Genomic DNA, 72,089 nt, shown 5'->3' with positions numbered 1-72,089 from the left:
CTATGAATTGTTCTTGCTTTTGATTAAGTTATTGTGCTAAGTGGTTATGATCATTCCTAAACTTGACCTTTTGGGTTGTGGATGACTCCACCGGTTATTCCAGATAGGGTATCCTCTGGGTGGATGTGACAAAAGGAGTATAGATTAGGCATTAACAATGATTAAAACACTACCTTCCAATTCGAAATCATGATTCCCCAATTTGGTGAAAACCCTAGTTCTTGATGAAAAATATACTATGAATCCATGGGAAAGACTAGAGATGATCAGATCTCATCCTAGTAGGAAAATAATCAGAAGTCATTCACAATTCCATCATGGAAATTAGATCCAATCATGTTAAGAAATTAGATCCAAAAGAAGAATTAGGGTTTCAAGAAGAATTTACCAAGGTTAGGGTTAAGGTCACTATGATGATCATAAACCCTAAAGAATAGAAGGAGATTATGGAAGAGATGGTTGCAAGGATGCAGCATCTTCTTCATAGTCTCAATCAAGAATAAGATCATGGAAGGATAAATCACAACAAAGAAGAGATCACTAACCTTGGATTGACAGATCGGAGATGAGAAGCTTTAGATCTCGCAAAGATCCTTCGAAATCACCAAAGAGAGTTTTGAAAGAGTCTTCCCACGTTCTCTGAGAGTTTTGGAGGTAGAGGATACTAAGAAACATGAAGCTTACATAGAAATTGAAAAAACCCTAAATAGAGGACTTTCTCGGATTACTGGACCTGTTGATCGATTGACCCAATCGACCAACCAGTCAACCAAGCTGGTCAGCAAGGCCCAGACAGGGAATTGGAGGCCCAATTGAAGTCCAAACCTCATGGGCTTCTCCCAACACAACATATGACTTACCTACTATAAAGAAATGCCTTCGAATCATGTCCAACTATACTTTAAGTCCATCAACTTGAATCATCTTCATCAAACTGTAGCTTCCTTTCCAGATCAACACAGACTTCCAAGTTTGGAACTCCATCATCAATTTCCATGGGTTCTGGGTCAAACACCATGTCTTCCACTGAGATGGCCCATAGTTGGCTTCTTCCTTTACTCCGGGTCTTCAGACCTAAAAACAACCGGGTTTCTAGGTCAAAGTCAGGGTTAGGATAGGGCTGGATTTCAACTATTATTCATGGATGACCAATAAGGTTGATGAGTCCGTAGTCCAGGACTATGATAACTCTAGTGTGAAGGATACCGGAAAGGATCGCCCGGGGCGAGGAATGGACGTATATGGATCTGAGTTGATATAACCAAGTAGATGACTTGGATTTGGCTAGGCTTTACCTTGACATGCGCCAATACTTAGACCAAATGGTGATGTGAGAGAGAGGTGACCTAAACCCCAACCATGGAATGTCCAAGAGGGATTCAAGACCCAACCACCACCGGCAGAGCCCAAGATGCGTAGACGGCTGAGGGAGAGTGAATGACCTTCCCAGAGAAGTATGGTGCTATAACTTAAAGCATGTCTACCTATAGAGATTAGCATATATAAAGTTAGATTCATACATGCATTGTCTGTCTCATATCATACTGCATCATGCTATGTTTCTGCTATCATGTTATTCATGTTGTTATGGAATAACTTGCCTTGCTGAGTTCTCTTGAACTCACTCCTTTTGTACAAATATCTTTTGTTAGATTATCCTACAGGTATAGATGACTATGATGGCCAATACGAGAAAGTGCAAGTTGAAGAAGCGTACTACACGCAAGGTGTTGGCAGTTATGAAGATCTTGGTGATGATCCTTCGTGTGATCATGCTTCATACCATGATTAGCCCTACCGTGGAGTGGGAGCGTCCGAGCTTAATTTCTGAAGTCTATGTTTATGAAGACGTTCTTTATAAAGTAGAATATACTCTAGCTTAGTTTCATTTCTTCTTTCTTTTGGAACCGGTTGTAATATTCTTTGACTTACGAACTACATTCTGCTATATTCGTGGAGTGAGATTCTGCCTCACTCTACATTTTGATTATATACATATTGGTATCATTTTCGCACTCTGATGTTATTTCATTACTTTTCTTTGATCTACTAATTATTATTGATAACCTTGATTTAGTCTTGTTCTTGATTATATTATTGTGAATGTGGGAGGTTGATTTCCTCGATACTGATCTTCGAGGCTGTGGATCACACACTCGGGTATGCTAGGTAGGGTACCGGCTGGGTGGATGTGAGAGAATCTCTAATGAACTCGTTTGATCAAAGGATGAGCTCAGAAGTTTCTGATGAGCTCTACGAAGCCATAGATTGATCTTAGAATTTTTGATGAATTCTCTCAACTGAAGGATGAACCCAGCGTCCAAGTAATCCCTCATTATCGGAGATGAGCTCAAGTACTGAAGAATTCTCACAGCCTATACTTGACAAAAGCGAATCAAGGATGATCAAAGCAAAAATAATTTATTGGTTAGAGGAAAGATCAAAACCTCCTGACCAGAGTCTCAATTCAATTTCAACCTGATTAGCAAGCTTGCAGGCTCGTGTTGTGAATAAATTACCCTAACTCCAGTTCTCACTGGATTTAACTAATGATACAAGCCATTTTGTGGGTCCGCCCGAAAGCTAAACAAAGGTCAAATCATGACCATCCGATCTGAACTTTCCATCCGATGGTTATTAGCAATGAAGAGTCACGTGAAAAACTTATAAATAGGGACAAGATATTGACAGAAGGTAACACATTCAAATTATCATAAAAGACTCACACTCTTTCCACTCATTTTCCATTAAAGCTCCTCAGAAGCTCTCAATGAGCTCTGAAGTATTTCTTCAAATCAGCTATTGACTTAATTGTTGGAGACAGAACGCCGATCCAGCTGATCGGCTCTATATCTAACAGTTTCATTCATTTTGCAGGAAGTATGAATTCAAACCAGATCAATCAAGATCTGAGTGTTTGGTGCAAGATTCTCAGTTCACAGACCTCGGCAAAATCTGCACCAATAGTATGATATGTGGCATATGTTGTTGATGATCATTAAATTCAATGGAACTTATCTTTTGTGAAAATCTTTGTTTTTAGATTTTGTCGCAAATTACTATGCTTCGAAGCTTTAAGTTTACAAAATGCCAGCTGATGCCGATGAGATACCGGATTACATCGATGACGTGTGCATGTCTAAATTGTTCATACGACACTCAACCCACTGCTTAGGAAGACGAAAATATTTAGAGAAATTAAAACATTCAAGACTATTATTTATCATTTGATTAAAGACGTTTAGATTTACGCATTCCCAGTTTTGACATTCTTTTCTAGTTTTGATACATTTTTAAAGATTCATTTGTGATAGTTTTCCATTTCATACATTGGACTTCCTATTTATTCCTCATGGTTATGTTATTATGTGGAATAGTTGTAATTGTACGATAAACCCAATCTTGACTATGGATCGGCCTGATGCCAACTTGGTGGATGTGACAACTATATTCGTCTAAGGATCCTGTGGTGGAATCCGGCAACCACCCCCCGCGTGCGTTTGGAGGAGAGGCTGTTTGCATACACAAGAAACTAATCTTAAGCAATTAATGCCTGACTAGCTGCAGCAATTACACAATTCTATGGAAAAGAAACGAGATATACACGTACTGTTACATATCTAACCATGAACCTTAGACACAGACTTTTGATAATAGCAGCACATGAACTGGAATACTGCATTCCCAGTACCTTCTCTTACCCTGTCATACTGATTCCTCTTTTGGTTTCAGTTTCAAGGAAACACTGCATACATGGCCACAGAAGACGATTTAATACGAGGCTCAAATCCAAAAGAAAACATATCACAAGTCTAGAGCTGGAAATAAAATATTACCTGTTAATACAATAACGCTTCCCTGTGGGACGAGGACCATCATCAAAGACATGGCCAAGATGAGCCTCACAAACAGCACAAAGAACTTCCTGTCGTGGCATGAAAATTATGGACATGTCTAATTTTGACTTCACATTGTTTCCTATGGGTTGATAGTAAGATGGCCAACCGGTTCCACTGTCAAATTTTGTTGATGATCTACATAACAGAAAACATTGATATGAGTTCGTAATATCAGGACTTCTATAAAATATTCCACTCTCAAAACTTATCCAAATTGAGTGACAGATGTGAAACAAGTCTTAATGCAGATGCAGCCCCCAATTAGGCTATTTTTCCTAGGAATAAGCCTAGGGGTTGGGTCATGTAGGTATTGGACCTTCACTGAATGGGTTTCCCAATCAACCAACCCATTAAATGGAGAACCTCCGCCTCCGCAGGGTGGTTGGACACCCAGCAGCGTGGTTGGAATAGAAAATGTGATGTATAATTGTGTTCCATTCCTTTAGCCTACACGCCCATGCAAAATATTTCTTTTTTTGACAGCCAAAAAAGCATTATATTCTTTTACAAATTCCTCCGTTAAAAATCCCATTTTGGTTTACCACCAATCCACCATAACTTCCATAAAATGCATTTTTCTTTTTAATAAAAAATAATAAGAAGAAGAAAAATAAAAATTTAATGTTTCGGAATGGTTTTGGATATCAGAACTTTATCTTTGAAATTTTTATGACTCTTCAATTGTGTATAACCTGTTGTGTGCTAGAATAAGAGAATCTAATTGTTCATAAGAAGCCCACCGAGCTTTTGGGAGTTTGGTGGTGTTCCCTTTTGGGTTAGTTCAATCCTCATGGCTGTTCACTTGAAAACCCTTGAAAATCAGAAAATCAGAGGTAGGCGGTGCTATGTGAGATGATTCAGCCAAAGTGATCTTTACGTTGAGAAATTTCAAAAGAATAAATTCAACTTTGAGGCATAGTTCTCAGGATGATTCAAGGACTGGTATTGGCTAGGGAGATAAAGATCTCTAACCTTTGAGGGAAACATAATTCAAACTTGGTTTTCTTAATTCTGCCCAGAGATCTAGTTTCCTAGCTTCTACGCAAGAATGGATATCCCTGCAAATTTTCCTCTTCTCTTGACTGGGAAATTACTCGCTGCTATTGGGAAATGGGAAGCAAATCTGGTAATGCATTATGGCTAAATCTGCTGCCAAATCTGAGGTGTTCTACACCCTTTCGGTTCTTCAAGTCCTTCGAATGGAGGCACAAGTCAGAAGACACTTTCACGCTAGTTAGTTTTTACTTGTTTGGCTTTGATGTAGATCAGGTTACTCCTGTTAAAAGTCATTGCCAAAGGCAAGAGGTGCTACCTTGGCTTTTCTTTTTCACAGGGTACACTCCCTCATACAAATTTTCTTTTATTACTTTAACATACATGATCCTTTATCCAAAAATATACAACCAAATAAAGCAATGGCTGTAATTGAATCACAAAAGTACTTACTCAAACAGAGGTGTGTCACAACAAATGCAGTGGTAAGTTCCTCGTTTTTTAGTCTTCCAATAATCCCTGTAAAAATAAATGGAAAGAAGATAATGAATCAGCTGGATCATTACAAAGAAAAAGCTAATAGGGTTAGCCTATTACATTCATCCATGGATTTGTGTGCAAATAAATAGCATGGGAGATTGGCCTGCAGAAACCTGAAGGCACAACCTAGATCTATGTGAAATAATTGGGTTTATCAACTGAACTGACCATCAACAAAAACAAGAAGAAGCCTTGTACCAGCATCAATCAAAACTGACCATATCTTTTCACATTATGATGAGTATTCAAGTCACTCCCTATAATGATTTACATTGCTCAAGTACCCTACATTCAGCCCTCTAGATTAAAAATGTACCTGCAGCCTGATATTTAAAGCAGTGCCAATTAATATGATTTCTTTTTTATTCTTTTGTTGTAAACTGGGAAACTAGGTAGAAAAGCTAAATATTTCATGTAACGTTAAAACAAAATTTAATGATAGAGATGGCAAAAGTTAGGCAGCTTCAGGTAATACAAATTATACCCAGTGAAGGCTCGCTCAGTTCCCTTCTGTCGAGTGACGTAATATTGTTCTTCTGTAAGACGCTTCTTCCACTCCTCGTCACTTATCAATGCATAATCCATTTTATCTCCTTCTGCGTAATAAGGAGAACAAGTCACTTGTCAGAACCGGAATACTAAGTGGGCTTCAGAGCATGTCATCTAAGATATGAACACATGCAACCACATCTTACCTAATACTATAAGCCACCTTAATAAATTATCTCATCTATCATTAAGTGGTTCCACATCTTACCCTAATACCATAAAAAAATAATAATAAAATAAAATAATTCTAGAAAACTACCAAACATAACAGAAAGGAAAGTCGGTGATAATGGCGGTGGCAGGCATACCGGCAGAGGCAGGAGCAATACGCTGGGAAAAGTTGGTGCTGGCATGGCAGGGATGATGGCAATGGTGGCGGCGGTGCTAGCAGAGGCAATGGAGGTGGGGCAGGGTGGCAATGAGGTGAAGAAAGGGGTGGTTGTTTTAATTTTTAACATGAAACTACAGGTTTGCAATAAAATTAGTCACTGGCTAATTGAAGAGCAACAGTAAATTGAAACAACACTTCGCTCTTTCAGAATTTCAATTCCATTGAATTCTGTTTCACTAAAAATATGGTCCAAAAATCAAACCAAAAAGTTTCAGAAATAGAAACTACTGTATGAAATTAAATCGAATCATACTAAATCAGGCCTTAGAGAAAGTGTTTGTGAAGTTCCTCTGGGTTTTGAACTCTCCAAACTCTCTTCCAGATGACAAGGCACCTATACTGAGCCATCCATCATAGGACACCTACTATTAGCCAATCCTACACTAATTCTAAGGTGCAAACATTCCAAAAACTAAGCTACTACACAACTGCACCTCACTCATGTTTAGACCATGTGGCTAAGTAATAAAATTAGCCAAACATTCTTCCACAGACATGCTGCCTTGCTTCGGTTGTGTAGACTGACATTTCTTTTCTGCTTGTATCCCATAGGTTAAAATATTATGTTCACATCCTCTTTCATCTCAGCCCATGTTGTTAAACAAACAATGCCTCAAGTTCAATTCTGCTGCTAATATTTTATCCCCAACTCTGAGCCATTCCCTTCAATTTCACTTCAACCAAAAATATTCTCCTGCCATCTCCCTGACTATACTATCATAAATATATCTCCAACCTACACGTGAGTAAAGCAACAGTTCAAAAAACATTATCCGCATATGAATCAGGAACATCCAACTTGACTCCTGCCACAGCTCTACAAGGAGGACCATCAAAATGTAGACAAATTCCAGAGGATAGTGTTTGGTGGCAGCCTCTGTCAGTGATTCTCTCATTGAAGGCCCACACTCTCTTGTAAGGAATTTCAGAACTGAGTAGGATTTGGAATAATTGGATTTAATGAAGAAAATGTCTATGGGATGGAATTGGTATTCACCAAGATAAATTGGACTCTTTCCTTGTTAGAAAGAGCAAATTCTCTGGAGATACCATCAATAACTAAATAAATGTAATATCTGCATTAAGGATATCAAAACTGGTTTGGAGTACCTAGGATTAAGAGCTTGTAGTTAATGAGATCCTGCACTGAAACTAAGTGTGCATTGTGACCTACATATTTCAGATCATGGACTGAGGACAGACACTGAGGAATGCTAATCTCAATCTGATCCTAAGTCAAATTAGTCGGATTTTGGAGTCTACAAGGGCCTCAATATCTTCTACAATCATTTCGTTTTGCCTTTTTGTTTCCTTCTGATATTGGGGTGGGGGGGGGGGGGGCGCAAGCTGCTCATAATTCCACTCAACCAGTGTAGTCAATCGAATCTTGAATCCTAACATGATTGAATTCATTATACATGCCACAATGCGACAGGAAATTCTAATTATAACTGGGAGGGGAGGGGTGGGATCTTTATCAGTCAACTCCAATCAACATTACCCATCTCAGCTTGCTTTGTTTACCTGAATGAAATACAACTGTAACTGAGGAGGTTCATCCCTTATTATTAGGATAAGCAATGAAATTTTCTCCACACAATGCACTTAGGAGAGGAGACTAGTGAAACCAATAGAATAATGGCAGAGGCAACTAACTCACAATAGCAACTAGTTTATACACTCCCATGTCATCCCAGGAACCAATACATTGTAAAAATTTCCCAGCCTTTTGCTTTTGTTGTTGACAACAGTGAAGCAGTATGATCCCAGGAAAATCTTACCCCTACCCCCAGAAGGAAGGACACTAAAATCTCTAAAAATAGTGGCAAAGTGTGCCTCCAGAAAACACAATCCCAGACCATATAAACATCTCTTTACTGAGATTGAAATATAGGTAATTGAGATGTCCAATTCCTTAAAACACGTATCAATTTTCACAGAAAATTCTGTTGGTCAGTACTTCAAAGAGCTAGATAAGATTTCAAAGACACCTTCCATCCACTGAATATGACATATATCTGAGCAATAAGGTCTGATTCAGGACAGTGATCTTTGATAAACAGAAAAAACTTAAGATTTACTGATAGTAGGCAAAAGAAACCAAATGGAGAGAGGGAGAGATGAGAATTTTTTTCCTTTTGGGTGGGGGGAGGGAGGGAGGGATGACGCATTAATGCCTCAAACTTAAAGTTTCCTTCCATTATTCTTAGAGGTTGCAACATTTGGACTATACTGAATACCCATTGATGCAAAAAAGCAAAGCAGATAAATTTCTAATGTTAAGGTTTTCCAAATTTAGTCGTCAACTTGATAAGCCTTCACTTTGTGGAGATAAATATCAAAGTTTCCACTTGCAAATTGCAAAACCGATATTGAAAACAATAGCAATAACATGAGATGGGCTAGTCTCAACTGTGGAAAATCTGTAAAAGCAAATAGAATACCAGTAACTACAACAAACAAAGAAAAGGTGCAAATGTCAGGGAAAAGATATATTGAAATTAAATACAAAACAGGACTTAGCAATTACCTAACATATTCATGTATTGCACAGAAACATAAAGCAAACGACCAAGCTTGATTTTCAGAGAGGAAAAATCAAAAGTTAGGAAATGCATTAACATTAAATTTGTAAGGTGCAACCTCAAACAATTACATGACCGTGAAAGGAGGATGAAAATAAAGGACTACCCAGAAACGAAATACCCGGCACTTCTATTCCAGTAAAAATGTAAAAGAAGCAGGAGGACGGATCACAGCTTAGGAAGATCAGTTAAAAACAAAGAAAATGAAAAAGCAAAAATCAAAGAGATGGAGAAAATCCTTCTTTGTTTGTTCTCATCAGCACAACTGTCAACTTCTCTTCTTCATTGGATAAATTCTACCTTCAAATCTACTAATCTAGAAATATTCTTTCCTCCACCGGATTTAGCAGATAATCTTCTCTGGTAAGGGCCCATCTCACAGATGCATAGACTGCTCGCTCCGGTGAAGGGAAAGGCTATTTCTGTGTCTGGGTCTCTGTATATGGTCAAAATAAACCCACCACTTCAAATATATTTTTGTCAGTACAAACAGAGAAAAGAAAGAACATCGTACAAGGAAACAGAAAGGAACCTTGAATATCATCAACTCTAGGAGAAGATTGGAAAGAACCCATTGCTCGAAGAGAAGGGGAGAATCGCTGAGACTTCTTCAAAGCTCTATTACAGAAGACGAACTTCAAATTCAGGCGAAAATGGGATGATAGGGAAGAATAAGTAGTGGGTAGGGTAACACTGTTGACGCCAACTAAGGCCATGCTGGTACACACCACATACACCATAAGATCCCTCACACTCTACTGCAGAACCCAGATTTTTTCTTTTTGGAGAATATCCGTTTGTTTCTCAAACGAAAGCTGTAATCGATTTGATAGCCCATGGCCTCAAGTCGCAAGCTTTCAAAAAATCAAGGGTAGTTAGTGTGCTTTCACATTTGACCTTATCGAAACGTCTTTAAAATAGCAAAATTCTGGCGGCAATTATTGGATTGCATGATTAAAAACAAAATTTCTGACTCTCTGATGATGTGGCAGTATCTTATCTCTTCTATCTATATGCAAAATATCTCTTGGATTTTCATACACCAAAAAGTAAAAGAATACTTCTTGGATTTTCTAATTTTTATTTGAACACTCCTAGCCATGTATGAGGCTCCTGTGTTGTGATCGGAATTTTTCTACCTGATTACAATGAAAATCTGCATTGATATATTTTCATAAGTGAAAAGATGAAGGTTGATAGGTGGGGAAGTAGGGGTATAGCTCATGTGATACCATATGACCCGTCCATAAATATGTATCATATTTTTTCTTTCTATTAAGTCACTGTATTATTTGGAATTTTAGTCTTAAGGTTTTGAGTGAGAGTTTTACAACGCTATTTAAGTAATTTGAGTTGCTTTTTCCTATATAGTAAATGTTTTTCTTCTTTGCTATTAAACCTAGTACACCGTGTTAATTAGTGAACCATGTTAAATTTTTGTGCTCATTCATTTTATTTTTATTTATAATTTCTTAACGTGTGTTTAATAGTTTCTGTATTAAACTTAAACTTAAAAAAATAAAAAAATAAAAAAGGACCAAGAGTACGTTGAAAGACAAAATAGTTCAAAATCATGTAAAACAATAATCCAGTCTATAGAAGCACTAGTTGCAAATGCCTGACAGATGAAAAGAGAGTAAAATGTTGTGGGACAATTGACAGGTATGATAATAATTTGTCCATAGATTAAATGATCCAATCTCAAGCTCTTTGATTAATTGGTCCCTAACTTAGCACATGGATTAGTTGTTTGGATTTCAATATCCATATAATCCAATTAGCTTTGGTGTGGCATTATTTTGTGGCTTAAACTCTTGGTTTATTTATTCAACTGGTTATTAATTCAATTGCCGTTATACGTTGTTTTGAGCAAAGTGTGTCCATTTTATAAAATTACATCCGTAGTCATGTATTATCAAACAAAAAAAAATTAATAATAATAATAATAATAATAATAATAATAATAATAATAATAATAATAATAATAATAATAATAATAATAATAATAATAATAATAATAATAATAATAATAATAATAATAATAATACTCATTTATAAGCACAAGGGCGGAGTCAGGATTAAACATTGGGGGGCTGAATACTAAATCTGCATCACCTCATTTCGAGGAAATATTATCGCATTTTCACTACACATATTGTGCAGATTCATGTGAGACTCACTACTCAATTACTTATCATATTTGAATGTGGGGTCTACAATAACAATATAAATAAATTAAAGGAAGATTAAAATATAGGTAACACAATTATAAGCAAATTATTAAAAATATATTAAAATAAAGCATAAGGGCTAAAATTGTGTGTATGAGAAAAGATAGGTTTGAAGTCTTTAACTAAATACACGGAAACACAATCAATTTTCATAAATTAAGTTGAAAAGATAAGTTTTCTAAAAAGAATAAGAGTGAGATTCTTTCAATTATTTCAATTACTTCAATAATTCTTTTTTTTTTAATAGAACAATTACTTCATTAATTAGTTCAATACAACTATGCAAATATACAATGTCAAAATAATAATAATAATAATTAAATTGAAAAAAATTTCAATTAGGTCTTTGTTTTCTAAAAAAATAACAAGAGAGAGACAAATTGAGAAAGAAAGAAACAAAGAATATCTATTACTTAAATAATTAGTTCAATACTGATACGGAGGAAATATGATCGAACCGGGTTCATACTCGGTTTGACCCTCGACCCCGGTCGGGACGGAGGGAATCGACTCGCTTCCGAGCGAACCGGATCCAGAAGATAGCTTGCTGAGGAAGAAAACTAAATCAGCTATAAGCACGCCCTAATCCGACTTATGGATTAGGTTAATTACCCTAATGATGGCAGGCACAAATTGGCGGCTGTCACTTATCATTATCAAAGGGATAATCATCAGATAATCTGGAGGTTATCTCAGGAGTCCTCTACTAGTTCAAACTAGTAGAAGTCTATCGCTCAACGGATCTAACTGTTAAGATCCAATGACCTGCCGAAGAAGGCTCGAGTGCATCCAACGAAGGAGATTCGAAGGTACACTCTATATAAACCGTACTTGCCTACGAGGTGAGGGGGACTCAAATCCACATACACACTGGTAGACGTAAACTATCAGAGGCTTACGATCTAGATCACTTTTCCCGTTTTTCCTTAGCTCTGTACTTCTAGCAAAGCCGTTTGTGATTAAGTTCATCAACTGACTTAACCTTCGGAGGTGGAATCCAGACCCCCACGGTCGGGCCACGTCTGACGCTTTTGTTTTGCAGGTCATCATAAGGAGGTCTAAGGGCTGAGCCGATTTTGGACGCATCATTTGGCGCCGTCTGTGGGAAAGACTTGTAAAGCCATGGTGACTAGATCGGCAGTAGCCGCTGCACAATGCGATACCGGTGTTCAAATTCCTGGAAGGAGTAATCCAGATATTCTCCAGGGAAGTCTACCAACTCTTGAGGTAGATGGTGGTCAGGGAGGACATAATCCTCCAGAGACATTCCAAGATCAATTGAATCAGGTGAAGATTCAATTCTTGGAGGTGAGTCAAGCACTCCACGTGCTCACCAGACGAGTGGTATTACCACAAGAACCTAATCATCGCGATTCAGGGAGGCGTGCATTGCCACGTGATCAAAGATTCACTGAAGATCGGAATTTCGGTCATAACTTTCGTGAGGGTGACCGAGGGCCTAGGAGGATTGATGATCAACCTAGGCGGGACGATCGGTTCGACAGACCACAGGAAAGTACAACTGATTCAAATACAAGGTTGGATACAGGGGTGAGAACTCACTCACCGACTGTTAGACGAATCGTTCGTGATGATCGAGCAGTTTGCGATGAGCGGAATGTTCGTGACGGACGAGCTGTTCGTGATGATCGGATAACTCATGATGATCGTGTTATTCGAGGTCGTCTTCATAATGCTGAAGATCACTCGACGCATATTGGTCAGGAATTGGCCAACATCAATCAAAAACTAGGGCAGTTGGCTAGGCGAAGGATAACCGAGGATATTTACTCAGTTATTCGGAAGACCCCCTTTGCCGAGCCAATTGCGGGATATCAGTTTCCCCACAACTTCCGTTTGCCTACCTTTTCTACATTCGATGGCTCCGGAGATCCTACGGCCCATATTGGCTATTATCAATAGACCATGGCAATTTGCGGGTAATTCGATGAAATTCTCTGCAGGGTTTTTGGTTCATCTTTAACCGGAGCAGCACAAAAGTGGTTTTCAAACCTCCCATCTGGAAGGATCGTAAACTTTGATGAGTTGGGGCGCAAATTCATAGGGCGTTTCAAGAGTGGAATCCAGGTCAAGAAAACGGAAGAAACCTTGTTTACCATCAGACAAGGAAAGAGCGAATCGATCAAAGAGTATCTAAAAAGATTCAACAGAGTAACGATGGAGATAGAGAATTTGGATGAGCAAGTAGCTAAAACTGCTCTATTCACTGGACTCACTAAAAGAAGACTCCTGGAGCTATTACTATAGGACATGCCAGCAACTTATGCTGAGTTGGTACAGAGATGCCAGAAGCAGGCTGAAGTTATGGAGATCTTAGATGCGCGCCAGGGAGACAACAAAGCCTCCACTAAGGAACAGAAGGCTCCTGAGCAAAAGCAGAAGCCAAAGAAGAATGTTCGCGATCGGGTTGGAAAACCTCAGGCTTGGCAGCAGAGATCTCCCGGTAAAAGTGAGTATATTCCATTGAATGCTCCTCGGGCTGATATTCTGAATATCATCAAAAGGCGAAATATTTTGAAGTGGCCACCTAAAATTCCTTTGAAGCCTGGAGAGCAGCAGGATCGAGAAAAATATTGCCGATTCCACAAGGACTATGGTCATTATACAAATGACTGTCGTCATCTAAAAGCAAATATTGAGAGATTAATATCTCAGGGACATTTGTCCAATTTTGTTAGCAGAAGAAGGGAGGAGCCACATGAGCCACGCGAGGCTGCTCCTAAAAGGGATCGTTCGGTTAGTTCAGAACAATCAAAGGAGGCTCCGAAGTCTAAGAAAGGCAAGGAGCTGATTGATGCTACTCGATCACCAATCCTTACAATTTTCGGAGGTCTAGAACCCGAATCACTCCGGAGTTTAAAGACAAAATCTAAATTTTTCAGAACCGGAGAGACACAGAAGCGGAAGAGGCCAAACGGTGAAGATTCTATCACCTTTGGCGAGGAGGATGAAAGAGGAGTTTGTCTACCTCACGATGATGCCATAGCCATCAAGGTAGATATTGCGCGCCGAGAAGTGCATAGAGTTTTGGTTGATACAGGGTCCGCAGCTGACCTAATTTCTTATGAAGTATATCAAAAGCTGAGGGTGGATGAGGACTTGATGGAGCCATCATCCACGCATTTACATGGCTTTGCATGATCATCTGCAGTAGCGGAAGGATCTGTCCAGTTGGACTTATCTATTGGAAGTTTCCCAAGGAGACGACCGTCCGAATCAATTTTTTGGTGGTTCGGGAACTGCCAACTTTTAATGTTATCCTTGGGCGACCATCTTTGTCCAAGATAGGTGCTATTGTTTCGACGAAACACTGAAGATAAAATTCCCGATCGACATGGGAATTGGTCAAGTTTCCTCTGACCAGAGGATCTCTTGGCAATGTTATGTTGCCTATTTAAAAGACAAGGAAGGCCCGAGGAAGGTGACTGCCATACCTATAGAAATTCGAGATGATCGGGAAGAAGCAGAAATGTAAAGGCCCGAGCCAGTGGAAAAACTGGAGCAAATCCAACTGTGTACCGAGGATGAGAAAAAGATTACTTATATCGGGTCTGAGCAGCTGGAGGAATTCAAGGATGAGCTGAAGTTTTTTCTTCAACAGAATAGTGACGTATTCGCATGGTCTGCCGAAGACATGCCTGGAATTGATCGGGCTGTCGCAGAGCACAAACTCTGGATAGATTCGAAGGTGAAACAAGTTATCCAGAAAAGGAGAAATTTCTCCATTGAAAAATACGAGGCCGTTCGGGGCAAAGTTGAAAAACTGAAGAATTCTGGTTTCATAGAACCAATTGAATGCCCAACTTGGTTAGCCAATGGTCAAGAAGGCAAATGGGAAGTGGAGGATGTGTACAGACTATACAGACCTCAACAAGGCTTGCCCCAAAGATTGCTATTCGTTGCCTCGGATTGACCTCTTGATAGATGCGACTGCAGGATATGAAACTCTAAGTTTCATGGATGCCTACTCAGGGTATAATCAGATCCTTATGAATAAGGAAGATGAGAAGTTCACGGCTTTCATGACTGATCGTGAAAGCTACTATTACAAAGTCATGTCATTTGGCTTGAAAAATGCAGGAGCTACATATCAGAGGGCCGTCAACAAGATTTTCTAGGACTTAATTGGGAAGAGTGTTGAAGCTTATGTTGATGACATGCTAGTAAAGAGCTTTACAAAAGCAAATCATATTGCAGATTTAACTGAGGTATTCTCAGTACTGCGAAAGTATCAAATGAAGCTGAATCCAGAAAAGTGCGCCTTTAGAGTTTCTTCAGGCAAATTTTTGGGCTTCATGGTGTCACAGAGGGGTATTGAGGCTAATCCTGCCAAAATACAAGCTCTGATTGACATGGAGGGTCCCAAAACTGTTCGTGATGTGCAGTGTTTAACAGGGAGAATTACCGCTTTGAATTGTTTCATCTCCAAGTCTGGAGAGAAGTGTTTACCATTCTTCAAAGCACTCAAAGATTTAAGGAGCAGCAAGGAAGCAAAGTGGACTGAAGAATGCCAGAAAGCTTTCGAGGAGTTAAAGGAGGCACTGGGACAACCACCACTTTTGTCCTGACCAGAGAAGAGGGAAATCTTACAGCTATATCTAGCGGCGTCCCTTTCAGCGGTCAGTGCAGTACTTGTTCGTGAGAAAGATAAGAAACAGTGGCCAATTTACTATGTGAGTCACGTATTACTTGATGCAGAGACACGATATTCGCAGATTGAGAAGCAAGCTTTGGCTCTCATGATAGCCGCCAGGAAGCTACGGCCATACTTTTAGGCTCATCCAATAGAGGTATTTACAACTTTCCCTCTTAGTAAAGTTCTTAATAAACCTGATTTGTCTGGAAGGATGGTGGCCTGGTCGGTCGAACTCAGTGAGTTCCAAGTGAGCTTTAAGCCCAGAACGACAATCAAAGCCCAGGCGTTAGCTGATTTTGTAGTAGAAACTACTGCACCGGTGGAGACCACTATTGAAGATCCCATTATACCAACCATTTGGGAGGTATATGTGGATGGCTCAAGTAATAAGGATGGAGCAGGAGCTTGAATTCTATTGAAAAGTCCAGCAGGATTTATCATTCGATATGCTTTGAGATTTGCATTTGAAGCTAGTAATAACGAAGTAGAATATGATGCCCTGATAACTGGACTTCGGTTGTCAAAAGCATTGTCCATTGCAGATGTTACTATTTACAGTGACTCTCAACTTATAGTCAACCAAGTCCAGGGGGAGTATGGTATTAAAGAGCCTCGCTTGCAGGAATATCAAGAGATTGTGCAGGCATTTCAAAAGCAATTTCGGAATTTGAAAATATCTCAGATTCCGAGAACTGAAAATACAGTGGCAGATGAGCTATCCCGATTAGCCAATGCCAAAGAAAAAAAATCTAGACCCTTCGGTCTACATTGAAGAGATAACATTTCCGAGTTATCATGAGAAAGAAATTTCCTATATTGAAGCAGAGCGTTGCTGGATGGATCCGATAGTCGAATATCTGAGAGATGACAAACTACCCGAGGATCCGAAAGAGGCAAGATTGATCAAGATACAATCAGCAAGATTTGTCATTCAGAATGGAAGACTGTATAAAAGATCTTATTCTGGACCCCTTATGAGATGTATAGGTCCTGAAGGAGCAAAATCAGCTTTGGCTGAAGTTCATGAAGGAATTTGTGGGGCTCACATGGGTGGACGAGCCCTGGCACACAAAATTCTAAGACTTGGTTTATATTGGCCTAAGATCCAAGAGGTTGCTATGGAGTATGTTCGTCGATGTAGCAATTGTCAAATTCATGCTACGGTATCGAAATGCCCAGCGGAAATCATGACTTCAATTCTAGATCCCATCCCCTTTGCGATGTGGGGAATTGATATCATGGGCAAATTCACCAAGGCATCGGGCGGACGGGAATATCTGATAGTAGCAATTGATTACTTCACAAAATGGGTTGAAGTCAGTGCCCTGGCAACAATCACTGAGAAAAAGGTGGAGAAATTCGTGCTTGAGTCAATCATATATCGCTTTGGGATTCCAAAGATTTTCGTTACTGACCATGGTACTCAGTTCGACTGTCCACAATTTGAGCAATTTTGTGGAACTTATATGATCGAGCATCCTATGTCCTCAGTGGCATACCCCCAGAGCAATGGACAGGTAGAAGTTACTAACCGAACGCTGCTGGAAGGGATAAAGAGAAGACTTGAAGCTGACAAGGCTTTATGGGTCGAAGAACTTCATAATGTACTGTGGGCTTATAGAACTACAGTTCGAACACCCACAGGAGAAACTCCATTCAGGTTAGCATATGGGTCCGAAGCGTTGGCACCTGTGGAGATAATGGTGGGGACATTACGGGATCGAGAGTTCGAGGAAAAAGCAAACGAGCAAGGACTGCTTGATAGTCTTGATTTGTTGGACGAAGTTCGGGCAAAGGCAATAGCACGAACTCAACATTATCAAAGAAGGATAGCGTCACATTACAATACCCGAGTAAAGAATCGTCGTTACTTAGCAGGAGATTTGGTGTTGAGAAACACCTTAACTTCAGACCCACGCCACCAAAGAAAATTGGACCCTTCCTAGGAAGGACCTTATATGGTTGTAAAACCAGTCGGTTCAGGAGCTTACAGGCTGAAGAACATCAACACCCAGAAAGAGTTGGATTGTTTGTGGAATGCCAGGCATCTCAAATTTTTTTATCCTTGATGATGATTTCAATTTTGTTCGTGATGTAACCATTTTCAACTCAATCAATGCAATTATTGGCTTTCAACAAATTATCTTTTGATTGGGGGGCATCATACACCACATTCAAGAACAAGATCCGACTATAAGGCATCGGTGTTCTTTCAAACCCCCCCGAGTGAGTTCCTTCAAGACTTATTGTATTTCTCCGAAAATCCTTAAGTAAAGGCATCGGTTTAAAACCCGAGTGAGTTCCTTCAAGACTTATTGTATTTCTCCGAAAATCCTAAGGCCATAAAGGCATCGGTTTAAAACCCGAGTGAGCTCCTTCAAGACTTATTGTATTTCTCCAGAAATCCTTAAGTAAAGGCATTGGTTTAAAACCCGAGTGAGTTCCTTCAATGACTTATTGAATTTCTCCAGAAATCTTTAAGTAAAGGCATTGTTCTAAACAACTAAGACCTAGTGCAACAACGATTCAAGTGACTAGCAAAGTTCAGGATGAAGTTAATTTCTTATTTCTTCAAAAGACCGAAAGAGGCCAATCTTTACATCAAACATGAGATTACAAGAGTTGGATACAATCTTCGGTCAGAAAAGAAAGTCATCATCGGTGATAATTAAGAAGTCATACAAGATCAGCACAACTTTGCTAGAACAAACACATGAGTCAAGCATCGGTATGGATTCAAGAAAAAGAAGAGGAGAAATGAGGATTACAAAAAGCATTTCAGTATGTATAAAATCCTCTGCAATTTCATACTCTTTGTCCAGCTTGTCCAGAAGAAGTATGGTCCTCGACCAAACTTGCATTCAAGGCGAGCTCTTCATAATTGAATCCTTCCAGGGGAGAATAAACAGGAGAATCTTCTAGGTAATGCATAATATCCTGATCAGCAGGCGGAGGATCAGTCTTATTTTTGGTCCAGTCAGGAGAAGGAAGACCCAGGTTGGTAAACACTTTAGGATGACAAACAGCACTGTAGGGAGTCGTATCAAAATGAGGATCTTTCCTTCCCCGGCCAACAAGGCAAGGCCGCCGGAGGGGGAAGGAATGAGGTAATGCCTTTGAGGTAACGCTTCAGATCCTTTGGCTCCCGACTTTCCAACCCCTTGCTCCAGTTGCTGGGTCTTCTCCCTAGCATCATCCAAGTCTGACCGAAGACGCTCGATCACCGAATTCTTTTCTCTTGCAACCTCCCAAGCTAATTTCCTAAGGCGAGCAATCTTAGCGTCTTTAGCTTCAGAGATTTTCCAAAGCCTGGAAACTTCATTGCTCAGCCTACTGAGCCTAGAGGCTGCTTCCACTTGGTTGTGGAAGTTACCAGTAAGACTCCTGCAAACAACTTCCGAGTTAAACAGGAGCAGAAGAGTAACCTTCAGAATCAAAAGATAATGAAGAAAGACTTACATCACCATTGACTTCATAAAGACCTCGTCTGGAAGTTTGGAAAGAACTGCGCTCTAGAAGTCATTCGAGCAGCAGTGCACCATTCCAACGCTTTGTCAAACTCGTTTGACACTAATTCAGGCGAAGGATGAGAAGGATGAGCTACATCAAGAGAAGGATGAGCTGCATCACTTGCCAACCGACGACGCTTCCTAGTGGCAAAATCCTCCGACTCCAAAGAAGGAGAGGCAGAGGATGCCAAACAAGCTCTAGAGTTGGAAATAGAAGCAGCACCTGTTGGGACCACACCTTCATCAGATGCCAACATAGTTGCCTCAGATGCCCGAAGGGTCTCCTTCGGGGATGCACGAACGGTCTCTGCAGCAGGGGCATCAGCAGCGCCATCAGCGCGCCATCAACAACGGAGTGATCAAGATCTTCCTGGGAAGAACGAGCGATCACTTCAGGCAGAAGAGACGTAGGGGTGACATCAGTAGAAGCTATGGGAATCTGACTTGAAGATTCACCAACAACAGTCGCCTTACGTTTAGAGGATTCACCAGATGAAACCACCTCATTGGCCCCAACCGCCGCCGATGGAACGATTTTCTTACAAGATTTCGCTTTCGATAAAGTTCGGATCGATTCGGGAGCCACCGTGTACACGGAAAGAGCCATATCAGTACAAAAAACCAACAACACAAGAAATGAAGGAAAACCCTAGTTCTCTGTCAGATATGAATTACTCAGAATACCCATTAAATAAACCCCAAGTATTACTACTGTGAAGTTTACTCAGGGGGTAGGAGAAGAGATTGGTGATAGCAAAAAGCTCACTTGTTCAGAAGCTGATAGAGTTATTGTTGGAAGTACGAGGAATATGGAAGTAAGCAGGAGGACGGAATGTCGCTTTTGCAAATCTAACTTGCAGATAGCAGGATAGAAGGAGAGTACCCTTGAAGGCTTTAAATAGCCTCAGGTATTAAGACGACGGTTGAGAGCCAAAGGCAACCAATGGCCCAGATCGAAAAAACGCTTCGAAATCTTCAACAAGCAAGATCAACGGTCAAAAGGAGGCCACGTGGAAATGAGCACCTGATACGAGAATACCTCCAACCGTCGCACCGCCATTGGGATAATGGATGTATTACCAATTCATTGGAACCAGTGAATGGTATACCAAAGCAAGAAAACGTTTGGACTTCGCAAGTAGCAGAAGGGAAACGTGTAGACTTTGCAATAAATGAAGGAGTAAGGAAGAATAAAGGCTAAGGCATTTTTCCAAAACATCTCTTCATGGTATCTTTACAAGATTATTATTTGTCGAGGAATGTGAAGTTAAGTGATAAGTTTTATCATTTATATTTTGATATTCAAGACAAGCTTTCGATAGGAGACGAGGAAATATTACGGCAAACATGGAAGAAGTATCTATTCATTAACAAGGAGGGTCAATCTTTAGGAACGGAAAAAAAAAAAAAGAGATAACTCCCTAAGCCTCTTCCTCATTGTTGCCCGAGGAGTCCTGTACAGGAGAGCTTTTCTCAGGATCCTGAGAAGAGCCTTCCTCAGGATTGTCGTTGTTAGAGTCCTCTTCAGCAGCATTCTGTGACTCGGCCTGTGACTTTTCCTCTTGGAGTGGCGGTTCATCAGCAAGATATTCCTCATATTCTGGGTCAGCTGGAAAAGGATCATCCTCTTCCCGAGCCCAGTCAGGGAGATCCATGTTTAACTTCCCCAAGACCTCTCTGTGACACACCTCACGAAAGGGAGTGGTATCGAAGGAGGGGATGGATTCAAGAATTTTTCCCAAACGTCATTTTGCCCCAAACGGTAAGCTTGGATGTTGAAGGCACCCAGCAGTTTGGAGAAAGGTACGCTGTTCAGGTACTTCCGAACACAATCCTTTCGAAGCTCTCGCTTGATATGCTCGGGCTTGCTAGGAATCGCCAACTTCAAGTATTCTTCGTTCTCTGCACACTTAAACTCAAGTCTGTCACCAAACAATGTGGCAGCTGCTTTGCTCGCTTCTTAGCCCTTCGCTCGGCAGCAACAACGCGAGCCGTTGAAGAGTCGAGGGCCTCCTTTAGGGAGTTCATTTCCTCGTCATGTTTTCTCTGCAGCTCCTTGGCAGCTGCCGTCAGCCGGTCTATCTCAGAATTGGCCTTGGCCAAATTCTCTTCACAGGTCTGCAGCAAGGAGCCGTTGCGGCCAACCCGGCTCAATGCTTCCATGTGCTGATAAAAGCTCAACACAGCATTCCTGGGGAAGAGGAGATTATCAGAAGAAGTCATAAGAGATTATGAAAAAATGAACAATCGGAAGACCGGTACCTTGTGGACCGACTAACAAGGGCATCATCGTCCAGGGCTTCAAATTCCCGATGATTCGAAGGTATAAGACCGAGGGAGCTCCATTCCCGCAGCCTTTCCCGGGGTCTTGTGTCACCCTATCGGTCAGCTTCAGGGTCCACTGAGGGGTGAAGACCTCCTCACAATCCTCGGAATTTTTGGATTTTTTATGGGAGGAAGCATCAACTATATCGTGCTTCCTTTTGGTTCGAGCGGAGGAGGAGACATTTGACCTCTCCACCATCGGTTTCTTCCCTTTACCCGAAGCATCAACCACGTGCCCGATGTTCCCGATACCCTTGTAAGAAGGGTCGGGAGAGGGAACAAAAGCTTCTTGATCAGCTGGTTAAGGCTCGGGCGACCGTTGCTCACTGTCACAACGGCCCTAGCGGCCTTCACCCGTGAGTTCTCAGGGTTCATTCTTGGAGGCACCGCAAAGAAGAACAAGAGTCAGGATTATGTAAAAGATATATCACTTTAGTAAATTTGAAAGGATGATGGTTAGAAGCTCACAATGAGCCAAGCCCCCAAGATCGAAGGATGGGGTTATACTCCACCTCAAGTCCATGTATCTCCCGATACCATGGAATTGATTTGATCTTCCCGATGGCCGCCTCGTCTTCTTTGGATAAGGGAAGGCCCCGGTTACTTTCAGAATAGGAAGTACACTGTTTCCAGACGGTCGGGAAGTTGAGATCTGATTGAGGCGTTCGATAGAAAAAGTATCATTCGCGCCATCTTTTGTGGTTGGAAGGGCAAGTTCCTTTGGCAAGAATGCTGCCCCTCCAATCAAGTTCAGCCTTATTGCGTTTGGAAAGAAAAACCCATCCGGGAGGATGGGAGATAGAAAGAAGATGAAAGTGCACAAAAAGAGAAAGAGATGGCGTAACGCCAAGTTCAAAACACAAACCCAAGAAGCCGACGATGAGACGCCAGCTATTGGGAAGGAGCATTCCAGGGCAAATGTCCCAGTGATTCAGAATGGCTGAAAACAAAGGATTGAAAAAAGGAAAGCGAACCCCGCTTTCCAGTGCATCTATGTACAAGGAAAACTCTCCCGGAAGGGTCGAATCAACCCTCTCATCAGAATGGGGAGCCCTAATATGATAAGAAGAAGGAAAATCAAAATCCTGGATTGCTGAAAGAAGGGTTTCCTCCTTGAAAGCGGAGGGGACAGAGCCAGGTCCGCCATTAGACCTGGAGGTTTGTTTTGACTGCCTAGAAGACTCGACAGTCACCCTAGGAGTCTTGGAAGATCCAGACTCAGGAGGGCGGAAGAAGTTTCGGCTTTTCTTTCTAAACTTTTTTGGGAAACTTCAGCAAATTCGCGCCAGAGGACAGTTAGGGTTTTGTTATCACTATCCGATTGCTCGGAAGGAAGAGAAGCAAAAGCTTCGTTACCACTACTATTACTGACACTGGGTACCGGGAGAAACCCTATTATCCGCCATTACTAGTTTCAAGAAGGTACAAAAAAAAAAGAGCCGGAGATAGGAAGTTTAAACTTTGCAAAAAGATCAGTAAACTTACTGATTCAGTGAAGCAAAGGCTCGAGAGCGAGAAGGCGCGAAGCAGACGACGAAGGTTCAAATTCCAGACAAGAAGAATGAAACCTACGAAGACAACGAACCGCTTTTAAAACACCCGCACGAGTGTTCGGGGATCTGAACGATCGAGATTGATTCAGCATCAACGATCGAGATTAGAAGACGTTTTGAAAGTTTGAACTCACGAATCCAAAACAGGCGTTCGGAAACCGTCGCTTGGGTTACGTGAGCCACGATAGATCGACTGCAAAGAGACGTGTGGCATTGCCCTCACAACGCTCGAGGAAAAGTGACCACCGCATTAAATGTGATATGACATTTAATGGGATACGCAGAGACTATTGCCTGACGAAGAACCCAGTTAAAAACCAAGCCCTCGGGATCGACCGAACGCTTGGTCGGGGGGGCTCGTGATACGGAGGAAATATGATCGAACCGGGTTCATACTGGGTTTAACCCTCGACCCCGGTCGAGACGGAGGGAATCAACTTGCTTCCGAGCGAACCGGATCCGTAAGATAGCTTGCCGAGGAAGAAAACTAAATCAGCTACAAGCACACCCTAATCCGACTTATGGATTAGGTTAATTACCCTAATGACGGCAGCACAAATTGACGGCTGTCACTTATCATTATCGAAGGGATAATCATCGGATAACCTGGAGGTTATCTCAGAGTCCTCTACTAGTTCAAACTAGTAGAAGTCTATCGTCAACGGATCTAACTGATAACATCCAACGACTACCCGAAGAAGGCTCAAGTGCATCCAACGAAGGAGATTCGAAGGTACACTCTATATAAACCTTACTTGCCTACGAGGTGAGGGGGGACTCAGATCCACATACACACTGGTAGACGTAAACTATCAGAGGCTTACGATCTAGATCACTTTTCCCGATTTTTCCTTAGCTCTGTACTTCTAGCAGAGCCGTTTGTGATTAAGTTCATCAACTGACTTAGCCTTCGGAGGTGGACTCCCGACCCCCGCGGTTAGGCCACGTCTGACACTTTCGTTTTGCAGGTCATCACAAGGAGATCTAAGGGCTGAGCAGATTTTGGACGCATCAAGATAGTAATTTAAATTGTTTATCAATATTTATATCTACTAATTTATTTTGTAAATTACTTACTATTTAACTCATGTGAAATCGAAACTAATCATTAATTTATTTTGATCAAAGGTTCCCTAGTTAACTTTAAGATTTCTTGTCTAAGACATCAAATTCCTTATCATGGGAAGAATCAAATCATAAATCTTTATGTCATGCAAGATTAAGGGTGTCAAAGTCTAACCTGTACCAAATACCAATCATATTAAGCTTACTCCATCGAACCAATAAGAAATTTAATTGGTATGAGTCTATTTGATCATGTCTTGAGCTAATATCTGGGGGCACTGAAACTAGACTACACAACTGGAAAGCGAAGTCATCTAATTGAAAGAATTGAAAAGAAAAGAAGGTGGGACCTAACCCAAATAACCCATCCAATATGAAAAACACTTACCAGCTATAAATATATTTACATGGAAAACTGATATCAAATTGTAACCAAAACCAGTACACACTTGTCAACCACACTTCGGACCGAGTCATTATGATAAACCAGGTCAAAAGGATGGTTAGGATAGACCAAATGTTGAGTTCTTACACTTAAATTCTACCATGTATCCCCATGTAATATCATACTCTTCTAGATATATCATTAATCCAATGTCATCACACACCTAAGTTAAATCCTCATATCTACATGGCCAACTTTGTTAAAGCTGAAACTTAAGACATAAGCGATACTAAGGCCTTCTAATATTGTCATGTAATAAAAGTAGGCAAACTATGAGTTATACATGACCACTGAACCTAAAGCCCTCTCCCTTTATTAGTTGTTTATTTCAACTTATTAGCTTACTTTTATTATCAGCTTCGATACATAGGTGACTTATTTTATGCATTTCAAAATAATGTAACCGTTTGGTTCAATTTGTGATTTAAGACTAACTAATAAATCAATATTAGTATGTGGAAGACTACAACATTTATTGATATACACAAAGACATGTAATGGGAAAATTCATTTTCTTGTGTATATTAATCATAAATGAGAAGAATGTTAAGGTGATGCATGCACCATTAAATTGGTATGTGCAAACCAAATTCATATTTCATTGATAAACGAAGTTTAAATGAGCTTTCATTATTACTTGTTACTTATCAAAAGAATACAATTTAAATATAAACCATGTGAAATAGAATAGCTAAAAAATTTACCTGATACCATATGCATGCAATTGTCATTGGAATAAAAACTATTAACATTTGCCACGAGACTTGTGACATAACAACAACAGTTCCTATGAACTCAATGACTGATATTAGAAATTCTTCAATTTGAATCGGAATAGAGGTATTAAGTGCACTTTGATCCATAGATACCTGTATGCAAAAATTGAATTTATAAACAATTGAAAATTATATTAAAGTTTATACTAATCAAACAACATCATCTAAACTTCAAAAGAAAATAAGCATACTTACTTACCCGATTTAGAATCCTTCCACTTGGAGTGGCATCAAAAAATGATAAAGGAGCACGAAAAATGCACAAATGCATTTTGTTGAAGAGAATAGTAGCAGTTTTGTATCCAGCAGTTATGATGAACATAGACCTTATAAATACACAAAGAGAGCTTCCAAAGAACAAACCAACGTAAACAATGATGATGGTGAATCTTCTAATTTGAGGTCTCAAATCTTCTGAGATGGGGGTAGCTAAAACTATCCAGTAACTACTGACTATTTGGATAAACTGAAAAAGAATTTGTACCAATATTATCAACGGCACAAAAGCTCCTTTATAAGCTGTTGTAACATATTTCCAGTAGAATGAAAAAGTAACTCCCCCTTTTTCTCTCTTTTCTTCTTGGATAAGTTGTTCTTCTGGACCAACCACTTTTTCTGGTTCATAGCTTTTGGATTCTTTTTCTTTGTCATTTTGAATAGATTTTTCTCTACACAACACATTGGCATCTTTGTCACAATTACCTAGATTATCTAAAGCTACCCCATGTTCAATAGAACTAAGATCTGCCAAAGCTTTCTTATGTGGACCTACTAATTCCATAAAATCAGTTCCCGAACCAAGAATTTCCTCATATTTTCCTGCTTGAGTAATTATTCCATCTCTCATCACCCTGTCAAATAAGAGAAGGTAAAAATCAAAACTGAACTTGGCTAAGGCACTTGACTTCAAGAAAGTAATATAATTGGTATATACTCACCAGGATAAGATCTGCAGAATGTAAAAACTCTACTTGTTGAGTAATATAAATTACTGTTTTTGAACCCAGAATCCCCAACAAACACTCCTGTCAAAGAGATTTATATATTCAAATTTAGACACACAGAGAATTTCTGGTTATAAAATGGTCGTGAAAAAATGAGAAGGTTAAAGAACAACTACCTTAAATAGATGAGTTCCTGTATGAGCATCCACAGCACTAAAAGGATCATCAAGCAAATAAATATCAGCATCATGGTATAAAGCACGTGCAATTTGGATTCTTTGCTTCTGCCCACCACTTAAATTGATCCCACGCTCCCCTACTATAGTCTTGGTCTCCAAAAGGCCACAATTCTAGGTCCTTTAATGAACATGCATCAAGTATCGTCTCATATTTTGTTTTCTTCATCTCTTTACCAAACAATATATTATCCACTATACTACCAGTTTGTATCCAAGGTGATTGTGCAACATATGCCATTGTTCCAATTAACCTAATGACTCCAGAAACCTTTGGAACTTCCCCTAACAAGCATTAAAGTAAACTTGATTTGCCCGAACCCATGGAACCACAAATAGCCACTTTCATACCATGGCATACCCGGAAATTAAGATCCTTCAATGTGAGATGTGGGGAATTAAGATCCCAAGAAAAATTCCCATTGACAATCTCAACTACAACCTTGTCACCATCTCTTGGAAGCTTTTGTATTACATTTTGTTGAAGATCATCAAGATGGAGGAATGAAACTATTCTGGTTGAGGGAAACTTTAGTTTGTACTACCATAGAGATTGTGTCGGGAAGAACATATATGGGTCCTTGTAATATTTCAAATGTTGCAAGTGCGAGATAGAATCTTTCCCGACCCCAATGGAATTCCCATAAGCATACAAAATCCAAAAGTAACCATGGATACAAACATGGGTGCGAGACAAAAAGACAAAGGAAATCATAACTGATGAGTAAAGTAATTTTTTTAACCATCTTGTTTCAAAGTTCCTCAACTCGATTATCTTAGCTAAAAACTTCATCTCCCAGCCTTGCAACTTAATAATCCTCATATTCCTCAAAGTCTCTGATGTAACCTTCATCCGTTGATCTTTTGAATTCATCAATTCCTCCTGAAATTTTTCTTGTAACTTCCCCAGTGGAACATTTGCTAACATTAATACTATAGTGGCAATCAAAGCTACAACTGAAGCAAGACCAAGGTTCTTGTACAAGATGAACAATGCTAGAACAATCTGAACAGGCACCTTCCATATATTATGCAAATACCAACTGAAAAATCCAATCCTCTCAACATCGACATTCATCAAATTAATAGTCTCCCCACTAGTATGCCCCTGTTTTGATTGACTGGAAAGCCTGAGACCCTTCTTATATATTACAGCAAATAAAGCAGCACGAATTCTGATTGACATCTTTCGTAATTGAAAGAATAAGTGTCTCTCTGAGAGGCATCTTATGAGCTTTGAAAGACAAAAAGTAAGCACTAGAGTATAACTTTTATATTTTAGTTGACTAGGGTCATTGAGATGCTGAACGAAGTCCTCAATAAGGCACGGTCCAATATAAGAAGTTAATGTGCATATAATGGAGAATAAAGTTGTCCAAAAAATTTCTTTCCTCGTCGAGAAAAACAATGCCTTCACCAATTTGAGTGTGCTTACTTGACCACCATTACCATCAAATCCAAGTATACTTCTAAAACAAGCAAATATCACATTGGCACTATCATACTTGGGAACTTGAGGAATTTCTTGAAGATCCAATGTTTTTGTATGCCCAAGTGCAAGAAAAGGGCCCATCCAAGCAAATGTAAGAATACTAAGAATATTAGCATTTGCATAAGGAGTTACACTCTCTTCCTTGACACTTGATTCCCGTTCATTGTCATCATTACTCCGATATGATCTAGTTTTTAAAAGTGGCTCCACAAGATGGAGATCTTCATTTTCTTGCCCCTTCTCAAACAACCCCATATAACAAAGCAACAAACCAACAATAATGGATATAGCATCGGATACCCATATCCGAGGATGGCAAAGTCAAATTTTTCCTAGACAAACCAAGATGTATACCAAGATAAACACAAGACATTAGGAAATAGAAGGCCCACCATATCCTTAGTAGAATGGGGAACCTACACTTGCTTAAGTGAGAGAACCCGATGTGCAAGTAAGCAGATATCACTAACCAAGTGAATGTTCTTGATGAGAAATCCAACTGGGCAAATATCTTCAGATTTGGCCAACCATGTCTACACCCAGAGAGGTAGTTTATTACAGACTCGAGAAGATAATACAATGATATAACCATGCAAGATATAAGACTTGACCAATAGTATAGGAAATATGTGTTCTTGAGTATCGGTTTTGAACTTTCAATGATAGGCATCATGCGTCTCTTGTAAGCCCAAGACAACAAAACTAATAATAAGATTAGGTGTGAAGAAGCAGAAAACCCATGTAGAAAAATGATTGTAGAAGAACGCGAAAATAATAACCACATAGACATATCATTCTTTGAATCTTCAAAAGCATTCATGTTTGCCAATTTCCTTTCTTTTCTTTGTAATAATTCAATGGCATAGTTTTGCCAGGTCCATAATAAATCCCATTGACTTCACCTCATTGTGAATTCATCTAGGCCCCTTTGCAAAAAGGATGTGGAAACTATTCCATCAAATACCAATTGGTTGCACCTTATGTGTTGTAGAAAGCCAATTTTGAAGTTTTAATATGACCACCATTGTAGTTGGACCTGTAAATGAATAGAAAGAACAAAAACTGTTTGAAAGTATATAACGAGAAAATAGTCGGCAAAATTTTAATAGAAAAAAAAAGAAAAGAATGGATGAACCCATAATTTATATGATTTAGTTAAGAGGACTAGTGCTCTACTGATGCCAGTGGTGCAAGTGAAGCATCAAGTCTTTGTTTGTTTCTTCCGTCAAGGAATTTTTGAACACCAAACATGTATATCCATATTTTACAATTGGCAAAAGATAACCACAATGCCAGCTTTTTGGCATAATTGCATCGTGACATCCTTCCATCATGACTCAGATCACTGTAGCACCACTCCTGGTAAAATTTGTTAATAAATAAAAAGGCAAACCTGATGCTGAGAGCTTCTGCACAAGTAGAGTCCGGGGTTTAATTTTTCTATGTAGTCTTACTCCAGCAATATACTGTCCCTAATTTCATATTTCCACTCAAAGAAATGTGTCTAGGAGTGAAACTACACACAATAAGTGTAGCAGAACCTCTCCCTCTTTTAGTATATTCTTTGACTGATTTTGAGCCAAAAAGGGGGGTTGGAGGGAATCCATGTACTATCAGGAACATCACTAAAAAGAATAGGAACTTATTAATATGAGATTCAGAACCAACCAATGCCTTAAAACTAACACATTGAGACCAAAAACGTTATATCTTAATAACTCCATGTATTGACAGCAGTTGATTTGCATTCCAAAATAAAAACAGAAAATGAAACTGACATTCTGAAATACCTAGAAGTGTATGTTCTCCTCTTTGTGGCTATGTTTTCAGTTGACTATTGTACTCTTTCTTAAAATCCTCTCTATCTTTACTTCTATTTAATTATGTTTCTCTACTTTTATCCAAATTTCCAATACCCTCCTCTAGACTTTTTCAGTTCCATAAGAGGTTTTTAGAATTCCTTCATATACTACGTAACATTGGAGCTAAAATGACCAATTGAATATTTTTCCTTTTGCCAAAAAAGGTTCTCTGTGATAATAGATAATACAGCAGGACAAAGAAAAAACCAATTGAAACTTTGTAATCCTTCCACCAAGAAACAATCTTTGTAATCCTTGTGTTCCCCTCTTTTCTATATATACTCAAAGGAAAAGTCCTAGATAATAATCTAAGCAGTCTGTTAATCTACCAAGAAAGAATCTTTGTAATCCTTGTATTCCCTTTTTTCTCTTGATATATATATATATATATATATATATATATATATATATATATATATATATATATATATATATATATATATATATTTGAGGGAGAGGGGGAGAGAGAGAGAGAGAGAGAATGTGACCATAGCAATAGCATTAACTGCATACCTTACCATGAATATAACTTTCAATGTTAATATAGAAAAGCTTAGTGATGGCAACTTGAAGATCATCCAATGTGAGGTGGAATATTCTATCCAGAGAAAATAGTAACATAACAACGTAACCAGCCATACTTCAGCTATATTTTAAGCACAAATCAACAATTAAGTTGGAGTCATGCGGCAAGTTAATTGAGGCATCTCCCCTCCTTCTCCCCCTCCCCCCCCTCAAAAAAAAAATCTCATCAATAAATATGTTCCTCATTCTCTCCTTGCCATTCCCTCCAATACTGAGATCCTCTCTTCCATCAACTCTCACAAGGTCAACCGTGCTCTCAGGCCAGATGGCTTCAGTTTGGGCTTTTTCAGAGCCTCTTGGAGTTTCATCAAGGAGGATCTCATCAATTCTGTTCGCAGCTTTTTCCTCAACCCTTCCAAGCTCTCCACCGTAAACCAAACCTTTTTCTGCCTCATCCTTACAAAGCTTGACACCTCCTCTCTTAGGGACTTCTGCCCCATCTCTCTTTACAAACTTCTTTATGAATTTACTGCCAAAATCCTTGCCAACCGCATCCATCTTATCACTCCCTCTGTTAGTGAGACCAATCTACCTTCATCTCAAGTAGAAGCATTGCTGACAACATCCTCTTCTATGCCAAAATTGTTTGGGGCTTTGATTGCTCATTGAACTCCCCTACGGCACTCTTAAAGATTGACCTCCACAAAGCTATTGTCTCCCTCATCCTTGAAGTCCTGTCTCAAATGCCCCCCCCCTTTTGTCCACTGGATCGAAATCTGCATCTCCAACCCCTTGTTCGCTATAATCGCTGATGACTCTCTTGCCAGCTTGTTACCCTCCCATGTTGGTATTTGCCAAGGTTGTCCACCCTAGCCATTGAGGTCCTCTCTAGAATCATCTAGTCCAAGACAAATCAACATCTTGTCTCATCAACATCTTGTCTCCCCCATTCTTAAGTGCAAAAGTTTTAACCCCACCCACCTTGCCTTTATAGATGATCCCATGATCTTCTCTGAAGGCCTCCCACTCCTCAATCTCCCCAATCCTCTCCTCTCTCTCTCTGTTTGAGTCTCTCTCTAGTCCCCAGGTTAACCTAGAGAAATCTCTCTTGTTTCTAATGAGGGTCTCCCAAACCACCAAAGCCTGCCTCCTCACTAGATTCCTCTCTTGGCTTCCTCCCCATCTCCTATCTTGGGGTCCCCCAGATCCTTGGCAGGCTCATCAACTGCTCCCCGATGCTTCACTAGATCTAAAAGAAGCTTCAACTCTGGAAAGGCAAGCTCCTTCCTTTTGCAGGTAGGGTTGTACTAATCAAGTATGTTTTTAAGTCTTCCAATCTCATTGGTGTGAAGCCACAATCTAAGAAATGGAATCCATCTTTTGTGCCTTCTTCTGGAAAGGTCAAGAATCCTCCTACCTCCTCCATCCTATTAGTTGGGCCTCTGTTTGACGCCTCGAATATGAAGGTGGCTTAGGTTTTGCAGGATCAATGATTATAACATTGCTAGCTTGCTAAAATTCATATGGAAAATCTTCACCAAGAGCAACTCCATCTGGGTCTATTGGGTGTACTCTTACCTTTTGAGATCCAACTCTGTTTGAATTGTCTTCCCTCCCTCCAACCCATCCTGAGTTTAAAGGAAACTCCTTCTCCTTATGCCTCTTACCTTTCCTCCATCTCCACTTGAGTTGTGATGGCACCTCCACTGCCTTTTGGCTTGACCCTTAGCACCCCTTGGATATCTTGTACAACCTCCTAGGTCCTCGCCAAGTTTATGCATCCCGCATCCCAAAAGTTTATATGCTTTTAGACTTCATCTTTGGGAATTCTTGGGTCCCCCTAACTCCCCCTCTCTTGAGTCTCACTCAAGTCCGGTCTAACCTCCCCACCCCCCCTTCCACCCTCTCTCTTGAGACTTGCCCATCTAACTTTCGTCCCCCACTGGGTCCTTCTTTACCTTCAGTGCTTAGAACCTCACCCGTTCACCTAGTCCCTAAGTCACCTAGCACCCTTTGGTCTAATTCAAGGGTCACATCCCCGCCACTCCTTTATAGTATAGAGATCCTTCACCCTCTGCCTTCCCACCAATCTTTCCTCATCCATCGTCACCTATCAATTAACCCCAATCGCATTCTTTGTGGGAATGGCCTTGAAGATGTTAACCGCCTCTTCTTTCCTTGCCCCTTCTGCCATTCCATCTATCGGAAAGCCGTTGCCTCTATTTGGCCCCGCTATAGGTGGTATTTTGGGTTTTAGAGAGATTGGTCTTGGTTTTTTAGATCCTTCCCTGGTACTTTTATTTGTGATTTGGTAGGTGAGTTAGTCTTTGGTGTTATGATCTCTCATATGGTGGAAACGGAACCTCAGGAGATGGACATCCAACTCCAAATCTCTCGACTCGATTTGGAAAACCATTTGTTTTGATGTTTCTGATAGACTTTCGATGCTTTCCCACCCCCTAGTCCTAGATACACCAAGGAACAAATTGATTGTTGTTAGTTGAGGTTTTTGCTCTCTTTTTTTATTTTGCCATCTAGTCAAATGCAGTCCCCCCCCCCTCCTTTGTTTGCCCCATGGTCGGGGTTAGTTGTTCCTAGGACCATGTTGATTGTTCCTCCCATTCCCCTCTTCCCCCATTTTTTCTCCTCCTAGTACATCCTCTCTCCCCTTTTGGGGGTTCTTTGGTAATGAATTCTTTATTCATCCAAACAAAAAGCTAATTGAGGCATTCAATCCATTTAGACATTATTAATACAAATCCATCTTTAATCACATTCTTGAGACGCTAGTTACCACACTTGCAAAGAAACCAGGTATCAAGAGTTCAAATCTACCCTAAAGAATTCCCTTTTCATTTCTTTTATTTTTATAAATGGCAGAGAGCTATGTGCAAGCACCTAAAATTTGAAAGTTGTAGGCCCCAAATTGTCTAAACAATTTTTAACAGCCAATTCATATATTTGTAAGAAAATAACATGGCATATTCAATAATGCTGAAAGTCAATTGTCAATTATGAGCAAAATAAGAAAATCCATAATACCACAAAGCAAATGAATTCTCGGAGGAACTAAACCAGTCAACTCATGTAAAAAAAAGGTCCCCTCATAAACTATCAAAGAAAATGGATGATTAGTAAACCAGCAGCCTTGTTGCCTAGATAAATGGTGATTTACTATGGTGAGCATTTTTGTAGTTGGCATGACTTTGGTATCAACATTTTACTCTCATTTTAAATTACATGAGTCCAGATTGTGTACTTGTACAATAAGGCCCGAACATTCTAAGAACCCTCTTTCCAAATGTGGTCAATAGTACAACAAGAAAACTAATTTTGCAACACAGATTATCTGATGATCACCTTAAAGGATTAATTCTCCACCAATTGAGCCTCCAACTCAAAACACTCTTTGATGAGCCCCTTGATGGCAAACACTTTTAGGATAGCTCCCAGATTCCTGGATTGAATGGGTATTCGAAAGAAAAAGGAAAAAAAATGACGAACAGCACAATTGATATCGGTCCAATAGAAACAACAAGAAGAAACTACCAAAATAAATCTTCTACGAAATTGGTTCCTATGAAAGTTGAAATGCTTGGTACCCATTGAGGATTTAAACACCATCATGTCCCTGGACCTTGGATCCTTGGATTCTCTACTTTCATTCTTTAAAGGGTCAAGGATGGAAAAATATTCCGCAATAACTACCCTGGAGGAGAAATGTCCTTAAAATCCAAGAGGAATTGGGCAAAAAGTCAACATAAAAAGGAAGAAAAATTTGTAAATAATAGTAATAGTTCTAGAAAGATAGTAATAATGAAAAAACCGGATGGCTTAAGTGTTCATTATAATTCTGCAACACTATAAATGCTTCAAAGTTTCTATATCTATATCCATATATAGTAGAAGTTACAAAACCTAGATTCTGTTCAACAGAATGGAAGAAAAACAAGTACCTTGAGCTTCTAATTGTCCAGTGTCTCTGATGGTAAACATTTAACTTGTTCGAGGACAAAAAGTTCTCCCCTGCTCACCTCTTAAATAAAAGAAGATGAACACGCTTCTGCTATTAACTAGCTGGAGAAACACACGAAGCGCCAAGTGAGCATTTATAGGCTTACGAAGGAAATGGACATGTGACTTCAATTGCCTCACAAATTTCCTAAGAAATAGGAAAGCGACAGACTCGGTTCGAGTGCTGAAACGTACGTATTTCCTGATAGATTGGAAAGTGAAAAAAAAACTGAGGTTCACGTTCTCCATAATTTCCACCCCCTACAATCTTTTTGTAATTAATTGTGACACGTTGCAGTTAATTATCCAATCGTTAAAATTAAAATCCAACTAAGAATTGAATATAAAAAATTCTTAAAATGTCTATTAAATTTGTCTTTTTTTCTTTTAAATAAAGTTTAATTATAGAGATTTATCACATTCAGTTTCTAATTAGATTCTAATTTTGACTCTTGAATAATTAATTGTCACGTGAAACGATTTCTTAAACATGAATTTGGATTCCCTCCATCCAGCTTGCCGCCCATACTCGCATGAGTGTGGGACAGGGGACTCGATTTATAAAACACAGTACTTCATAATGTGAGAATTTAAAAAAATAAAAATAAGAAAAACACATTAGCATGACAGCAAACAGAGGCTCAAAATCCATTGGATATGTTACATCAGATTATAAGGATAACTCCATAACTCTTTTGTTTTATGGCGATCTACTCTCTATCAAGTATTATTTAGCTAACTTGAGCTTCGGAAGTGTTATCCGACCACCCTAATCTGTCGTGTTCTTGCAGTTATTATTGAATGATAGCTCGAGCAAGATTTCGCAACAACATTATCAAACCAGTCACAGCTATTGGGAGCCCCCAGGCCTAGAGAGAGTGTGGAAGGTGGGGTAAAGATGGAGGTTCGAACCCATGAACTCTGTAGACTTATTGTGTGCTTCTACATAGGAGGTTGTCACTATTGTGCTATAAGAACATTCACATGTATTATGTTTTCCTTTCACACTATTTTTTTCTAGGGACATAATAAGATTTGGTTGGGTCAAATTTTTTCAAAACATGATCCTGACCCTAATACGTACCCAGCCTTGCCTTGACCCAAATCTTGACCATATATGATTGGTCTAGGTTGGACCAAACACTTTAACCTTGGCTTTTGCCATGGCCCTAATCCCAGCCGACCTAACCACAGAACGATATGACTACTTTTATCAAAAACTAGTAAAAATCCCCGCTGGGAGACTCACCCACCACAGCCAAGTATGCTACCCGAGTGGAGCACCGGATTAGTCAGGGCAAAGCCTTGGAACCGGGGTTGGCAACCAAAAAATAAATAAAAATTCAAGTGTATATGCACGAGGTATTTTTCGTTGCTTTAAAATTAATTATATTGATTTGAAATTATATATATATATATATATATATATATATTTTTTTTTCTATTTCTTCTTTATTTTTCCCAGGTAATCTTCTTTCCAAACTATAAATTAATCCAATATATTAAAACAAACAAAAAAATTAATCCAATATTAAAAATCATACATAAAAGTTAAAAATCAAATATTTCAAACAATATACATGGAATCTAACAAAGTCACATCTATTATGAAAATTGGTAATGTCATCCAGATCGACTAATTTTAATCAAGTGGAACAAACCTTTTCTATGATGTAAGAATTTCGATTTTTTTGGATGGAGGGAGTAAACTAAACCTGAGAACATTTTTTTACCATCATCGCAGGCATTCTGACTTTTTGTTGTTATTGGTTGTTGATTGTGATGAAAATTAATAGATCTATTCGCCAAAGAGTATCTTTGTTGAGTAGATGCAATTCATCATTCTTTATCTTTCCTAATATCTGTTCAAGGGCATATTGTTCAACAGCTTATCTTGTTTCTTTAACATGCAAAAATGCCTCAAATGATAGTAGCTCTAAACCTTGGAGCATGGGGTTCCCGCATTTTTTTGTTTGATATACCGAGAATGCAATGGCTACTTTTTGGGTGAATTCTTGCAAGCGGTTCTTATGGATAAAATGTTAAGTCACACTATTGCTCTGGCTTCAGTCATTTCCCTCTGATTCAAGGAACAAAAAACCGAGTAATATTAGACACCCGAAATAGAAGTGCAAAAGAGGAAGAACTATCTTAAGCTAATTAAAATCTCACTCGTTATTGAAGAATTGTTGAAATTTCTATGACTATATTTGAATCAAATTCCCACTAATTTGAAACAATTAATCAAAATTGAAAAGTTCTCCAAGATAACTGTGAGAAAAAAATTTAAGAATTGAATACCTTACCTGCAAATTGTGATTTAAGAAATATCTGATAAGGAATTTAAATATTAAAGATTCTTTAATAAAAAGGGAACAAATAAACAAGGAAATTGAAAGATTTTTTTTATAGATGTAATTATTTTTTATTTTTTCAAAGGAATACTTTTTTGTGGTGAATTTATTGAATAATATGTTATTCAAAGGTTCAGACATCGTGTATTGCATCTTTCTAATAAAATAGTTAATAATGAGATTTCTGTTTTGGAAATAGAAACAATTATTATTATTAATATACCAAAACTATATTTACCTTTCTTTATTAATAAAATTTTCAAATAAAAAAGATCCGTACAAGTCCAAAGAATAAGGAATTATCAAATACAATTGAGAATGAACAATAGGGAATTTCAGGCATCGTTTATTGCATCTTTCTAATTAAAGAGTCATTAATGAAATTTTAGTTTTGGAAATGTAAACAATTAGTACTATATCTAACAATAAAAATTACTATTTTGAACGTCATTTATTATATCTAATTGTTTAAACTGATAAAAGTATTTAAGGAAATGAAAATATAACTATGTCCCTTGAATTTATGCTTTTATAATAACCTACAGAGGGGGAGGGGGGCTGACATAACACATTACATTGATGATGCAAACCATTTAAATCTAAGGGTTGTCTCTCTCTAGTTTTTGTTTCTGCACATATTTTCTTTGTGGTTCGTTGACTTTGTTCTTATAACATTGACAAAAGAAAATAATCTTTAATGACTTTCTACCCAAGTTCATCATCTCCAGCTGGTCAGGATATGCAGAGTTGAATAAGTAAATAGAAGTCAGAAAAAAAGTAGGAGCTCAATCTTCTGCAATAACACTGATCTCACTTTCTCTAGCATATTATAAAAAGATCTCAACTATCTCTGCTAACTCCAATGATGTATCTGTGGATCTTCCACATACCTACTGCAATTGGCTGAGCATAATACCGAAGCAGATCTCCTTCAGATGAAAGCAGAAGATAAAAGTTTATATATTTTGATCCTTTTTTCAATGACTCATCTGATCATGTACTTATGTAATGGTTAGCATAAAAAAGTTACTTCTAATTCAAGTTCTCTTCCTTTGTCAGTGCTTCTATTCCTTTCTTTATCTGGGTATTACACTAGTGACTAGATTGTCCTAAACACAATCTGCTACAATGCTGGAAGCATGGTTTAAGAATAAAGTTCAATCACAAGCAATTAAGGCACTTTTGAAATCGATGAGACATGCTCCTGATTTGAGTATATTTATAAATGATGACTCCTCTGTAAGTGAAACAACCAGTCATCATCATCAATTTCAGAATATGCACATAGAAAGATGAAGCATGTTTAGGAACTCAGTTTTTTCAAGGAAGGAAACACTTCGATTTCCTTCTATCAAAGATGGAAAACAAAATGGTCACTTGGAGAGCCTCATCTCTTTCCTATGCAGCATGATAAGTTCTCAGGAAATCCGTTCTCCAATTTCAATCCCTTTACCTAATGCAGTGCTTTCGCTTTTCTAAAACTGTTGCAGAAAACTGGATGTTGTATGCTAGAGATTTTGACTAGGGAAACCAACAAGGCAAAACAATTAACCCTCATCTCTTGGGATCGATGTTGCAAATCTAAACAGCAAGGAAGGCTAGGGTTTAAAAGAATGGAGCATATTAAATGTGATCTATTACTTAAACAATGCTGACGACTTCTCAACAATCCAAACTCACTCTAGGGAAAAACTCTTAAAGCAAGATATTTTTCTAATTCTTCAATCTTTGATCCAAAGGTAAAAAAAAGAAACAAGGATCAAGAATATGGATTAGCACTTCTAGTATTCTTCCTCTACTTCAAACAATGATCCTTAGAAAAATCGGTGATGGGAAGAATACTTACTTCTGGTTTGATCCTTAGGTTCACAAATCAATGGATCATACAGTAGGTGAACACAACTTTCCTTACTGGCAAAGGCTATCTACAATACAAGAAGTTTATCATTCATACCACAAAAGAAACATGGAGTTACACAATCAAACTGATGCTATAACCATTCATTCTTCTTTATCTCAACCAATTCTTTTACTCTATTTATCCCCAACACAGGACTCATGGCTATCTTTATTATTGACAACAGGCAACTTCTCCACTAAATTAGCAGGAAAAGCCTTGTCAAAATTGAATAACCATGAATCATCAACATCACACTTTCAACAGCCTTGTCTCTTGAATGTAGGATTGCCAACCAAGATGATCTTCTCTCAGTGTGCAGGGACAAACCCAATTTGTGAACTGTGCAATAATAGTGACGAATCAATTTGGCATATTTTCCTTTCATGCAATTTGACTCAAGACGGAATTGATTAACAATAACTCCCTTATTAATTTGTACAACTCCTTTCTGCTTGATTTTGGTTTTGATAAGGATACTAAACTATAGTTCTTCTCAATTATTATAAAAACATATTATTATATTTGGATAGAAAGAAATACAAAGGTCTATAATAAGAAAGACCCCAACCTACTAAAAATACTTAACAATGTCAATAGATGGGTTGGAGACTTGGAATTATTACCTACAAATAGATCTGAAACAATCCATGCAGAAATGAGACAATCTCCTACCTCTTTTAAGTGATTTTGCTCATCTAATCAATTGGGGGAATTACCCATGTTAATGTGTGCAGGCTTATCTAATGAACTAGATGGCAACAAATGGAGCGTAGGACTTTTTAGGGATGGAGCCATTCAAGACATTAGAACAGGAATAGCATTAGCAGAACATCTCTTCAAGGACTTACTAAAGTCCACTTGGGAAGGTATAAGAACAGCCCAACTAAAGCAAGTACAACTAAATACATCTGGTGTGATGAAACAATTGCAACATATATACTTAAGGGCAAAGAAATGAACTAGTTAGTAGTTATCTCCTTCTTTATTCCCTATTTTGACAGATATTCTAATTATCACCTCCAAGTTAGAATTTTGTACTTAAGACCATGGAACGAAGTTTCGGAAAAATTCGCCGGTTCGCCAGCCGGCGAACCTAGCGAACCAGCGAAGTTTCGCCGAAACTTCGGCTAGAAATTATAATTTTCGTTGGCGCGGAGATGGGTGCTGCACAATTGAAAAAAAAAAAAAAAAAACAATCACATGTGACCTGACATAGTGACATCACATTGCTTGGGAGAATGGGAAAGTGGGAATCGTGGGATAATATAAAAATCAAAACTGAGTGGGAATTTGGAAATTGGGATAATAAATTATAAAACTCAAAACTGCCCAAATCACTTTAGGTTTCGTGAACCGTGAACCTTCATCTTTGCAGATGCAGTCATGGAGGTGAAGCAATGGAGTGGAGCGGTGTTCGTTGCAGATGGAGGTTTCAGACGATTAGTTGCTGATGGAGGTAGATCGTTTTTAGGCTTCTCTTCTTCCCTGAAATTCTATGTTCCTTCTCCGACGACGACTACACCTGGAGCTTACAAGAAGAAATAAGAACAAACGAGTAACGAGTTCGAAAGCGAGGAGAAAAATCACAAACCATCGCCAACACTGTCAATTCCTTGTTCGATTCTCTTGTTTTTTTTTGCATTTCTTCCCTTCAAATGTAGGGATTTCATTCAAGATTGGGTTTTTAAGGCTAGGGTTTGAGATTTTGGGAATTTTTAGGGTTTATTTCTTCTGTTAATGGGACTGGATTCTCTGGTTTTCCATTAGAAAATGACGAACACGATTCTCTTGTGAAGCCTTGTCTTGGCGACAGAGCAACCAGGGAGAAACAGAGGGGACCGAATGTTCGAGAAATCGGCCGGATCTCGCCAGTTCGGCGAGAAAAGCCGAGATATCGCCGATTTCTCGGCGATATCCGGTCAATCTCGTTTCGCCCCACACTTTCAGTTCGCTGAGTACCGACATCAGCGAATTTCGGCGATATTTCGTCGAAATTACCTTCCATGCTTAAGACCTGATATTACCAAAAACTAGCTACTCAGTCTAACAACCGAACATGTAGGACTTGTTTAAAGGATTTGCCTCATGTTGGATGTAATTGCACTTTTGAACCTTAATATAAGCTTTCTCTTTTCTTATCCCCCCCCCCCCCCCCCCCCCCAAAAAAAAAAAATTGGACAAAGAAGGATGTTCCAAGTCCTTTCTAAGTGCACAATACCTCTTAGTCCTATGGCTAAACTTCGCTTCAACTACTAAACTTAGAATATCACTTCCTACTGCTGAATCAACTCCTAAGTCTTCAAATAGACCAACAATTCTGTTTTTCTAGAACGTTTCTTTTTAAGGGTTCTATCTTATGAGTCCTCAAACCAGAGAGCTTCACTTACATCAGCTTTTTGAAACCCTAACCCGTCTTCTCCCAACAAGATACAATGGACCAAATGGCAATGGAATTCTGCCCATCCATGTAGCAACTTCAGTCTTTATCAGAAAAAGCTCCGGAAAATGTGGGACTTCGTTTATATATTCTCCCACGTGGAGTGTTGATGTTGCAAACTCTGCAGTTGGCCAGAGTGGCCATAGCATCATCCATGTGTCAGCTTCAGAATCCAATTCAATCAAATACTTTTCCACATATTGGTTTGCATTCCATATGTCAATGCCGGTCTATGGAACTCCCACTGTTTTGCATTCTCCCATGGTTCTGATTTCCAAAACTATGTTTTCCCAGTTGGAAAACTGGATCAGGCTGAAATTTGACATCCATCCACAAAATTTAGACCCTCCATAATCCTTCTCAAAGGCAGTTTTTGGCCTTTAACTTTGACATGCAGGACTGGTTCCCTAACATTTTTTTTAATATGTAAATATGAGAGATTTATGTAAGGAGTTCACAAGAAAAAAATATTAGAAAGACACTGGTTAAAACAGACACAAAAGAAACACAAACTGAACAAAATAGAACAAAGATGACAAAGATTTTAATAGGGTTCATGCACCAATATGATGTGCTACATCCACAGTGAAACTGAAGATGTTTTACACCATAAATGAAAGAATATATAGATGAAGAGCTTTCAAGAACACCCAAAACAACACATGAACTCTCTCAGTCAGAAACCCTAGCTCGAAAGTCCTCAATTCTTACTTCTTTGTAGTTGCTTACACAACAAGATGGGTAAAATATATAAATACTCATTGAAGCAGGTCGATCCATCAAGTGAGGTCTTGCTGTACTGCTGGAGATAGGCCTCTGCTACCATCAGGGACCTTAAAAATAATCCAATTCGTGTCATCACATGAAAAAAATACAAAATCGAAGACATATAAAATCAGTTAATAAGCTGTCACACTTACAACTCCAAGTACTAGCTTCGATTATGTTTATGGTTTATGGTTCTAAGTTTAGGAAGTTTCACCTTTCTGTTTCTTGGACATTTTTCTATAGGAAAACTATAGCATTCAGGTCTTGAAAGAAATAATTCAAATGTAGAAAGCTTTAGAAAAATTATGTTCCTAATTGATCCCTATGGTTGTAACAATTGCAACACCGAGGGATCAAAAGGACGGATGAGGATCCTCTCCAACGCTCCACCTATCCCCACTCCCACCAACCTCGTGCAGGAAGTGACTGCCCTGCCCCTGCCTGAAGGGCCTGCCCAGGGTGGGCCCCCTGCTTGTGCGAGGTTGGGATGGGCAAGTAGTTGGTAGAGGTGAAGTGACTGCCCTGCCCCTGCCTGAAAGGCCTGCCCAGGGTCCCCCCCCCCCCCACCTGGCGAGGGCCTGTGTAAGGTTGGGGGGATGGGCAAGTAGTTGGAGACCATCTGGAACCAAATAGATCACTCCTGAGGATTGGGATGAGTTGGGCATAGATTGAATGGAATGCCAAGTACACAAATGCACCAGATTTGACACGTAGACAATCCAAGTGGATCAAATGAGGTGCCCATTCTAATAAACCTGGCATAACAGACAGTAAATTTGATCTTAAACATATATTATTGCACTTCATATTATCTGTCAAGTACCCAGATGAAAAGTAAGAAATGCATGCATAAAGACATATTTACCCTGCTGTATCCATGCTTTAACATCTAGCTTGACATGAAGAAGAAGAAAAGTTCATAGAATGGCTGCCCTTCCCATTATCGCCCTTCCCATTATCACATAGCTTATTGAATTTCTAAAGATTGAATAGCCAGCTTGGCAGCAACCACAGAAATGTTCTGTTTAACCAATTTGACTGATTTCTCCAACCTCTCTGATGTCACTTTGATTTCCATTGCCTTTAGTTTCTCTCTCTGCAATGTCACTGATTCTGATTCACTTGATCCTTTCAAAGACAAAACAGCTTTATCATAATACGGCAGACTAGATACATTACCAACAAAATTCTTGTTATAACATCAAAAGAAATGCACTCGTCAACAATAATGAGGATAGAGGATCAAGGAATGCTGTATTGGAGACTATACCCAGAGCATTCTTCAAAAAACAATCTATAAGGAAATGGTAACTGCAGGGCAGAACCATCTTTCCATTGTAGTTGGATTAAGGCATTTCTTGGAATTACCCAGTGGCAAAACCCTCCAGAGTATCATAATAGTTATAGCAAGCGTTTAACAGTACTTCAGTAAGTACATGAGGATGCTTCTACATATGCAGAAGATCCATGCAAAACAACCAGGGAATTTCCAAGTCCCACTCATTCACTAGTGGTGGCTCTCGCATTTCTGATAGTTCATTATTTATTATTGTTAAAATCCAGCAGTGATAGCTGGGCTTCTAGCTATCACCAACTGGTAAAGGGAGTTAGTTTATAGGGTTCTTTTGGGGTATCTATCTTTCTATATTTGCTTCTTTCTATTTATTAAACCTGCCATTAGTTGGTGAGCAGAAGACTGTAAGTATGACCTGTGATTAGGAGTTTCCACAACTCTAATGGTAGTTCTCTTCTTCAAGCTTGTTATCTCCTCTCTTCTCTCTCTCTGGTTCTTCTTCAGCATTCTCAGTTGCTTGGCCAGTTATAGATATCCGGGAGTCTGACATGCTATCAGAGCTTTCTGTAACTGGCTGTAGGATTGTTCACAAAATTCTCTACTGATCATGATACCTGGAAATCTCACCTAGTGAGCAGCCACCTGCTGCTCCTCAAAATATGTGGATATTCCCCTTCTTTTCAACTTATGATGGACTCAAAGTTTATTAATTGATGCAACAATCAGCCCAGGGATCAAGCCAATATGCTGCTGCCTGTTTTCAGATCAATGCTCCTCCTGTGATATGCAGCTGCCTATTTTTCTGCACAGATTTCTTTGTCTTCCTGTTGATCTACCCTGAACTGAATCTCTGGGATATTATTCTGTTTGAAGAGTTGTGACGTCCTACCTTGGTGATCTAAGCCTCTGCTGGATGTCAATACTAGTGCTGGCTGCTGCCTCTGTCTTGTCAAGGATTTGTGCTCTAAAAGAAATTCTGCTAGTGTTGGTTTCCTTCGCTACTACTACCACTGATTGTTTTGGGGGATACAATAGCTTAGATAATTTTTCTTATGATGATATGGCTGTCCTACTTATCTGAATCAACCGCAGCCTCAATTTGTTTTTTCTTCTGATAAGTAGGATAGATCCTTTATTGAATGCTGCCCTGGTTTGGATTGCTTACTATGGTGTGATAATAAATTTTTCAGTGCTGATTTTATACTTATCATGGCCACTGAGACCACTAGCCATCTCAGAGAACCCACTCTTTCCTCTAAGCATCTGAATATTCAGATAATGTCCAGTAAGCTTCAGGGTAGTTCTAATTACCACTTGTGGGCACAAGCTGTCCATGTGTATGTTTTTGCCGTAGGGAAATGATCTTTTATTGAGAATCCAGCCCCTACTCAAAAGATAAAAATTATGATAGTTGGTCAAGGATAACACAATTATTATGATTTGGTTGTGGAACAGTATGAAACCTTGTATTGCGGCCAATGTCATGTTTCATTCTACTACTAAGAGAATATGGAATGACTTGAAGGAAGCGATATCCCTAGGAGAAAATATGAGCCGTATCTATGACATCTATAAAAAACTCTTTCAGTTCCAGCAAATCAGGGAAGCCCTTGCAAGATTACTACTATAGTTCCTTTAAAGGAATGATGGAAGAATTGAACATGTTTCAGCCTCTTAGTACAGACATTGAGAGACTTAAAAACCCAGCCTAATGAGTATTCTGTCTCCAAGTTTCTTCTTGGACTGGACCCTAGCCTTAGGCAAATTAAAAAACATTTATTGGCAGGAGAAAGTGTGTACTCTGAGTGAAGTCTTCTCTCGACTCCAGCGCATTGTTTCTTCTAGTGAATCCACTCCATACAGTTCCATCTAGAGGCAGTAGTTCAGCCCTTACTACTTCTGTGGCCACAGTCGTGGTCATGGTTCAGGGGGAGACAGTACATCTGGTGGCCGTGGTAGTCAGCATATGGATCGTGCTTCCTGTCGGTGTACTTTCTGTAGGTAAAACTGGACATTTGCTGGACATTTGTTGGGCCAAACATCATACTATAGCAGTTATCCAATCATGTGGTACCTGGTGATGGTTCTGATGCAGCTCACCCTGCGGATACTGCAGCCACTAACTCTTCCGGAGATCAAAACAAGAGTCTAATCCAGCCAGGAATGTCCTGATGTGCAAAGAATTTTTGGGGAATTTCCCTATTTATGTTAGGTTAGGATAACTGGGCACCAATTCCTATGACCAATAAGAATTGAGGTTTCCAACTAAAGTTGAGGATTTAGATCTATTTTAAGATTCAGGAATGAGCTACTCTATTTTATGATTCAGGAATGAGTTACTCTTGAGGATATCTACTCTGGCCAGCTTTACTACCTAGTCTTACCGTGGACATAAAACCAACTAATCTGTAGCTGTTTGGGCAAATTGGATCCAAATTAAGCTTTACTGGTTAATGGTCAAAACCTGTACATGTGGTGTTGGTCGCCGTAGAATTGGAAATCTTGATGATGCAATTCCTCAACAAATTAGGCAGAAAATAAAGAATTGCCAATAATTTCAATGCAAGAACACCAGAAAAGAAACATAAATCACCTATATAAGCATATTTATATATAAAAAAGAGAATTGAAAGGGGATTTTCTTGTGCAAGAGCAACCAACCTGATAACAACGTACAAACAAAACATGATAATGATGTACTATTCATGTTACAGTGCAAAAGAGAAAAGGAACATTGACTGATCTACCTGAAACAGGTTGGAATGCCACAAAAGACATACGCTCAGGTAAAAGTGGAAAAAAAGCCTCATCACAATCTATAGAAGGTTGTTTCTCAGCCCATCTTAAAGAGTTAATAATATGAGTCTGCAACAGTTCATCCTTCGAAGCCTGACGATGGAAGAAATAAGTACCTTTTTATTAAAAGTAATGAAACCAGGCTTTAAATTATGCATTGACATTACAAAGAATATTTTTTTTCTTACTCCAAATTATTACAAAGCAACTACTGTTCCACAATAGTATCAAAACTTTTTGTCAATTAAAGAAGTGCATGACCAACACATTCATTTGAACAAGGTAATAAATGCTGGGTGCAGAGGTAGATGATTTGAATAAGATTACCTTTTCATTAAGTTGCTCACTGATTCTGGGAATACTAATGATATATAAAAGAGTATCTATGTGTGTCTTTTCAATGAAAAAAGAAAAGAAAAGCCATTTACGTTTAATGGGGTATTTCTTCTTTTTAATATCTGCCATTTTTTTTTTGTTGATTCTGAATTTTGAATATCACAACTTGTTTCTTCAGAATTAATATTTATCTCTGGGGTTAGAAATATTTTTTTTCTTGTTTTTGTGATTTTTTCTATTTGGTTTTTGTTAGGAAAGGGCAATTTGGGAAATGACAAATCCATCGAACTCTCGATAGGAAAAAGAGGCGGTAATCAAGAGTTTTATACCAATCGAAGTTGGTTGATGCTTTCCTATATAGAATAGACTTGTAAATTAGCCTATAAATAGTGAAGTTATTTTGAGGAGTGCTCACAAGTTCAATCTGAGCCTCCACAACTAAATCGTGGCTTCCATCTTCTCTTCTCCCTCATTCTTCACCTTATTCTTTCTCAAATTAACATGGTATCAGAGCTAACAGTTGATTCTATAGAAGGGAAAGAAATTGTACCTGGTGTGAGAGTCGTTTCCATAAATTAAAGGGATGCAACACCGTACGCTGCACTTGTTGGAGATTTTTATCTGAAGATTGATGCAGCTTCTTATGCTGACCATTACTTTGGTGATTGCTATTTAAGATCGGTGCAAGAGAATGCCCAACTTTGGTGTCAGATCTGCATTTTTTTCAGGTATGAATAAACTGCGCTTGATCTGAGATATTTTTCGTTTTGTGATTTGGGGCTGAGGAAGAGTGTCTGTAGTCCTCCTCACTCTCGATCTGTTTAGAGTTGAGAGAATAACCATTCTTTGGAGAAGAAGCAGCCACCAGAGTAGTCGCTGGTGCTTTGATTTTTCGCTTCTGACGCTGTTTTAGATCAGAGAGAGAGAGTGAGAGAGAAAGAGAAGAGTAACCTGCCGTGAGCAAGTTCTCAAGTTCTCAAGTTCGATTGGTATTGGTATTGGTATTTTTTGGTTCGGTTGGTTCAAGTGGTCCAGGTGGTCCAAGTTCGATTGGTATTGGTTTATTTATAGTTATGAGATTAATCTGGTTCTGGGATTAATCTGGGAATAATTCTGATTCTGGAATTTATTCTGATTCTACTTATGATTTCTGATTTCTGGGATTTGATTTTAATTGTGTTGGATATGGGAGAAACTTCAAGTAAAAATACCAAAATACCATGACTGAAATTATTTCTTCATCCTCTCATCGGTTAACTAAGAAGAAATTGGAGGGTGTATCAAATTTCCACCAATGGAGGGCTATAGTTAAAATTGTTCTTACTGGACGGGGACAAATAGAGCATTTGACTAAGACTGTACCTAAAGATGATGATACTTGGGCAATTGTCGATGCATGAATACTTGGGCAGATGTTTAATTCCTTGGCCGATAATATTATAGATTTGGTTACTCACTTACAAACTATGAAGGAATTATGGGAATATTTGAATGTGTTGTATTATGGTCAAGAATAATTGGCTAGAATCTACGAATTATCTCAGGAATTTTATCGAGTAGATAGGAAAGGTAGAGATATTACCCAATATTTTGCAGATTTTAAAAGAATGTATGAAGAACTAAACTCTATTCTACATATCTCCTCTGATATAAAAAATATGCAAAATCAAAGAGAGCAATTAGCTGTTATGGGTTTCTTGGGAGGTCTTGGAAAGGAGTTTGAGGCAGTTAGAGCACAGATTCTTGGTAGTGATCAAGTACCTACGTTAGCTGACACATTTTCAAGAGTTCTTCGTGTTGCAAGGGAGAGTACCAATAACTCTACAGAAAATTTAGCTTTGGCAACAGTTTCTCGAGGCACTTCTGGAGGACATGCCCTTGGTGGACAGAATATAAGACGAACTCGAGGAAATAATACTGGAAAATATCCAGGTTCACACAACTCTACTGACAGTATAGGACAAGTTAAGACTTGTCATCATTGTGGTCGTCCAGGACATATTCAACGATATTGTTGGAAGCTTCATGGGAAGCCCCCACACATGGCGAATGCAGTCATCACCTCTAAATCAGCATCGCCAACTACTACCGTTCATCCTGAGGGTAAGACTGTAAACATGACTGATGCAGATTATATTCGTTTCACTCAGTTTCAGGCCACTCAACCACATTCAGCCGCTGCCACCCTTGTTCAGACAGGTAATGCTACTGCTTGCCTTTCAACCACATCTCGCCCATGGATCATTGATTCAGGAGCTTCTGATCATATGACCGGGGCTACAGGTATATTTTCCTCTTTTCTTCCATTATCCTCTTTGGTTACACTTGCTGATGGCTCTCATATCAATGTTAAAGGAGTGGGTACAGTTCAACTCACTCCATCCATTATCCTACCCTCAGTTCTTTACGTACCGAATTTTCCATTTAACTTATTATCTGTTCATAAATTTACCTCCACTAATAACTGTTTGGTGAAATTCTTTCCTGGATATTGTTTATTTCAGGATCTTACGACGAAGAAGATGCTTGGTAGAGGCCGTATGTCTGGGGGGTTGTATCTATTCGAGGAGATATCCTCTATTGCTTGCTCTAGTATTTCCATCCCCCATAAAATACATTGTCGGTTGGGGCATCCCTTTTTGGAAAACCTAAAATTGGTAGATAAAGTTTTCATTCTCTTTCTAAGTTGGACTGTGAGTCTTGTCAATTTGGAAAACTTCATCGTGTGAGTTTTCCTCCTCGTATAAATAACAGATCAGATCACCCTTTCTCTCTAGTTCATTCTGATGTGTGGGGACCCTGTCCTGTTAGTTCTACTGCAGGTTACAGATACTTCATTACATTTGTGGATGACTTTTTAAGAGTGACTTGGCTTTATTTAATGAAAAATCGTTCATAATTATTTGACATATTTTGCAATTTTGTTATTGAAATTCGTACTCAATTTGGTGTTCCTATTCGTACTTTTCGTAGTGATAATGCCAAAGAATATTTCTCTGATCCTTTTTGTAAATTTATGGCTTCTAATGGGATTCTTCACCAATCCTCCTGTGTTGATACTCCTCAACAAAATGGGGCTGCGAAAGGAAAAAATAGACACTTATTGGAGGTCACCCGTTCTCTCTTATTTGAGATGAAGGTTCCTAAATCCTTTTGGGCTGATGCAGTTTCAACTGCTTGTTATCTTATTAACCGGATGCCTTCATCTGTCGTAAAAGGTGGCATTCCTCATTCTCTCTTATTTCCTTCATCTCCCTTATTTACTTTGCCTCCTTGCGTATTTGGGTGTGTATGTTACATTCGTAATCATCGCCCAGGGATCTCTAAACTTGATCCTCGTGCACTTAAGTGTATTTTTTTGGGGTACTCTCGCACTCAAAAGGGATATCGTTGTTATTCTTCTGACTTACGAAGATATTTCGTTACCGCAGATGTGTCATTTTTTGAGTCCTCCTTTTTCTACTGAATCTCATAGTTTAACTGACCTAAATGATGATCTATGTATTTTTCAAAGTGTGTTTCCACAGGGTACAGTTCCTTCACCTCCACCTCTGCCAGACATCACCAAAGTATACATGCGCCGTCCAAAACCACCGGCTCCCCCCTCTGCACCTACGGTCTCTACCTCTGTGCCGACTTCGTCTGTTGATCCTGCGGACGTTCCTGCCAAATCTGACCTTGATATTCCAATGGCTCTTCGGAAGGGTACTCGTTCTTGTTTTCAGTATCCCATCTTTAACTTTATTTCATATTCTACTTTATCACCTGGATTCTCTACTGCTCTATCTATTATAGAGACTTATCCTATTCCTAAGAATGTTCTTGAAACCTTGTCTAATCCTGGGTGGGTCAATGCAATGAACGAAGAATTACAAGCCTTAGAGGACAATCAGACTTGGGATCTTGTGCCTTTACCCTCAGGAAAGAAAGCTATTGGTTGTAGGTGGATATTCACTGTGAAAGTTAATCCTGATGGTTCTTTAACTCGCCTGAAAGCTCGTCTTGTTGCCAAGGGCTATGCTTAAGTTTATGGCGTAGATTATGTTGATACTTTTTCGCCTGTTGTCAAGCTTACTTCCATCCGCATTTTAATCTCTCTTGCCGCTACCTATCAATGGCCCTTGTTTCAGTTGGATGTGAGAAATGCCTTCCTTCATGGAGATCTGCATGAGGAAGTGTATATAGAGCAACCACTTGGGTTTGTTGCTCAGGGGGAGAAGAATAAGGTTTTCGCCTCCGCAAATCATTATATGGTCTCAAGCAGTCACCTCAAGCATGGTTTGGATGATTCACTACTGTTGTAATAGAATTTGGGATGACTCGTTGTGAAAGTGATCACTCTGTATTCTTTAAAAACTCTGATGCAGGCAAAATCTTTCTTGTAGTTTATGTTGATGATATTGTCATTACAGGAAATGACACTTCAGGAATTGATAGGTTAAAGACCTATTTGCAAGAGAAATTTCAGACCAAAGACTTGGGCAAGTTAAAGTATTTTCTAGGAGTTGAAGTTGCCTAATCAACAAAGGGCATCTTCTTATCTCAACGGAAGTATGTACTAGATTTGCTTTTTGAAACAGGAATGTTGGGATCAAAACCCATAGACGCTCCCATGGAATGTAACTTAAAGTTAATGCCAGAAGATGGAACCATTCTTGATGATCCAAAGAAGTACTGGAAGGCTTGTTGGAAAGCTGAATTATCATTGTGACTAGACACGACATTGCCTTTCCGATCGGTGTTGTGAGTCAATTTTTATGCCTTACGAACATCATATTGGGATGCGAGTTATACGAATTTCCGAGGTATCTTAAGAAAGCACCGGGACGTGGACTTCTTTACATTAATCATGGGCATAGAAATGTTGAAGGATTCTCCCGATCTTGATTGGGCTGGATCACCTATTGATAGAAGATCGACTACAGGCTACTGCACATTCGTTGGAGGAAATCTTGTATCATGGAAAAGTAAGAAACAAACTGTGGTAGCAAGATCAAGCGCAGAATCTGAGTATCGTGCTATGGCACAGGTAACATGCGAGATGGTATGGATAAAACAATTACTCTAGGAATTAGGAATTATTGATGACACACCAATAAAATTATGGTGTGATAATCAAGCTACGATTCATATAGCATCAAATCCAGTTTTTCATGAACGTACCAAATATATTGAAGTTGATTGTCACTTTGTTCATGAGAAGTTACTACAAGGCATAATATCCCCTAAGCATGTGAGGACTGGAGAACAATTCGCAGATTTGTTCACCAAAGCTCTAGGGAATACAAGAGTTACCTATATTTGTAACAAGCTGGGCATGAGTAATATATATGCTCCAGCTTGAGGGGGAGTGTTAGGAAAGGGCAATTTAGGAAATGACAGATCCATCTTCGAAAAAAAGAGGCGGTAATCAAGAGTTTTATACCAATCGAAATTGGTTGATGCCTTCCTATATAGAATAGACTTGTAAATTAGCCTATAAATAGTGAAGTTATTTTGAGGAGTGCTCACAAGTTCAATCTGAGCCTCCACAACTAAATCGTGGCTTCCATCTTCTCTTCTCCCTCATTCTTCACCTTATTCTTTCTCAAATTAATAGTTTCTAATTGTGTTTGTCAATTAGCTAGATTCTTCGGCCTTTTTGTTTGGCAGTGAAAAATTTGTCCAATCCGTAGATCTGATTCGAATGGATGATTCATGAATAATTTGATTTCCAATTATAGAATTTTCTGAAATTTTTATAATTTCTGTGTCACTTGATTTATTTGTTTCCTTTAATCGAAATAATTGAATTGAATTTACTTGTGCAAGGCCTTTCATTATTCTTTTTATAAATAGAACTTTTTTGGTAATCCATCTTTATTTTTTTCTTTGAAATTTATAACTAAAGAAAATTTATTTTTCACTTTTTGAATTTTTATTTCGAGTTCTTTTAAAATGGGTTTTAAAAAAATGGTTGCCTTTGTGGAGAACCAAAAGGAAATTCTGTTTCCATTCCCCAGACTGTTAAAAAACTAAAATTAGCTTATTTTCCTTTCTTTTTCATCTCTACGGTATGTTCAAACGCAAAGGAAACATGTTGAAGTATATAGACTTGGGATATTTACTATTCACGACACTATTCATGTGAATAGTAAAAATATTTTTTTATGTTCACGGGTACTGTTCATGTGAACAGTAAAATCTGTTTTTTTACTGTTCACGATAACAGTAACTTTGTTTGTACTGTTTACGTGAACAGTATTATGCTATTGATGTTATTCTACTTTCTATTTCTAATGTTGGAGTCTTGCTACATAAGTTTTGGGAGTTTTTAGAAAGCATAGTATCTATTTTGGTGGTAGTTTCTATTTTCAGAACTTTCTATTTTTAGAGCTAGGAAGTTACTAAAGTTGCAATTTTTTGTTTCCTTTTTCTAGAGGACAATTACTTGTCTCTCAAGTTGTATTAGATTCATTAGAAGGTATAAATAAAAGGGCTCTGTGATTCTAGACTCTTAAGCAAGAATCACAAGCCTCTTCTACTAGTTCTTCATCTCTCTTCTCTTCTTCTTCTTCTCTCTTTTCTTTGTTCAAGTTCAGCTGCTGTTTTGATTATTTAATGCTTGTTTTCTAACATGGCATCAGAGCAAGTTTAATCAGTCTAGGGACTGTTTTCTCTCTCTTGGCTGCCCAGTTTTTTTTCCTTTTTCTTATCTAGGGTAGCCCCAACCTTCGCTGCAGTAATTGTGAATGACTGTCCTTCTTCTTTGACTTTTGAAGCATCAAGCATCTATGTATTAATACTACAAAAAGGCCCCAAGCTTTCTGGGGATATGTCTACCTATTTGATTCAACTGAGGCTGCTACTACCCTGTTTTTTTTTTGCAAATTTGAAGTTCGATCTGCACTATAATGTCCTGGGATTCCTCTTGATTCTTGCGAAGATATGCCCATAATTCGGATTGCAAGACCTAAGTATTGTCTTCCATTGTTTGTGCTATAAGTTCTGCTGCAAGTTGTATACTAGTACCCTGTTTCAATGAATTTCTCTGTTCTGAAAAATTCTGCTCCTATCGTCTTGCCTTACTACTGCTTCCGTTGTTTATTTCATAATCAAGTTTAGCCTTCTTTTTATCTTAAACTTCTACAAAGACCTAGAGGACTACTTTTCCTTCATATCAAGATCTGTTAGAGTTTCAAATCTACCAGAATTTTGTTGCTATGGTTCGAGATCTGATATTATTTGCTACTGCAACTACTATTATTGCACTTCTTCTGAGTGGATTGCTGCAGCGACTATTGCAATTTTGAGATTCCAAGCTGGTTCAATATATTTTTTTTCCTGATCTAATTTGCTCCTGCCTAAAGGTTAGCGGTGGTCCAGAATTTTTTTCCCCCTTGGTGCACAAGACTTTGTCCTGTGAGACGATTTTCTGCTGCTTGATCAACTTTATTAGTGAATAATACACTACTCTATGGCTGCTACTTTTCCTTTTTGGGTTTCTTTTGTGCTCATACTTTAAGATTCTTGTCACTGGTCATCATTAATTGTCCACGTGTAATGCTACACGTGAGGGGGAGAATGGTACCTTATTCTATATCTACTCAAGATGTGCTGATGGATATTATTTGTGAAGATCTTTGCCCTCAACTTATGGCATTCTACAACACCATCATTACCTATCTTTACCTATATTGCTCTTTTACCCTACCTACTTGGTCCGCAGTAACCCATACTGTCTTTTACCTATTTACTTGGTCCGTAGTAACCCATACTACCTTACCTACTTGATCCACAGTAACCTATACTGTCTTTTACCTTACCTACTTGGTCCGCAATAACCCATATTGTCTTTTACCCTACCTACTTGGTCCGCAGTAACCCATACTGTCTTTTACCTATTTACTTGGTCCGTAGTAACCCATACTACCTTACCTACTTGGTCCATAGTAACCTATACTGTCTTTTACCTACCTACTTGGTCCATAGTAACCTATACTGTCTTTTACCTACCTACTTGGTCCACAGTAATCAATATTGCCTTTTACCTACCCATACTTTACCTATTACTTGCCTTCTTGGGAAGCATTTATATGGACATTGGAGTTGCAATTTTGAAGATTTAGCATGGACATGTCTCCTTACAACGGGCATTATGTGGATAGTGCCTTTTGCCTACCTACAACTTGGCTTCTTGCAAAGCATTTATTTGGACTTTGGAGTTACAATTCTAAAGATTTAGTGTGGATATTTCTTCCTACTACCGGCATTATATGGATAGTGTCTTTGATCCAGTTATACTTATGGACTTTGTTCGTCTTCAACATCGTCGATTGTTCTTATTATTGGATGGTTCTATTGACATGAAGAATTAAAGTTTTTTTTAAGTTGGTGTTGATTATCTCCTGGGTGAAGTTTTCTCAGTGTTTATTGACGTCTGCCATTGCTACACGATTCAAGATTGGTGCTACTTTTCAAGTTTATTCTTATTGTGCAAGCTGAAGTTTTCTTTGTGTACACTCCAACTTGAGGGGGAGTGTTGAAGTATATAGACTTGGGATATTTACTGTTCACGACACTATTCACGTGAACAATAACTTTGTTTGTACCGTTTACGTGAACAGTATTATGCTATTGATGTTATTCTACTTTCTATTTCTAATGTTGGAGTCTTGCTACATAAGTTTTGGGAGTTTTTAGAAAGCATAGTATCTATTTTGGTGGTAGTTTCTATTTTCAGAACTTTCTATTCTTAGAGCTAGGAAGTTACTAAAGTTGCAATTTTTTGTTTCCTTTTTCTAGAGGACAATTACTTGTCTCTCAAGTTGTATTAGATTCATTAGAAGGTATAAATAAAAGGGCTCTGTGATTCTAGACTCTTAAGCAAGAATCACAAGCCTCTTCTACTAGTTCTTCATCTCTCTTCTCTTCTTCTTCTTCTCTCTTTTCTTTGTTCAAGTTCAGCTGCTGTTTTGATTATTTAATGCTTGTTTTCTAACAAAACATAACCTTTACCTGAAGACCTTCTGTTAACCAGCTTTTCATAAATTCTTTTTTTGATAATTGCACACTGTTATAAGTGCATTTAACGTGAATTTTCCTATTCCATGCTTTAAAGTCTCTGTACCACTCAGGAAATTGAAATGAATTGGAAAACACACACACACACACACACACAAACAAACAAACGACATTTTTAGCTATTATCAACGAAGGCAATAGAAGATAGTTCCTAAGAATCGAATGGATTATTAATATGCAACCCCTTATTGGTTGAGCAAATAGCAGATTATCCCAGACTTCTACTATTCTCTCATTTCCTTCTTTTTTCTCCTTGAAGTCCCCCCTTTTTTCCTTTTCTTTTTTTCTCCTCAGAAAGGTAAGGCTGTAAAAAGAGGAAGAAGCCAAGCTACAAGAAAAATTCCCGCTGCTACCAAAATAGCTGCGTATATACGAGCCAAAATAGGAGTAAGGCCTGGGATTCCTTCCAGAGCTTGTTGAATAATTTTTATGGATTCCTTCATTTCATTAATTCGTACTAAATATAGCAAGCTAAAGAATCTCCTTCTTTTTGCCATCGAATTTCCCAATCAAATTCATCATAACATTCATAATGATCAACCTTACGAAGATGAGCCTACTCAAATCCAAACCATTTGGACCTCTGAGAGGTGCCAACCAAGGAGCACGGGAGATCCCAAAAGCGCATAGTTTCTCCTTAAAAAACGACCTCCCTGGTTGGGAAACACATTAGATATTTACCTAAACCGGTAGGTCCTTGAGCGGATCCATAGCCTCAGTTGATTGTGATAAGGAAGTGTATGTCTGCTTTATCATATTCTAGTGCTAACAATAGCTCCCTTTCAGTCATAGGCATATAATTGCATTGGATCCTCTTTTGTCAATGAAATTTTCTCCTAACTCACACACCTACTACTATACCCATAGATGCTCCCAGAGGCACCATATGATTGTGGATTAGTCGGCACTGGTGCTAATATATCACAATTTGGTCACTCAGATCCTAGGATGAATTACCTTCAATTATGTTGATGATGATGCAATATGCATCTTAGTGGTGCCAAACTATATTTGGTTCTTGGAGTCTATGATGAGGTATTCATATGCCAACCAATCAAAACGCAATGCACAATGACATTGACAGACTTACAGTAAGATTGATCCAGGCTAATATAGTAGCTTCTCTCAGAAGATAATTAACAACAGCTTAAGTAAACATTCATGTCTAGTGAACCATCTAACAATGAGAATAATTGGTTGTGGTCAAGATGAACCATATCCACAAGTATAGCAGTAACAGTAACATAGGGGCATTATCCAAATAATGCCAGTAGTAAGGAGGAATCTCCACACAAGAAGATATAATGTGCAACCCAAAGTCATAAATAAGCTCTTTGCAAGAAGTAAAATAGTAGGTAAGAGTATGAGTAGGTAAACGGCAGTATGTGTTACTGCATACCACGTAGGTAGACAAAAGATAGTATGGGTTAGTACAAACCAAGTAGGCAGACAAAGGCAGTATGGATTACCACGAACCAAATAAGTAGGTAAAAGGCAATATGGGTTACTATAGACTAAGTAGGTAGTTAAAGGTAACCAAGTAGATAGGTGTTGCTTAGATTACCATCTTAGGAGGATAAAAGATCTTCACAAATAATATTGTTCAAAAGACTTGAGTAGATATAGACTAAGGCTCCAATCTCCCCCTCACATGTAACATTACACGTAGACAAATTACCAATATCTCAACGTCGTACCGAGGAACTACTTGGGTAGTTTACCGATCTCTAGATTCTGCAGTATTGGTAAATGGCAATTGGCAAGTAGCAGGATCTAATATATCATTAATGTAGCAAGGGGTGGTTGCACACCAGGTAGAAAGGAAAAACAAAGATAATTGATCAAAATTGAGAGAGAGGAAGCAGTCCTTAGGCTGATTAAATCTGTTTTGACAGTATGTAAGAATTTCAGTGCTTGTAATCAGCCTAGAGACTAAAAGGAAATTTAGAAAGAAGAAGAAAAATAGAAGAAGATTGCTTGCACAAAATCTCCCAAATCTACTAGAAAAGAAAATATACTAGGTAAATTACTTATCAACCAAGCAATAAGAAAAATAGAAAGTAATTAAAAGAGAAAGTAACCAAAATAGAAAGTGATATTTTAACGAGGCTTTGTACCAACTGACAATCAACTAATGAGATGTGGTTCTTTGTATCTTCAAGGTGATCAGGTTTTTATAGATTTGACTAGTCAGTTCCAAAATTAAATTACTAGGCTCAAGTTCTCGCTGTGGATGGAGAAAGGATGTCCCATTGTGCATTTAGCCTAGTGCTTGACACAATAGTACAATTTTAGCTCTCAAGAATCGAACCTATACGACTGTCACCATATTTATGCAGCAAGCAACTCTGGAAAACTTCTTTGGGTTGCTAGAAAACTATCATGTCAAATTCTTGTGGTCCAAGAAATCTACTTTCTATCACAAAAAAATAAATTTAAAAAGAAAAAGAAAAAGAGGACCAACACTACTAGTTGCAAGAAGAAGCTTGAATGCATATTACTTTATCAATATGAATGGGACTTTATAGTCTTTGTTAGAGGTCTTGCTAAAATGTCATCAAAAATACGATGAGTCGATAGAGAAATTTTATTTGATCAAGTCCTAGGTTCTGAATAGCATGGAGCCATATAACAGGATTAATGCAACTGCTTTGGATATAGCATCTACGCACTTCATGATATGCATTCTGAAAATTGTAATCTTTCATATGTGGATGACTTCTTACTAACTTATCCTAGCACTATAACGGACATAAGTGATGAACTAAATTAATCTTCCCCTGTATCCCATGATCTAGAGCAACAGCACAAACAATATGAAGAATCAAAATTGCTAGACCTTTAACTAGTTTAAGCTCTGGCAACAATTTTCTTGTTGACTAATTACTACTGTAGTGAATTATCTATGCCAGCTATATAGCACAGCTTTTTTTGGGTAAAAGATAACATGGGTTTAATTTAGTACTGCAATTAATGGCTCTGGTAAAGCAAGTATTGGTAGAAGACATGGAAGTGGATCTGGGAGGCAGAGGTCCTCGTCAATGTTCTCATTATGGACGGTCAAATAAAACTTCAAACATGTGTCCAGGATTTGGGGGGAAACCTGCCTGGACCACACATTTTCTTTCTCTTACTTAGCTGGCATATATTTAGGTGCAAAACTATCCCCCCGATGTAGCAGAGACAAACACAAAAATGGTATTAAGCAACAAATTGAGGAACACTATTTTTACCTTCAATTTAATTTGCAAGTTATTCAAACTGTAAAGAGATTCCTTAAGCTGTAAAACTTCAGAGTTTATGTCACTATCATAGTCCACAAAACTATCATGCCTTGGCACAACAACACCTGTGAAGTAGGGTTCTGCCTGAAATTAAAAAAACATATATATAAACATCACCTATCAAATATGTTTCTGTCTGAATTTAAGAAAGTATATATAAACTATTCAAAAAAATGATATTAAACCCAAAAAAAGGAGTAAATATATTAGTATATGTAATTAAGTTGATATTTTCCTCCACACAGTATTTATTTACATTTTTTTTGTGGGGATCCACCTCACCAGGACAAAGAAATAATCATAACATCAAAGCTGTATACCATCATAATATCAAAGTGTACAGGCCCAGCTAAATACCTAGAAGAAGAGCCTTTTAAGACCCCAAATCTATGGAATGTGGTAATGTGGTTTTTCAAAGCCAGCAAGAAAACCAAAACTCAACAGGGGCCAATCTGAATCTGACTTACTCTCGACCAAGCAAGAAGGAGTTGCGCGTGCGTTAGGGCAACGGATTCGCGCTAGCTCTGGAGTTCCTTATTTGCTCCAAATTTAACATTTTTCATTTATAATTCACCTGTGTAACGAAGATATACAACTTGTGAAAGTCTTCTCCTAGGCATAATCATATAATCCATGGGTGAAAGTTCATCAACATCCTGCGAGTTAAAACTTCCTGTACGTAAGGACTAGGAGGGAAGGGGTAATTTTAGTACAAATCTCAGATCTTATGACTGCACAGATTACAATATCAGAGGACTTGTCCTAGTCACCCACAACATGGTTTCTGTTGGAAGAAAGAAGAGTTATAATGTATTGGAAACAGATAGGTCCCTTGCACAATTCCAACATGCCTTCTCTCCTACGCATGATCTTGATCACGTCAAGTGTAGAAGGAGTAATTGTCCTATTAAAGGGCACAACCTGTTTGGTGAAGACTTCCTAGTTGAGTTCAAGTCCTCCAAGAGAAAGAAGAAAAAGAAAATTTCTGCAAAATAGTTTCTTTTGGCCTCTATTCGGCCCTTTTTCTTTGGGTCATGTCCCAATTTGCTTTGTCCGTGCTCTTTAGCTTTGCAAATTTTCGGGCTTGATGTATGTGTGTCTGATCTTTTAATATATTATTTATTCATAAAAAAAAGCCTTCATCTTGGCAAGGCCACTCATAATGCTGTTTTTTTCCATATTATTCATCTGCTTGTTAGTATGTGCTTTCCATCGTGTTTTGTAAAGCAATTACTGAACTCATTTTGCTGATGATAATAAAAAGAAGGGTAATTGACAAGTACCTTCCTCCTTAATAGGCAGAATGACACCAAAACCACTCTTCACTCTTAATATGCATATGACTGTAGACTCCCCTAATTTTGAAATTTTCTGCCAACTTAATCCATTCTGTTAAACATGTTAAATGATGACACCACAGTATTTTCATCCAGACCCCAAATGTCCTCATCCCTAACCTCATGAAGGTGGGTGAAGGCATACCCCTCCACTTTTATTCCTAACCTCATAGAGAAAGGTGAAGAAATACCCTCTTTACTCATCTTTTTCCATTTTTTCCAAATTGAAACACATAACCTCTATCTATCACCACTCCTTTCCAGTTCTATGTTGGTGCTTTTGTCATACGACTTTAAGCGCAGTTTGTTTTCTTCCATCAATCAAGTTCAGCACTTTGAAGACTATCATTGCTGATGGTTCATGACCTTTTCTCTTCTTTTTCGTGTTCCTAAATTCCCAATAAATCTTTTACCTTGTAGGTTGTTAGTCAAACTATAAGTCTCTCATTTGTTCTATGGCATTATATCCTTTTCACTGTACATTTCAAAACCTTCAGATAACGAAAATGACCGGTGGAGGGTTTGTAGTATCAAGATGGCACTGGACTTGTAAATTTAGCTACATCTACTACAGCCCATCTCCCATGCAGTGGAATCCCTAACTTGGTCACCCATCTCTACCCAAGTTTTAGTTAATGGTTCCCAGTTACAGTTATACATCTCGTCCTGGGTGTGAAGCCTGTGAACTGGTAAAACTGCAACCAACCACTTTTGCAGCCATTAAAGGACACTGCTCTCTTTGGTATGTTTTACTATTGGGGTCCAAGTTGTGTTCATAATAGATTACGGTTTTATTATGTTATTAGCTTTTGTTGATGTTCAAATTCTACTTAAGTTTATTTGTTGAAAATTGAAATATTGGCTTCAATTATCACAGTTTAGAATTTTTATCAAGAAATTAAAACTCCTTTTGGTATGCCTATTGAAGTCAATCAATTTGAGTCTTCTGAAAATCCCCATTATATACTCACAGAAAATTCTAACTTTTTTTTTTTTTTTTTTTTTCCTTTCACTAATGGTATAATTCATCAAATTAGTTGTTCATACACTGCACAACAGAATGGGGTGGCTGAACCAAATAATAGGCACTTACTGGAAGTTGCTAAATCTATCATGCTCCAAATGGATGTACCCTATCATTTCTAGTGTATGCAATCCTTACCACTCGTTATCTTATTAACCACATGCCATCTTCGGCTATAAATAATCAATCCGTTTATTTGGCGCTTTACAAGATTGCTCATTGTTTCCATCTGCTCCACATGGTTTTCATTATGTGTGTTTTGTCTATAAACTTCACCTTGTTATGAATAAATTGTCTCCCTGGTTTGTTAAGCGTACTTTTCTTGGTCATTCTCACACCTAGAAAGGGCATAAGTGTTAGATCCAGTTTCCAAAATCATTACTGATGTCCCATTGTCCAGAACATTGGTTTCAAAAACACTCCTCATTTTTCTCCCCTTCTGTTTTCCTCCTTACCCATGAGGCCATGACAGTGAAAAAACTAACAGTATCCCTATATTTGTCACCAAACTTACCACCACCAAACCCTCTAATTTCTGTGATGTTGTCTATCTACTACCTTGTTGTCCTTATCACAAAGGAAATATGACCTCGATCTCTTATCTAAAACTCGAACACTTGCTTCCAGACTGGCAGATGCTCTTAAGGATCCTCAAGCAAATTGGATTCTAGTCAAAGATAGGCTTCTACAGACGTCTGTTTGTACAAAAGGTCAGTAGGGAAACTTATTTATTTTATTGTTACTCGACAAGATATTTCCTTTGCTGTCAGTATTATGAGTCAGACTGCGCCGATACCAAAGAAAAATCACTGGGAAGCCGCTCATCATTTGTTATGGTATCACAAGGGTGATCCTAGCAATGATCCTATTTATTGACCTAATCAAAATGGTAACTTGGTTGGGTTTTCAGATGCTGACTAAGCTGGTGCTGATGATGATCATTATTCCACTTGTGGTTACAGTACTTTTGTTGGAAGTAACTTAATCACCTGGAAAAGCAAGAAACAAACTTTTTTCTCCAGATCAAGGGCAGAGGCCAAGTTCTTCAGCAATCTGCCTCCTTGCAGGAGAAAAAAAACAAAGAAACTAGAGAGAATTATTGTGGTTCAGTAAAAATTGTTGATGCAGGAAAACATGGATATGTTCTTTCAGTTAAGGATTCTTCAAATGTAGCAGAACATCTGTCAGCCATCCTTTCCCAAAAACCAGATCTCTAGAGCATGTCTTTCCAGATGAGACTGTCATAATGATAAAACCAAAAGAGAAACCTAAGGTTTGGTAGCTGCACTTGTTTGTTTGCTTATCTATTCTGGTTTATTCAATGCAGAAGTTATTGTCAGGAAGGTAACTAATTCACAACTAAAATAATGACATCATGGAAACAACAAAAGAAAATAATGTCATCATATTTATTACTCACTTGTACAAAATTTACAATTCTGACTCGACCAATTCCCCTTATAGAAACTAAAGCTCCAACATCTAACCTCTTAACCTGTATAATTAATAAAGGAAAATAATGTCATGTAATATGAAAGATATTAAATAACAATGCTTGCCAAAGTATAGGTAATTACATTTTCTATATGTACCAAACAACCATATCGAGCCGCGAATGATACCACAGAAGATGATTCACCAGAAAGAATTGGATCCAACACGAAGTGCACAAAAAGCTTCTTTCTAACCCACGACTGCCAGCCAAATAGAAGTTTAAACGATTAATTATTCATATGAACAAAACTACTGCTTTGATTAATTTTGTGACATTGTGGTTAATACTATGAAAAGTTAATTTCCATACTAACAAATTTGTCAGGAATTCATTAGTACTCAAATTTGTATTCAAGAAAAAAGCTTTTTTATGACTAACTACATAAATTTATTCACAGAGGAGTATAAAGTACAGATCAAACAAGGTTGGAAAAATATTCACGAGGAGCATCTAAAAAATTTTGCTGCCAAACCATCAACAAGGAGGGGAAGAACCTACTGAATAATCAGAGAATCTTACAGACTCCTTGTTTCACTCCCTGCACATAAAGGAACAAGACTAATGGGATCTACCTCAACAATCTCATGTTTTCCCTCTTTCCCTGGATATTTAGATGAGTCAATGTTTATTGATGAAAGGCTTTATGTACCTTTCTGTTGTACCCAATACTAACTGATACGATGCCTAAGAAAATTAGGCATTACCACATGTGAGAAACCTCATCCTTTACAGATAATCAATTAAATGCACTTATCTAGCCATGACTTGCTTTGCATTTCTTGTATAACATATTTTTACAAATTCCTTATTTTTATTGTTTCATTCTTCGAAATACATTTTTCATATACCCTGATCATTTTCTATATTTTTCTTGGCCATTCCCTGGACATATCTTGCTTCTTCCTGATAAAATACATAATGTTTCTTAAAATCACCTTGATAATACAGATACTTTAAACCTTGGGAAAGTGTTTTACAACCTTTAGTGCTGGTCCAATCAATAAAACTGGTATACAACTATGCATATGCAAGTTCATATATCCCCATGGCTTTTTTCTTGGTCTGTTAATTTTCGCAAAAACAGTTCCACATCGATTACCTTAAGGCTTTCAATACCCACATATACCTATGAGTCCTTCCACTTGATAGTTCAAGCTTTTGAGATAGATATTTGCATTCATAGAAAATGATTATATAATATTTTTCTACTTTTGAGGGAAACTATTTGCTTAACAGTTCTTAAGAAGTTAAACCCTGTAAAATAAAAAGGATGTGCCAAACGCTACACCCTCCTTTGTAGTTCTATATAACAAGTTAAGAATAAGGAAAAATAATTGAACTTATAAAAATTGAAGTCAATTAACATTAAAAATAATAAATAAGATAAGATATTAAAAACATGGCAATTATCTTCTTCTTCTTTTTTTTTTTTTTTGTTACAAAACAACACAAACAGTGGATTATCTGACAAATGGGAATGATTTTCTTATAGAAGCAAAGGTGATAAGGTCTCATCCAATAAAAAGCAAAGGAATTGAAAGGAAACCTCACTAAAAATATGAACTTCAAAAGGAAGCAGTCTTCCAAAATAAGATGATGCTCCAGAGCAATCTAAATTGGTTCCCATCGAAATTATAGCACCAAGCTAAATGATAAACTCAATATTGATGTCAAATATATGCTTCATAAGATGGCGCAAGTATGCTGTAATTGAATCCACAGCATTAGCGAAAGACATGGGCCTATAATCCAATCCAAGAAGATATCATCTTCAGGTTTATTATCTTGTGCTGCTCATCAAAAGAGTTATCTTTTCAGGATATATGTTGGTTTCTCTTAAGCAGCAGCAGGACATCCAGGACTTAGTGAAGCAGTTATCTAAAAGAAGTCAGGTTGTTCTATTAATTGTTGATATAGATGCTAATGACTGAAGTAGATCTGATTTCCCTCATAATTAAAAGGTCAAGAGTTCAAATATCCTTGGGACTGCGGCCTCAAAAAAAATAAAAAGAAGAAGCAGTTCTAGATCTCTGTCTGTGAGGTGCTTCTTTTATCTTGTATTTCTGTTGTAGAATTCCTGTTGATGCTGGATGATGAGCACATTTATGTGTGAAATCTTAGGGTAAAGCATGCATTTTACACACTTTGAGTGGAGTTACCTTGGGTTTTATGTTGTTTTTGCAGATTTTATGAATTTTTAGGACTTAAGCGAATATCTGGAGTTTTGGGTATTAAATATGCGATTTTTACATGTCAAGACGTCCGTTCAAATTCTCAAATGCGAAAGTGGGCATAATTTGGAGCATGATGGGCTAGAGATGCAATTATGGGCCAACTCCAAAATGTCTTGTAAAATTAGATTAGGATTTTTATTTTATTTTTCTTTATTGTAATTTAGAATTGTATGGGGCTCACAAGTAGTCAAAGACTAGGATTTTCTATTTTAGAAGATTTCATTTTTCTAGATTTTATTTATTTCTCTAATTAGTTTTTTTTCTCTCTCCCCACTTTCTATTTTATTTACTTTCTTATTTCCTTAATAACCAACCCACTTATATTTTTGTTAACAAAATATATATATTTTTATTTTATTTTATTTTCTTTCTCTTTCCTTCTTCCACTTTTCTTTCTTTCTTCCACTTTGTCTCCACGTGAACTTCAAAAGCAAGTTTTTCTTCTTTATTTAATTTCTCCACCTATTCTCTCTCTCTCTCTCTCTCTCTCTCTCTCTCTCTCTCTCTCTCTTTATTTCTAACGAATTTTTGCTCCTTTTTTATTTGTTTTTTCTTTTTCTATTTTACTCTTATTATTATTCTTATTATTATTATTATTATTATTATTATAATTATAATTATTATTATTATTATTATTATTATTATTATTATTATTATTATTATTATTATTATTATTATTATTATTATTATTATTATTATTATTATTATTATTATTATTATTTTTCCTTGTTTGTAAATTATTCTCCTTCTTCTATAAATATTACATCCCTCTTAGGTCTAGTTTACACTTGATTTTCTCTTTAGTTTACTTTAGTTTTACACTTTATTTTCTTTTCAGTTTACTTTAGTCTTGCACTTTCTATTCTCTTTAGTTTGCTCTAGTTTTCTCTAGTTCTTTGATTAATTTGTGGGTTCTAGTTTTTTAGATTGAATGTTTAGGAATATTGAAGTTGTGTAATTTTTCTTTTATGCAAGTGTAATTCCTTTAGTTTTATCAATGCAATTTCAAGTTCAAGTTCAAATTCAAGTTTCAAGTTTGAGGATTCGCTTTCTCTTTGGGTCTAGCAATTGCAGATCTAGTTTATTCTAGATCTGGTTGTTAGGGTTGGTTGAGATTTGAATCGTTTATTCAAGTTTTATTTGGAAAATGCAAGTAAGTAAGATTCTTCAATAATCTTCTCTCCCCCCTCCATTCCCGCTTCTATCTACCCCTCCATATTCTTAATTTAGGATTTAATTTCAGCACTTACTTATTGTTCTCCCTTCCCCTGGGTCCTCGATCAAAGATGCCTACAGTCGTGCCTCTATTTGGTTAAGGTTTCCATTTTGTTATTATTGCTTTGTTATTTACTTTCTGTTATTTCCTTTCTGCAATTTCCTTTTTCTCTAATATCCTTTCCCCCGATCGGTGGACTGTAAGCTACGGCAAAGGGTCCATGGTCAAAGTCATTATTATTATACTCCCCTTCCCTCGATCCAGAGCTGACACTCGGATCACTTCCCTTTTATTTTTATTGTTCGCATTATTTTTCCTGTCTTTTATTTATGCATTGGTTATGTTTGCTTTATTTTTCGTTTCAATTCGATTGCATTAGATGTATAGATTAGGATCGTTGGTTTAGTTTAAGTAATTAGTTAACAAAAATTGAATCATTCCACTCTCGCATTACTATTAAGAAGTTGAATTCTAGGTGGCATATCTCCCTGAGATTGACCCGTTAGCTACACGATACTGTGCGCTTGCGGTTATTTTATTTTGCAAACACTGGATACCTTGGAGTGTTTGAGTTTGTGAATTAGGTCCTTCTTTGACACTCTAGTATGTTGGTAGAGTTTGTGTGCGTGTGAATGGGGGAGTGTTTGGTTTCTTTCTCTGTAGTTAGATCTTGGAGTTTTGGAATGGATTACTTATTCAGTGTCCGTTTTCCAAATAGTACAAGAAATTCTTTATTTCAGTTCAACACTCTGTACCCTATCAAGTATGGTGTAAGGGCAAAGCTTTTTCTACTAGAAGGTAAGCTTCCTCTAAACTGATCATATGGTTGCTTTAAGTCAATAAGTGCTATCCTTATAAACCTATCTTAGAACTGTTATTCACATTACATCTATGTTTTTCATATGATTTTCCACATCCTATCATTTTCTCAAAACTTTTAAACTTAAAAATTCCCAAAAACCTATGATTACAAAATCAGATCAGATATCATGTGATTTCTACTAATAACCCAGATCAGAGTTTCTATCCCTTTATTGGCCTTGGAACTAGTTACCTTTAGTTCTGAAAAGTTAAATTCCAATGGGAAGATTTCCATTGAATTTCCATTGAAATAATGTTATGAATATGTCTTTGAGTTAAACTTGGCTTACTTGGTAGCTTTTGGAATCTGGATGAAAGAGATTGACAATTGGAGTGGGGTTCTAGCTGGTGAACTTATTTCTGCACATGAAAGGCCAAAGGTAGTTGGAATTTTGTGGACTGGTAGACCCAGGGGTCCCATGTTCATGTGTAAAGTTTCCAATTCACCAGAGTAAACCAAGTAGCTAAACAAGCTACTGAAAAATTTGAGACCATAGAGGGGGCACGCCAATAGATGAAAAGCTGAAGCTAAAAGGACAGATGCAAACAAATAAAAATTTAAAGTTGATTCTGAAAATTGGTTCACACCAGCTACAATTTATTGTGCACCCAATAGTTGGAATTGCCACTCACCCTCTACATAACAGAACTAGAAGCTTCCCTGGAGAACATTTTCAGATATGCCCTTCTAGGAAAACATAGGCCTTAAGATTCCAGATATGTTGAACAAATATTTGAATGAACATGGATGGAAGATTTTTTCTTTCTTTTTTTAATAGTAAAGATTTTCATTTAGGATATATTTTTCTAAAAAAAATAAAGTTATGAAAGATAACAAGATAGTCAGAAAAACCAAAAGGATAACCCACAAGAAACAGAACCTAATCCCATAAACTCTAGCTCCCACAACAGCCCAAAAAGTGAACCATTCTGACTTCCTTCAGAATTTACACCTCCCAATATCCAACATCCCAGCAACCCTTACATCATAGGCTGATTAAAGTTTTGGCTGAGGGAAGATAAGAGGGTCTCGCTCATACTCTTCCTCTCCATCTCCCTCTTCTTGCACATGATCTAGAATATTGCTTTTGTTCAGTCCTTCTAGTTCAGCATAAGACCAATAACCAATAGAAGCTAGCTGCTCTCCAGATAGAAAATGTGACCAACAGCTTACTGACATCAACTTGAACCCTGCTAAATTCTTCCAAGACATTTCTCCTTCTCCCTCCCCCACCCCCCTAAAAAAAAAAAAAAAAAAATTGTGTGACATACCAAAAGTTCTTTGGTACAAATCTAAGGCAACCATACCACAGTGTAAGACTTCTCCGAATGTTATCCATTTGTTTGGAAAAGAAAAACCTTTTTTCTTGTTGGTCAAGCTTTCTATAATTGCACAGGAAATACTCCATCACTATAGATTACCAAAACCAGCCGAAGGACAAATGACTGAAGCTCCATCCCTACATACCTCAAAAATGTTTGAACTCAGATTTTGGAACTAAAATAGCTTTCACTAGGTCAGTTATCAATAACTGAAAGATGAGATTTTCCTCAACTCTACCTGTGACTCTTTCTCTTCCTTTTTTTTTTTTGGTGAGGGCCCGCTGGGGGGGTGGGGGTGGAGGAGGACAAACACCTCCATGAACAAGATTTCAGCAAGGGGGAAAAAAAACAAGGTGGCCTTTTCTAAGTCAAGATAAACCTCCACAACATCATTATTTTTCATTCTAACTTAGAAAAAAATTACCAATATATACCTATGATGCAGCTCTTGGTAGAACAGAAACTCAGAAGTATGACAGTCGAATAATTTATTTCATAAGCCTCTTATGAGAGGGTAATGAATTCATATACATTTAGCATTCATTCAAACACCAAAGTACAATATTCATCGGAAAAACAAAAAGAAAAACCTATTATGTACAATCTACAAAGACAACATACAGAACAGTTTTCCTCAATGTGAGATTCATTTAAAGTTATCATGTTAAAAAATAAAAATAAAAGCAAAATAAAATGAGATATGGTTCCACCCACACCCCTGGCCCCCACCCCACCCCCAACTAACCCTCCCCCCAAAACCAAAAAATAATAATAATAATAAAATAATAAATAAATAAAAAGAAAAGAGGGAGAGATGGAAAACCTCTTCTAACAATGCCAGATATCTCGCTTCATATAGATGTAATGTTTTACTCTCAGATGGAACAAGAACCTGTAATCACAGAAAAAGATGAGAATTAAAATCAATATAACTATTCCTCTAGATTGGCCAAAGAAGATAAGGGAACAGTTGGCAGTAATCTGGTTTAAAGCTATTTGCACCTCAACCTCAACTTAACCACCAAATAGCGCGATTGATCCCATTTTACCCCATATAACTCCACCCAAAGACATATAAGCCTGATGGTAACCTTATAACTTTGTACCGTGTTGGGGCATGTGCTTGTGTTTCTTCAGTTAAGGCTGTGTATGTATTACACTTACAACATACTGAAGAGCTTTGACGGTTAATAATCTAAAGTAGATGCAGGATTCAGACAAAGCTATGAAAAAACTGATGAAATTCTCGATGTAAAAGTAATTTTCTTGGATTTTTTGTCATTGTCATTTCTCATTTTTGTCTTCAGTTTTATTTGTCCAAGATTTTCTCGCTAAAATGCAAAATCTTCGTTAACTCAACCAAGAATGAATGCTTTTTGTTAACTCAACCAAGAATAAATGCACTCTTCAGGAAGGCAGAGGGGTGAAGGGGCAGGAAAAGAATGACGAATTTTCAAATTGCATCTAAGAGAAAGAGAGGAACGGAAAGCTCACCTCATCTAGGCTGAAGGGAAGAAGTGGAAGCTCTAAAGAACTTGCATTTGGTGTTGAACCGCTCCGGACACTGCTGATGATTCGGGGGGCATTGAAGCAATGGGGACGAGAGAAGAAAACTGAAGTTCTGAGATGGTAATTTGGACTACGGCTAGGTTTCCGAGAAAGTGAAGAGAAATGGCAAGGATTTATTGAGAGACTTGGAGTTAGGACTCTGCAGTTCATGGAAGTAAAATATCTTTGTTGCTCTGCCCCTACCGCAGTTCTTATCCAGAGAAATAAGCCTTTACATACACCGAATGGCTACAACGGTCACCAACTGTTTATGGCAAAAGTAAAACCATAGAAGATGAAACGCACCACGTGTCCCTACTCAAGAAGTGATTTGTGAACTCCAATTTCTACACACAAAAAAAAGAGAGGGTTGTCCATTGTGCATTGAATAGCTTGCGGTGCCGTTGAAGATTCACACCCGATATTCCTATCAAGTGGCATTGTATGAGTATACGTTGCAAGCTATCAAAGCTTTGGATCACCTTCCTGACTCGTATGATTGGGCAGGCTAAAAAAGATCATTTATCTTGCTGTTGGTGTATCTGCGTTGAACTTGTCCGAGGTGTGGTTTGCTTTTCCACTTCCTTCTATGTTTCCTTTTATGTATATAGTTTTTTTAATCTGTTTCTTATCCGATAAAGGACAAAATAAATAGCCAACCAGGTTCAATCACAGTCGAGTTTAAGATCTCGATTGGGACCAGGTTCAACCACGATTTGGTCAAGGATCCTAGTCGGACCGGTTCAAGGATTGAACAGTAAATAGCACACGAAGAAATCCGAAGTTATAGAAAGAAATGTTCTCTCGTCAAATTCAAGATGCACCATTGTGCTATATATGGAAACTACAATCGACTCATTATGAAAGGAAAAAAAAAAATCCTATAATCAGATGGCCACAAAGAAAGATCATAAACGAATCCAACAATCGAAAACAAGAGCTAAATCCTATACAAACTAAAAGGTTGCATAAAAGAGAGATATCTGAATCGTTTCCCTCTATTATCATTTTTAATTAAACTTTTAAATTTTTAGGCGCATCATTATCTATTTTTCTTCTGAAAGTTTTGTTGTAATTATTTTCTATTATGCTTCTATCCCATTATTTTGGTACAAAGGCGCTTTATATATAGGAAAATTGGAGATATGGATATTACATATGCTGCCGGTAAAGATTGAACCCACAATCTCTCCACTTAGAGGTGAGTTCTCAACCACTCTACTATCCTTCCATTCTATTGGCTCATAATATTTTTTTTCTTTTCGATAATTAGGGGCTTTTCATCCAAGTGGAGAACGTTTGGAATTCGGTTCAATTTGAATATATCGGCTCCGGTTTGGTTTGGTTCCATTACAACTGGTCCAAACCGGCAATACAGTTGATGCTATGATTGCTATCTCAGATTTTACAGATAAGGGCGGTTAGAGAGAGAAAAAAAGAAGAAGCGGAAGTTTAAATATTTAATTACAAAATGCCACGTGGATATGTTGGGGACTATAGAAGCACGCCACGCTAAGGTGTAAGGTTGAGGTCATCGAAATGTTCATGAAGACGCGTAACCCTTTTTTTATATAGAAATATTTCTTTAGTAAAATATTGAAAAATATTAAAACACCTTGTCCTTATCTTATGCGTCAAATTCAATTTCGACAGCCGACGACGCACACGGAGATAAAAAGAGGGCAATATATATATATATATATATATATATAGCTACGTTGCATTTTGTCTTAGCTGTGTTGAATTGCAGAGAACAGAGGATTTCTTAGGTATTAGGCAGAGGAATTTTTGAACGAAAAAAAAAGCGGAGGAATTAACACCTAAAGGTCTCGTACTGCTAGCGAAGAGAGATGAATTGATGAGGTTAGGTGAAGTGAGGCGAGATGGATGGCCCTCCGGATAACGATTGCTGTTCAATCTGTCATGACAACTTCACCCTTCCTTGCCAAGCCAACTGTTCTCACTGGTTCTGTGGTGCGTTATTCTTGATTTTCTTCACTAATCTTGGCTAGATCTTGAAAAGTTAAATGTGGCTTCCATGCCGTATTCAGGCCACAATTTATAAAGCATTCTCCTGATATATCATAAAATTAGATAATGGGATTTGGAAAGACATTGTGGAAGATAATTTGGGTTGATTTTGTGTTCGTTTGAGGTATTATTCTTTTTGCTTCTTGTAAAATCTGTTAAAGCTTAGATCCATGAGATGTGCTCCTTATTATCTGAAG

The 72,089-nt window shown here is 38.0% G+C and overlaps 2 protein-coding genes and 1 pseudogene across 4 annotated transcripts; all 3 read right to left on the bottom strand.

Annotated features, from left to right (window-relative positions):
- Window positions 1-3,187: 3,187 nt before the first annotated feature.
- MSRB1 (methionine sulfoxide reductase B 1) lies at window positions 3,188-9,846 on the bottom strand. The gene is made up of 5 exons (XM_089168925.1): window positions 9,490-9,846; window positions 5,917-6,028; window positions 5,346-5,411; window positions 3,837-4,034; window positions 3,188-3,745 (listed from the first exon to the last, which is right to left on the bottom strand). The coding sequence occupies exons 1-5, from the start codon at window positions 9,695-9,697 to the stop codon at window positions 3,706-3,708; spliced, it is 624 nt and encodes a 207-aa protein (XP_089025051.1). The 5' UTR covers window positions 9,698-9,846; the 3' UTR covers window positions 3,188-3,705.
- A 14,574-nt stretch (window positions 9,847-24,420) lies between these two features.
- On the bottom strand, window positions 24,421-28,445 carry LOC149005242 (ABC transporter C family member 3-like; annotated as a pseudogene).
- A 13,275-nt stretch (window positions 28,446-41,720) lies between these two features.
- LOC149005241 (uncharacterized) lies at window positions 41,721-70,145 on the bottom strand. 3 transcript variants are annotated; one of them, XR_016175573.1, is made up of 8 exons: window positions 69,808-70,145; window positions 69,137-69,205; window positions 62,777-62,878; window positions 62,605-62,679; window positions 58,773-58,907; window positions 46,092-46,233; window positions 42,916-43,178; window positions 41,721-42,115 (listed from the first exon to the last, which is right to left on the bottom strand). XR_016175573.1 is itself a non-coding variant. In XM_089168617.1 (7 exons), exons 1-7 carry the CDS (start codon window positions 70,030-70,032, stop codon window positions 43,018-43,020), a joined length of 924 nt encoding a protein of 307 aa, XP_089024743.1. In that variant the 5' UTR covers window positions 70,033-70,141; the 3' UTR covers window positions 42,132-43,017. The 3 variants fall into 3 exon arrangements, 1 of the variants encoding a protein (XP_089024743.1); XR_016175572.1 differs by having other exon boundaries at window positions 62,762-62,878; window positions 69,808-70,141; XM_089168617.1 differs by lacking the exon at window positions 41,721-42,115 and having other exon boundaries at window positions 42,132-43,178; window positions 62,762-62,878; window positions 69,808-70,141.
- Window positions 70,146-72,089: the final 1,944 nt, after the last annotated feature.

Source organism: Hakea prostrata, chromosome 9 (assembly GCF_041222555.1).
Source record: "Hakea prostrata isolate BN-2017 chromosome 9, UWA_Hpros_2, whole genome shotgun sequence".
Taxonomy (NCBI): domain Eukaryota; kingdom Viridiplantae; phylum Streptophyta; class Magnoliopsida; order Proteales; family Proteaceae; genus Hakea; species Hakea prostrata.
Note: the sequence above shows the minus strand (reverse complement) of the source record. Positions and strands in the feature narration are given on the sequence as shown.

Bases quoted from the DNA above. Each gene is read 5' to 3' on its own strand.
- LOC149005241 (XM_089168617.1), bottom strand. From the start codon at position 70,032: ATGAACTGCAGAGTCCTAACTCCAAGTCTCTCAATAAATCCTTGCCAT. The intron at 62,879-69,136 runs GTTTTCCATCTC...TTTGGCTGGCAG, and splicing joins ATCTGGCATTGTTAGAAGAG to TCGTGGGTTAGAAAGAAGCT. The intron at 43,179-46,091 runs GTAGATCAGTCA...TGTCTTTGAAAG, and splicing joins GGCATTCCAACCTGTTTCAG to GATCAAGTGAATCAGAATCA.
- MSRB1 (XM_089168925.1), bottom strand. From the start codon at position 9,697: ATGGTGTATGTGGTGTGTACCAGCATGGCCTTAGTTGGCGTCAACAGT. The intron at 6,029-9,489 runs GTTCCTTTCTGT...CTTATTACGCAG, and splicing joins TAGAGTTGATGATATTCAAG to AAGGAGATAAAATGGATTAT. The intron at 4,035-5,345 runs GTAAGTACTTTT...TCTGTTATGTAG, and splicing joins TGTGACACACCTCTGTTTGA to ATCATCAACAAAATTTGACA.